Raw genomic sequence first — 62,316 nt, forward strand, 5'->3', positions numbered from 1 at the left:
CTCGTCTCCTCTCGTTTCAGGCCCCTTTGAGATTCTATTCTGCTTTCTCACTAGAGGATTATTACAGAGAGATTAACTCGATATGGTGGGGGCGGTATGAAGCATAAAAGCCGCCGAGCAGAGGGGATTGTTTGATCGTTTCTTTTTATTGCCTCATTTGTAAGGGGTTGGTAAAGGTTTGTAAGGGATCTTCTGGGCAACAGGCAGGTCAAAGCAGCACAATAATGTATAACTATCTAATCTTTAAGGCATGTGTCATGTACACTAGCCTGCATTACATATCCACATTTTGGCCTCATATAGGCGTCTTGTGTGGTCTCACTCTGTTGTGCTAAGTGGCAAAGTGTGATGAATTCTGCGTGACACGTCTAAGCTTTGGCCCATTTGCTTCCAAGAGCCGGTTATTGCTGCGCAACCTGCAGCAGCCCCCGCCGGCATCTTCAATATGTCTGGGGAACAGGACAGAGAAGAGGATGGAGAGAGATAGATAGATAGAGAGAGAGAGCGAGAGAGAGAAAAGGAAAACATAATTGATGTAAGCAGACACAATAAATGGATTGAGGCAGGGTGACGTGACACTAACCATTCTCAAAATGGAGTGGGGAAACAGTGGCAGAGACTAGCCTAGCTGTACGCTAGCCTGCTTCATTCACCAGGTACTGCTGAGTAGGATGGCTCAATGCCCACACACTGGCCAGTGTTGCATTCACAGCACGCACACAGCAGAGGAGAGTAAAACAAGCAATCAATCACCATATGCAAGAGGTGCTGGCCACTTACCTACACATGTGAAAAAATTGAGAGGGAGACAGGGAAGTAAAAGATGTAAGAAAGAAAGAAAGAAAGAAAGAAAGAAAGAAAGAAAGGAAGGAAGGAAGGAAGGAAGGAAGGAAGAATAGCAATAAATAAAATGGTGCAGAAGAGGACAGAATATAGAGAATAACTATGGGAGGCAGAAGTTAAATTCAGAAAGAATAAAATAATCACTCTACAAATGTCATCTTCTCAAAGCACTTTCCCTTGGCAAAGGCCTGCCATTTAAAGAACTAAATAACTAATTCCACAATTCACATAAAAGTGGTGCTCAGTGTTCAAAGTTGGACACATGAAAAGATATGAGTGCAAGACATAAAAGGACAGAAGTCTGGGAGACTGGGGGATATGCATCCTCCAGTCTTATCTGTGCCTCCTTGAAAGCTGTGAGCGAGTAGCCAAAAAAGGAGCATATTAAGGAAAAAACAAAAAACAGGTGTGAAAACCAGTACATCTTCATCTGAAGTACATGAAAACCTATGTTACTATTAGGTACAGAGTGGTAAAAAGGAATAGTTAAGCATGACCAATGTATAGACTAGTCTTAAAAGGTGAAAATATGAATCATACCTGCTTACACAAGTAATGCCTATTTTAATGATGATTGGTAAGAGCTTTTATATTTGATAACTTGGATTGTGTTACTATTGATGGTGGGCAGAAACTAAACTGTTTGTTGAAGCATAAGCAGTGTTGGAATATTTTCATTATCTTCTTCACAATGTTACTTACTTCAAACGTGTAAAAGTGTCAGCCGTTGCGAGCCTTTATCATTCCACATTTAGAGCTTCAGCATACAAATTTAATAAAGGGAGCGTTTAGAGTCCTAACGGGTTCCTGTTCGTCTCTAATATGGACGGTCTGGTTTCAAACTTGATTTCCGAATTTGTCCATTCAAACCACATACAAGAGGCGGCACGCATGATGAGGAGGGTACGGGACGGGGTGCATATCCCACCTCTTGGAGAGAGCGATTGGTTATTTCAATCACTTCAACAGAGCTACAGCTGGCCAATGGATACAACTATAGTCAGTCATACGGCATGTCAATCCCTTTAAGTATGGACGGTTTGTATGACGGCCAAATTAATCTCCGTTTTTGACAGTGAGCGATGAGCAGGGAAGAGTTGCAATGATGGCCCAAACTGTTAGTTACTTGGATGAGTCCCTTTTTTAGTCTGCTCTATTGCAGTCACGCCGTATGTGAGCATTGGTCTAATTTAATGTGCACCTAAATGATAGAGACTTCTATGATCGGCTGTCAATGTAGCCTGTATTAATACCTCGCAGGATGTTAGCATCATAGCAATATCCTCAAGCACAGGCACTATGACACATTTACTGTGCGTTATGTTTCGCCTCATCTTAAAAACATAACGCGTTATAACTCTATAGAAACCTTACTGTTATAGGCCTACGCGTAATAACTCAATAGAAACATAAACCAAACTACTGAAACCACAAACCGTGAAAGAAAGTGGTACTTTTTAATTGAACTCCTCTTGACACACAAGTTTTCGCTGCAAAACCTGTCGATTCCTCATCTGCACAAAGCCAGATGCACCTTACTGTAAGTTACATGTCGAGGCAGAAGTTGTCTTAGCTTTGAGCTGACGCCCCAGCCTACTTCATCGCACTATTGCTTAAAGAGTCCAAGTAAAACTGGCATGCATGACAGTCATTGATGTACCAGTTGATCAAATGTTCTGCAGCGTTGCCGTTGATTGCTGCAAACACCCACCGTAAATACGTTACTCAGAGGCATTTTTTGGATGACATAGCCAGCCCGTGGAGAATTTGTGGTAAACACGCAGCCAGGCATAAGCATCTTACCCATATGTCAGACCACCGGACTACCCTGCGACCCCAAGCGTGCGGATTAGATGAGATAGACTATGCATCCCTACATGTAGACTATCTGCATTGCATAAGGTTTTAAGATAGACTGTAAAAGGAACACAATATTTTACTTTACTTTATCACTTAATTTACCATGCAAGCCTGTAATGTAAGTTCTTATCGTAATTCACTGTGCCACAGAACATAAGCGTTACTCACCCGTATGCCCGGAGCTCGTCGCCCGTCGTCAACCCTACTTCCCCCCGGATCTCGCTCCACAGTTCCAGCTTTCGCGGAGACGAGCGTCTCCATCGGCATCAGTGTCGCGAGAGCGCGCACTATCGTCTCCTACTCTCCCCTCACTCGGTCAGCGGGACGGCCGTGACACAATTAAAGGGACAGTCGGTCCTCCATGCGAGATATCGCGGTAGCCCAACACCATAAAGGCTGTGTAGGCTACCACTAAACCACGTTTTTTTATATTAACAAACCAAGACTGACATCATGAGATCAATATCAAATGCGGTCTGTATTGTAAGTTACAATTTAGGCTACATCTGGCAGTAAGTAAGTAAGTAAGTACCTACCTGTTCAATGATAAACTCCAACCAATATAACTTTTTAATTAATTTGTGAATGGTTAAGGCCCTGTATTTGTTGGATATTGTTGTAATTTGTATTGACTAAATATACATATTACTAAATATACATATTATATATTGTTTTTCTCTCATATCATTGTTATCTTTTAGAAAGCCTAGTTTACCATCAAGGCTGTAGACTTGAATCATGTAAATCATAACAACTGAGACGATGCCTATATGTAATTGGTTTATTATATTATTTTGTTGGAATTAATACATGTTGGTTCTACTACACTAGATGAGAAAAAAAAGATATTTCTGAATTATAGCTCACTTGAATGTTAAGTTAGTCACCTATAAACACTGCATTCGGTTTTAGGCGTTTTGTGAGAAAATATTGTAAAAGACATAACTGGGACCCACATTTAACGGCACATTACAGTCTGGCTTTATGGTTTTGTCCCTGAAGTTGCAATTATGAATGTCACAGTTTGTCACTCACAATAATGCATTTGAGTCAGTACATCAGTCCCAAAGGGGTGCTTAATCATATGTGCATCACAGTGAATTAAAAAATCTAGTACAACTCTAACAGAGCAGCAGACTAGGATGAATGTGAAACCCTGCCGTCACTCCTAGCAACCTGTTTCCAATGACAACCACATTTGCGTCAGACATGGGTTAGGCTCCTTTTTTGGATTTTACACTTTGCTCTCGCTGACAGCACAGGAGGAGCCCCATCACACAGTCTTCATCAGACGGCTGCTAAAATGAGTTCAAGTGCATTATACCGATGGTGTCAAAACTCCCATGATTTCAGCTATAACCTGCTTGTTTCTGAGACCATATGGATGGCAGCATACTTGTATGTAAAATCTAACATGCATGGATGTGTGGCCATTTCAGTAGCAGTTTAACATAAGCTATTGTATGTGTTATAGTTCATTAGAAATACAGCTGAAAATTAAGTAAGAAATCTCTGCAATAACCTTCTGAAAAACAACAGTATATGCCAGCCTGGTTGTACATAACAACCAGACCTACAATCGATCTACACAGAATTGTTGATGCCATCTTTAATAATATATTATAAAACAACATCCCGAATTCAGCTTAAACATCTCAAAATGTCAGTGTTTTCACAGAGCAAGAATATGTAAGACATCAAGTTACCACATACACTCTCTAAAGGGACCAACTGGCCGAACACTTAATCAAGTCCTGTTGTACCAGCCAAGATGTCAATTACATTAATGTAAAACTCAAAGACAAGAAATCGAGATAATGAGAAGGCCTGAGAGTTGCAACGTCAGCAGGACCAATCCGTGTTTCAGTGATCACCTCATTGCAATACATTACAAATCAACCATTCTGCTTGTTGGTGCTTTTCTGAAAGCATTAAGAAAAAGCCAAGTGAATGGAGATAGTTGGCAGAGTGTCTGTGTTCTGTATGTGTGTGTGTCTCTGTGTGTGTGTGTGTGTGTGTGTGTGTGTGTGTGTGTGTGTGTGTGTGTGTGTGTGTGTGTGTGTGTGTGTATGTGTATCTGTGTGTGTGGGTGTGTGTGTATTTGTGTGTATGTGTTTAACTTGCTAAAGCTGATGCACGTATGAGTCCCAGCGATGATGAAGCATTGTGATGGATACAACTTTCACAGTAAGGTGAAACAATAAGCTCTGATTGTTTTTCATGTTCATATCACTCACTCCTCTACATCTTGGCTAAACTGACATGGAACATAATGGCAGCACTTCACCTTTTGTCACAGTATGCAGAAAAACAAAGGCGGATGACTAGAGAAGGAAAGAAAAAGTGTGGGGGTGTGAATGAGTTAAGATACACACACACACACACACACACACACACACACACACACACACACACACACACACACACACACACACACACACACACACACACACACACACACACACACACACACACACACACACACAAACATTAAGCAGTCCAATCATCACTCAATTCAGAACAGACAATGTTTAAACAATACTTAAGCAAGCCAGTCCAGGAACTGAGGGGGAAAAAAGAAATCAGTGAGATGATGTTTCACCATGTCCATGGCCTCAGCTACAGCTGACAGAGGCTAACATGGATAACAACACAATCAGCTGAAATCTGCTTAAAGCAGAGCACAGAGGCATACGATTTGTATGCCTCATATCAAAAGAGTTCTAAGCAGCAGCATGCCTTGTTTGCTACAGTGAATGCCTAGATAACTCCTTAAGGTGATAATCACGCTGGACATTCCAATCCACTGACTTTTTCATAGCTGTTTATGATAAATTACAAAGGATTGTTATTTCTAAATATTATAAATCCCTTCTGTATCGCCATCCATGTTTTTTTGTTTTTGTTTGTTTGTTTAATAGGTTTTCTGATTTGTTTAGTAGCTTTACTTGGTGTAGTAATCTGTTGCACAAAACACAGACTGGGGCACACAGCGCATCAGAGTAACTCTTCAGACAAGGAACATGTCTCTTTGAGGAGAAAGGGAGATTAATGGGAGAGACTGGGAGTTTCTGATTAGGTATAAATAAACCCTCTAATTGCAACTTGACACACAGATACGACAACCTCACTGCTCTGTAAGGATTACTTGCCCAATCACAGGCCATCAGCTCCCAGTCTCTGTCATTAAGACACACACACACACACAGGCCCTGTATTCTCACCCTTCCTGTGACCGTCTTTTGATAGCTGTTACGGTAGCCAGCTGCAAGGTGCCATCTCTCCCAAGTCCCCCCCCCCCCCCCCCCCCACTTCCCATCAAATCCTCACCCTGTCCATCTGCAGCCCCTCTACGACGGGAACAGAACGGAGTCACAGAAGATGCAACTGCATTTCATCATCACATTTTACAGTAAATTATTGTAATGCACACATACACTTACACTTACACTTACACTTACACTTACACATACACATACACATACACATACACATACACATACACATACACATACACATACACATGGAGCCGTGAAGCATGCTTTGGAGTCCGAAGCTGCGTGTTAGCGAGCAAACCACATTTGTGTGTGTGTGTTTGTGTGGGTATGTGTGAATGTTTGTGTGTGTGTTGTTTTGTGCATGATTGCATACGTGAGACACTTCAAGTCCGCCCACCTCGTAGACTACGGACCTTCCCACCACTTCCCGTGGGCATTGTGCTGACATACCACTCCCTGGTGGTACATGCCTGCAACGTCCCTGTCCTCCCTCCAACTCATTCTCCCCCTATCATTTAACCCAGTGTTCTACCATTTTCTCAGTCTCCCACTCGTTTATCTTCTCCTGTCATTTTGCAGGTTTATCTCCCTCCACTCAAGATTTCTTCAGTTGCACAGCTGAAATGCATAGCTTTCAAATAAGGTGGTCTGAGTTTCACAGACAATGATAAATAGCAATACGTTTATTTGTGTATATAAGGATATGCTGCCAGTTAAAAGGTACAAGTGTTACACCAAGGTGTAAGGACATAATATTCTGTAATTTGGATGCCATTGTAAATCATAACGATAGAAAGAGGAATTTGTAATACACCAAATATACCAAAAGAAAGAAGCAATTGATCAAGGGTTAGGTTTTTATCACTGCATTCTTCCTTTTATCAATTTTTGTCACATTTTTATGTATGTACATGTATGTAAAGAAAAATCACTCTAAATATACCATTACTATACCTACTAATAAGATGCAGAAAATAAGATAATAATGTAATACAAAACTCTGAAGAAAAAAATATATATAAAAATCGATGCTCATCTTTTTACAACTTCTCCATTTGTTTTTTCCACCTGTCACCATTAACAGCCTTGTCATATATTTCTCACAAATAGGGATCCCCCTTCTACCTGAACGTAACGTGACATTAATAGTATAATAGTCTGTGCAATGAAATGTACAATATGTTCTGGTGGGGAGCATGTTCTGTTCTTTCTCTCTTTCTGGCACAGTTCTTTACAGGTTTCAAAGAAGCCCAAGAGGAAAGGGAGCTCATCCATTTGACTCATCTTCTTTTCTTGAATTACTAAATATAGTGTATTCAATCCAAGTATGCCAAAACTATTTATCTAATATCTTAGTATCTTGTCTCAGAAACAATCCAATGATTTAGTAAAACAAATATAGGTCATGGTTTTCTCATCATTAGAATATAATCAATCTAAAATATTACCCTAAATATTGTTAAATGTAAAATAATTGTTAAAATCCGGCACGTTTTTAGCCTTAAAATGAGTTTGAAAATAATGATACTGCATGCCCCATACTAGCCTCAGAGAATATCATCAGACAGGAATCTCCCTGTGACATTCTTATCATAATAGCGGACGTTGTCCGATGCGAGGGCAACACGAAGCTGGTTCCAGAACACTGGCTGTGCCAGTGGATTTCTGGGCCAGGAAACAACAGATTTCCTGCACAAGCGCTTCCTTATCTGCAGGTACCTGAACTTGTGGAAAACAAGGTCAAGCAAAACCAGTACTGCCACATCCACTTTCTCATCCAGAAGCCGCTGTTGGACCAAGAGAAAGGTCTGTCGGATAACCCCACTCACTTGGTACCGAGCTCCTGGGTTTGTCAGCACAAATACAGTCTTGCGGCTGTTATGAACAGCATTGTGCAAGTTCTCAATACACGACACACCTGGAACCCAATCCCGCTCCTCTAGGCACAGTTTGAATCTCCATTTGCCTTTGTTTTCAAGGCTGTCCACCAGTTCATTGTAGATCCAGTCTCGGACAGCCAGGTTTCTTGTGTCAAACACCACAAATGCATCATACTCATAGTGCACCGTAGCAGAGCTCCCCCGGAATTGGGAGTACCCCTTGTTGCCGGCCCAGAGTACTTGAAAGCAATACCAAAGGTCCCATCCGTACAATTGTTTCAGAAGTGTAAACACAATCAGTATTATGGTCAATAAAGATGTGCACAGGAAGGCGACACCACCGAAGATCTCCTGACAGGAGCGAGGATCTATGGTCAGGATGTTCACTCCTTGCAAGGACTCAGGGAACCCACAGCGGACCTTTGTGGTCAGATGGGGGATTGTGATGTTTGTTGTTCGTAAGTATTCCACAAACCAGGATGTGGCACAGCTGCAGGTGAAGGGGTTTGCATGCAGTGTGAGTTCTCTTAATACACTACCATTACGTAGTGGTGCAGGTAGACCCGATGCATCTAGGAGTTTCAGCTTGTTGTTGTTAAGCAGAAGTCGGAGCAGGGCTGCCATCTGGCTGAAGAATTTTTTGGGAAGTGCAGTGATCTGGTTGTGACTCAGGTCCAGGCCACTGAAATTAAGCCCAAAACTCACATCTCTGTCTGGCAACTTATTAAGGTAGTTTCCACTGAGGTTCAAATAGCGCAGCTCTGGGAGTGCCGTGATGTTATCCCAGGGGAAAAAGTTTAGCTGGTTGCTATCGAGCCTGAGGACTTGTAGGCTTTGAGGGAGGTTAATAAGTGCCTCTGGCAAAACTGACTTCAACTGATTGCTGGAAATATCCAAGTGTATAAGGTTGGTGAGGCCCTGAAAAAATATGATGTATTGATCACTGGACCCCCACATAATGTCCAGTCTGTTCCCAGCAAAATAGAGGTTCTTCAGGGAAGTACTCGACAGGCTTGAGACACGGTAGCGAATCTGATTATTGTCTAGGCTGAGAGATTCAAGAGAGGTAAGTCCTTGTAGAAAACTGAAATTGTGGCCAATACCCATCATTTGAAAGGAGAAAGCATTACTGCTGAGGTCGAGAGCCCTTAGTGTGCCCTGCAATTCTTGGAAGGCTTCATTAAAGTACAGGTCTATGCGATTGTTTGCCAAGTTAAGGTACACAAGATTTTTCAGACAAGAGAACTGTTGTCCATTTGGTTTTATGCTCATGTAGTTGAAGGACATATCTAAGCAAACTACTTTTTCCATGCCTACAAAAACACTGGAATTTATTTTCAGGATGTTATTGAACGACAGGTCAAAAGAGAGTTGTTTTGAGCATAACATCTTGTAGAAATTATGCATTGTAAAGTTAGGCCACATTCGGTCATAGGGTCCTGGTGCGGTTTTTAAGAGGGGCTCAAATTCTGAATCGTCTTGACACTGGCAGTCTTCTCTACTGACCAAGTTTACCCTATGGACCTGAGGTTCTGACTGCCATTCCTCATGGTTCCGTTTACAGACTGGGATAAAATCTAGTGCGTTTTGTGAGAGCACCACTTTTTTCAGTGCCTTAATATGTTGAAAGGCACTCATGTTGCAGGAACTGATGAAATTAGACCGCAAGTCAAGGTATTTCAGATTTGAGAGGTTGGCAAGGATCTCCATGCTTTTTGGTGAAAGTGAATGAAAAAAATAGCCATTCAAAGACAGTGACTCCAGATGTGACATATTCATGAGGAAAGGTGAGAGAGAAAGGTGTACGAAGGATTTTAGTGGTTCATAGTTATACATCAGATTCAGATTTCTAACACTCTTTAGGTACTGGTAAAAAGTTCCATTACGTATGGTGTAGGCTAGCAGATTGTCAGAGAGATCAAGGTATTTAAGTTGACCTAGAGAGGCAAAGAGTCTAGGTGGAAATGTACGGAGGGAGTTTCCACGCAAGCTGAGATTCCTTAGTGAATGGCTCTGGTTGAGAAAGGTGTGATCATGCAGCATAAGGGGTTTGGTATTGGGACAAGGAAAGCAGGGTTCCACTGCATGATCACACCGCTGGCAATTCCATGCCAGGTTCAGAGTAGATAATTTGGTTAGATTGGCAAACGCCTTAGCAGGAATCTCTTTTATTTTATTCTCTCTCAGGTCAAGATACGTCAAGGATTGGGGTAGGCCTACTGGTATTTTGGATATATTATTGAAACCCAGTAAGAGGACCTCAAGTTTTGGGAGTTCCTTGAGGACCTGTTGATTGATCACAAAAGTCTGGTTACAAGGGTTGGCATAATAGCAGTTCTTCGTGAGCAGGAGTTGCTTCAAGGATGGGGTGCCCAATGGGTCCTTCAGGCTGAACAAGTTGTTCAACTCCAGGTTCAGGATCTGCAGGCGCTCGGGTAGAGGAGGTATGGAGGTGAGACTGTTTCCTGTCAAGATGAGGGTTTGCAGCTTTTTAAGTGCCACAAAGGCACGAGAGTCGATCTTCAAACTACAAAGAGGAATTCCTAGGTTCTTGTACCTGCCAGGGGCACAATTCCACATCATAGTGAGGTTTCTCAGATTTGGGACACCAGAGAAGGCTTCACTCCCAACATGCCAAATTTCGTTGTGATCCAAGTTCAGTGACTGCACCTCTGTAGATCTGATTTTAGGAACGCTGGTCAAGTCTCTTCCCATGCAATCCACAGAGATGAGGTCATCGTCACAAGGGAAAAATCTGGGATATATACCAATCACCACTGGTACCAGAAGCCATACAAGGAGGGATATCAGTATGTGTTCCATCATGATCTAAAAAAAAACATAAATACAACAAGGTCTTCTTCATTATTACATAACTGATTTAGTTAAATGTGGTACTTTATTATTTATCACTCAACTTCTTAAAAATAAATGAATCTTCATAGCCAAATGTAGTTTACTGTGAACAAACATACAACAGCTTCTACTATTAACCTAATGGAGAAGACTGAATGTTGGAATTTTAAATCTTATTTTTATTATTTATTTATTTTTATTATTCTTATTTTGTTCAAAAATGCACTACCTTATAGAACACACAGCAGTGAAATTACATGTATCTTAATTCATTTTAGCCTTCAGGAGAGTTGTTATCAAACAAACAATATTTTAGCTTGAATCTTGAGATACATTATGCTTGAAAGATGGTGGTTCAGGCCATCAATTTGTTTTAGTTTTTTTTTGTTTTGTACTATTGGTTCCTTCACAAAAAATAATGATGTAAATACATTTGTAAAAGTACACTTTCAGAGGAACACAACGTTGAATGCATGCCTGTCATTATTTTCCATAAATAAATGTTCACAAGGGGAGAGAAGATTACTACATTTTTACATGAGCACTTTATACTGAGCGCATATACAGTAATGTAATGTGATGTCTAAGCCAAGTGCGTGTCTGAAAGTTGTGAGATCGGCATGTTTTCTATTTTATACATAAGACTAGTTTTACCATAGATGAACCAACTCTCCACACCTCAACATTATTTTACCTCTCCCATTTTCCCTATCCATTGCAACTGAATTCGCAAATCAGTGAAAGCACACTTGATATACACATATACAAAAGATTTGATTTATAAAAGAATGCATTGTTGCGGACTCACCTTGCGGCATTAAGGTCTCTGAGGCTTCTATGCTCTATGCTCCATCTGTCACGACCCCAAAAGGAAACATAACTGAACCTGACATGAGGTTTTATGGAAAAAAGAAGTGAAACAATGTGGTGAAACAATACAAGCACTGTTTGAACACGCAAACCAATGCACCCTGAACAGATGTTCTGTTATTTAAATCCTCAAAAACTAAGTAATTTAATCATATTTACTAACATACACTGAAAACACAGGAGCAGTTTTACAGCCAAGTAAATAATGTTCATGGTTTACAAGGTAACAAAGTTTCTTAAAAATATGACTGGCACTGACCTCTTGATGGATAGACACACACATTTAGAAACACCAGTTAAAAGAGAATGCCAACTCGAGGATTGATGTATCTCCCACTCCCCATCTTTAGAATGAGTGGAAACAATTGTTGGAGGGGAAGTGAGAGAGAAAAAGAGAGATAGAGAGCAGTGTGTACAAAGAAAATGTCAGCGTGTAGATTTATAGCTGGGCAAACAAACTGGTGCAGTTAACTGCCAAGCACAGCTCCCGTATTAGCTAAAAATACAATGTGTATATCGATAAAGCCTGAGCCTTCAGGAAGTAGTGGAATTGAAAAACAATTCTTTGGCCAGCAACCTGGCAGGGACTGTATTAAAAGGCTTCCTTAATATTCTCCTTATAAACTCTGAACTGAAATATGTTTGGGCACTGAGATTGTGAAGACAAATGGAGAGTGTATTAACCTACAGCTATGAAGTGTGGAAAGAGCAAACACGAGGACTCATAAACAAACATTTTATTGGAAGAATCCAGATAATACGCTACACAGACAGTACCAAAAGCCAGAGCATCTCAGAACCCATTTATAAAACACTCGAGACAACCACACATTTAGCCTTTCTGTCTACATCTATGCAGTGCCAGGGGTGGAAGCAGCTGCTATAAGCAATGGTTAGTTTCACTCTGAACCATGAGATTGCACTGAAATGCATCTTGATAAATTTGACAATTATGCCAGAATTTAGGGAACTTGCAAGGTTTTATTACTGAAGAGATTTAAAAAAATTACGGACTGGCAGTTTAGGTAGACTTACATTGCTGTATGATCCAGTTATTAAGACATTCATTTGGAAGAATGAACACAGAATCCCTACCAAGTTGAGCACGTTACCAAGACCCCTTCATATATTTTGGTTTAAAACGTAGTGTCAGTGCTAATGGGGTTGAATCCTCTGGCATGTGTGAGTGAAGGCGGAGGGAGAAACAGGAAGCATCCACCAGAGACAGTCAGAGATCAGGGTGCCCACTTCTCGCTCACACGCTTCCCCCAGCACGGGGACTGTCAGCAGGAGAACCGTGATTTAGGACGGCTGCTCGCCGAGACCAAATTTATTGGTCAGATTTAAGGCCACAGTGCTGGATGATCCACAAAGCGATATTCATGAACCCGTCTGACTCGGCAGCAATTGTGGACAGTGAATGGTTATTGCCTTGGTACCACAGTAACCTGTTAAATAAAGAGAACAAAAACATACCAGTCAAGTATTCATTCAGTCCGTGTATATAGTGTAGTCACATACTAGCTTCATGATGAATTGGAATTGGTCTATGAAATGTGTGACATGTGAAAAATCATGGTTATTTGTGTCTCATCATACAGCTCAGAAGGGTGACAGTAAAACAAGGCAATGTTTTGCCCCCACAATAATATCATCAGAAATTGGTCAGTGTTAAATATTGTGTAGCCCATTAAATATGGGAATAATCAACATGGTTTGGGAATATTTCGGTTTCATTATGGACGCATTCTTATCTACAAATGACTACAAAGAAGAACTACTTGCCGATTAGAAGACCTATGATTCATAAACAAAGAACCCACGTTTAGAAACCATCCTCTTTATTGTTGCTAAGCTTTTGCTCTCCCTCTCTCTCTCTCCCCACTCCCTCTTTGTCTCTCACTATCAACTAACCTACAAGCAAATAATCAGGCCAGATAACAACCAATAGCCTCAAAGCTGTAATTAAGGGCTGAAAGAATCAAATGTCCACCATCTCTTTGCATCTGTGTACCAGCTCACCCACCTGACTGGGATTTGGCGAGCCTTTAGGCCTCTGTAGTACTCGATGCCTTGCTTTGGAGGGACACGCTTATCGTCCTCCCCCAGGGTGAGCAGAACTGGGGTCTTCACCTGAAGGAAAGTTCCAGAAAGATTCTCAGTGTTCTGTATAGGACACAGCGAGATGAGACAGATCACAGGGAGACTGACACAAGCTACTAAGATGGCCGTCTCACCTGAGAGATGTGTTTAATGGGAGACTTGTCAAACATCTGCCCGTAAGCAGCAGGGTCAAGCTGAGCAGCTGGAGTATAATCCAGCCCTGCTTCTACCATGCACCTGCGAACGAACACACACACACAATCACAAAGAGGCAGAGAGACAGATACTTTTACCTTAAGTACATCTTAAAGCAGACTACACACATTTAAATTGTCAAATGATGGAAGACCTCTCCAATTATTTAACAGATGGTCCCAAATGTCATTCAGTAGAGGCACCATTGTGAAGACAATAGAACATTTCAGATGAGCACCACATGTGGGGTTAATTATGAGACAATTGGCAGGGGTGAGGAGCATAATTGGACATAGCTGTGGGAACTCCATGGAGATGTTAAATAATGCAGAGAGGATGCAGACACCCCACCACAGCCCCAGTTTCTCGCTGGCAGCTTCGTACCAGTCTGGAATGTCAGTGCTGCCAATCATGGTCGTCAGGTTGGTGACAGGATTCCGTGCGATACACGCCTTGTAGAAGTCCGGGAACTGGCCAATCAGGTGGCACGCCAGGAAGCCGCCATGGGAGCCCCCTGATATGGCCACCTTCTGCTCATCGAAGCAGCCCTGCTTTAGCACCGACTCCACTGCAAACTGTTGGGACAAGTAAGATCACCATACATGTTAAGGCCAGACTCTTACCACTAACAATTGTAAGACAGAAAACACTTTAAAAATTATCAAACACAATCGACTGGCCAAAGTCTGGGTATCAGAGGACCTCTCTCAGATCTTCTCACAGTAAAAGAACATGGCCTTAAGACACAGGACAATACCCTTGGATTAGTCAGTCAGGAAATTCATGGAAATTGAGATCATGGAATTTCACATGTTTTGCTCTTATACCTTCACTCTCTTACACTTTTACACTCTTGTTCTTCCTCTTACTTTGTTACTTACTCTCTCTCTCTTCATTTCCCCTTTATGTCTCCCCATCTCATTTCCTTTTTCTTATTCACTCATTCAGGTTGGGTCTAATTTATTTACATCTGATGCATTCATGGTGTATCATGTTCCTTTGGCCATTCATGTGTATTTGTTTTCATTGGCATCTAACCTGTTTATTCAGTTGTTATTATTTACAGTTGTACTAATCCATTTGGTTTATCCATTCTTCTGTTGTAAGTTCAGACCACCTTAAGCCTTCCCAGCCTGGTGTTTTTGTGTTGATTGTGTTGACACTTTTGGCTGGCTTGCACAGGGGATACAAGCACTGCAGTGGTACTTTTCTAGCAAGGGGAGTATTCTAGGTGTACCATTTCATTCATAATTCTCAAATCTAATTTCAAATAATAAGGAGCAGAGGCATGTCATTTCAACTGGCTGCAGACAGCAAAGTTGTAGTACTGGAGGTGATGCAACAATGACAGTACCTGAACATCTAGCACGTCTTGTGTGCCAACCTTCCCTGGTAAAGAGTAGATGCTGTCTTGGCCAAATCCAGTGGAGCCACGGTAATTCACTGTGAAGAGAAAGGCATTGATATTCATGTTACACATGCAACACACATGCAATACATAATCTAATACCAGAAGTGTTTCTAAAAGAGTGTGGGTATCATATCTGCCAGGGTTATTATATTTGCATGGTAAGTCATAGAACGTGTCGCTTTTTTTAAGTACCGGGTCCTCATTTGGTAAGAAGTGAAAGGGGCGTAGCTGAAATATAGTTCAACTGAGTTAGGTTTTCAAGGTCGCAAACTTGTAAAGTTTATTTGGCGCGAGATTGATGAAAACAGATAAAACGTTTTGGTGTGAGTCGAATCTATTTGGATGCTACCCTGAGACGGGACTGAGGTCCATGACTTTGGGTGATGGGAAAAACTACAAATCTCCGTGAGACAGGGATGACACAGATAAGCTTACAGTCTACGTAGCATTCTTTCCTAAAGAACATTCGGCAGGGTTGTTTATGATGAAAAACCAGTGAGTTGACAACTCAGCCAAAGCAAGCGCAACACAAACCATTAGACAGCTTATACATTATTACTGACTAGTCCAACAGGTAGAAGGCCAGCTCGGCATCTGACTTGCATCCTTTGGACTCTTGCTCAGTTACTCTCTCTTTTTCTCTACCTCACTTCCTCTGACAATGTCTTCCTCGGTTTCTTTGTCTCCTCTACCATGATGTCTATACAGAGAATACCACGCTAGCTTATTCCTATAGCCTTCACTGTAGGTGTCCCGCTTGTCCACCAAAGTTTAATAGTGCAATAATACCAGGCATACCTGCCGTGCTGTGGTTCCACATTCGCCATTCTCAGTATTACACTGTACCAATGTGTTATTTTAAGGTAAATTTGTAACATAATGTTGCTTTAAACTAATACTGAATATTATAACCTTCATAAAGCTAAGATTTATTGCAGGACTGGTGTATTATACTGCACTACTTTAGCTCAGTGTTCCTAATACAGTGGCATGTATATTGTGGTTTTCTCTCCACCTTTGGCCTTTTAAAGCTACTTCTCCCATAGGATTCCATTTAAACAGCGTCTGGTTTCCCTTTAAAAGCCCCATGGCCGTTAAGCGTTTTCACCTTATGATTGGAATCTCCCCTTTAAGAACATCTGCTAATACCCAAGTATAATTGCCTTTAAAGTCAGCTGGTGGAAATATCTAGCAGGACTCATATCAAATGGGGGGTGGTACACCTGTAGCCTCGCGCTATCATACCCTCAGCTGTGTTTTAGCTGGGTTATATTTTCCTCAACAGAAAACCTCTTGGTTTACTAGATCCACTTTTAAAACGAATCAGTCATGCATATCCAAACCATAACTTTAAAATCCTGCATGCATCAGTTTTCGCTATGAACCCATCCAAATCACTCCCAACTCTGATGTGACCAATGAAATTTGCGACAACAATCCAACAAGTCTCTGGACCACGGTGAACACAGAGCATATGTGGGACTCAGTGGCACGCATTAGGATGACTGACACCTCATCGTCTTATGGACGTGAAAACAGGAATTCCCCTGATCAGCTATGACAGCACAGACTGGTCCAGTCAATCTCTCGGAGTTGCAATCTCTAAACACACCACAGGAGATGATGAGCCAGGCACATCCAATTAGCTCCAGACACATCCAATCAATGGCTGCCTTACCACCGGCAGATGTAACGAGCTGCAGGGCTTATAACTAGCTCAACATGCACACCAACATAAATCAATTAAGCACTGCTAGCTCACTCAGCCCCACGCAGGGATATCCTGTCAATCCAGGACACAGAGGTCCACAATGCCACATACTTGAGGGTGTGCACAGACTTATAACAAACTTTCTCTCAATTTGATTGAATTTAGGCATGTAGCTCCCACTTTCTTAAACTACCATTCCAACAGGAGTGGCTAAGTGTCCCTTGTCATGCCTGCTACATTCAAGAGCCAGTGTCCTTGCCCTAAAATAGCAGTACATGTTTTATGAGGACATTTTGTTGATGTGACATTTCAGAAGCCGTTCTGGCACAAAGAACATATCTGTTCTAACAATACTCTTAAAGAGTGGTTACTATGTATGGACACTCAACCTCAAATGGATTACTGGAAGTAATACATGTGAGCACAAGCTATTGTCCATTTGCGACCATTTCAATTCTTATTACACAGAATGCATTCTGTTGATTGCTCAAGAGGTCAAGCAATGCCAAATGACCTGCCATTAACTACAAGGCTGTGGTCTGATTCAGTATCTAGGCAAATTTCACTCTTTGGTCCAGACCAAACAATGAATGCTTTATGGATGTGTAAATAGTGATAAAAATGCTTTGCAAGGTTATTGTGGATGGGCTTAAGTGAACCACAGGCTGCTAAATTATTCAGACTTTCCAGATCAGCTCATGCAACAGACAGGTGACAAAAGGCGGAAGCTTTCAGGTGGTTATGTTGTGCTGTTCAGCTCCCTCAGCCTGATTTACAACAGCCCTTCTCAGTAGGGGAGCAACTCACCTAGTAGAAGAGCAAATCCCATCTTACAAAAAACAGCGGTGGACAAGAGCCAGTCGGCAGTTATGACTGAGTGAGGACCACCTGAAGATGAGAGAAATCAAGAGAGAGAGAGAGAAAAGAAAGAAAGAAAGAAAGAAAGAAAGAAAGAAAGAAAGAGAGAGAGAGAGAGAGAGAGAGGGGGAGAGAGACAGGAGTAATTATCAATCGTCCTGACCATATTCATGACAACACACCCTCACGTGTACATAGAGAATAGAGCCCACGTGAAAAGATGTTTTTAAACACACCATGTGGGATGACAATGAGAGGCAATTTCACTCCCTCTTTGGATTCCTTTGGTTTCAGCAGCAGGGCCTCAAAATCCAAACCAGCTGGAGTGAGACAAAAGAGGGAGAAAAAGAAAGAAAGAAAGAAAGAAAGAAAGAAAGAAAGAAAGAAAGAAAGAGGAATAGAGGAGGAAATGAGGGATACGTTGTGAGGTCTAGCTGACGCAGCACATCCTAGAAACATCAGTAAGTAAGTCTCAGCAGTCTCATCTTGTCCTTACGGTATTGGTCGTTGTCCTGCTCTGGAGGGGGATTAAAGGTGAGGACTTTCCAATCTATGTCAGACTGCACCTCAGCCGTTTCCAGGGTGACCCAGCTCACCTGCACCTCAGGGCCTTTCTCAGGCAGGAAGCCCACTCTCTGCAGAGAGGAAGTTATGTCACCAACACATATCAGTTGCAACTCTACTCTGTGCAACACGCCTCCCAGTCACATTTAAGGAATTTTACTCAGTCACTAAAGCTATCCCTAAAAGGGATTAATCCAATTTATTAAAAGTCACCTTTCTTTTGGTATGGACAATGCAATGCGATAGACAGAAAGTGTGATAATAAACATATTCACCAGATCTTTCAATTTAGAAAAAGAATAACACCTAGCCTTAATTCTACTGGGGATCTTTGATTCAGGACATTAACTGGCAAAAAGCTTGGCTGTTACCCCGTCACTACTGTAACACAATATGGGAGCATTAAAAGCTGGTCATTACCAGACTGGGAGGGCAATTTGGGGAGGAGCAGCTGACCACCATCAGGTCCCTGTGAACGGTGAGGAGTGACCAGCTCCCCATGCCCGACTCTGAGGGAGAGCAAAGCGAAAAAGGCATAAGTCTAATAGGCCTTTAAAAAATACCACAACATCTCAGAGCTAAGAAGATGGAGGAGAGCAGAGGAGTGGTTTACTCACTGGAAGTGAGAGATGAGACGCTGCCTGTTGAGACGTCAACCACCATAAGTTCCTATATAGTGAGTTAAACACACAAAACAATACAAACAAACAGCGTTTGGGTCATTTCTTTTCAAGGTCGCAAACTTCCAAAGTTTATTTAGGGCAAGATTGACGAGGACTCTGTGATTTGGTCTCACTGGGTGCTTTCCACCGTGTGGGAGCCTACTGTACCTGATGGCTCCTCTGGGCACAGGAGATGAGGACCCGCTGGCTGTCAGCCGACCAGCACATAGGAGACAGCATGGAGGTGTAGATCCCAGTGAAGCCATCTGCCGACACACAGACAGGACAGGACAGGGGAGAGGGAGAGGGAGAGGGAGAATATGAATACTGGCTGTCTGTTTGTCTAATTAATTCACTCACCTATTAAGATATTTACACAAACTAACACTGAAAAAGACAGAAACTACATATACATAACAGTGAAGTAACCGACCTTCCCCTGGCCTCTTCACCACATCTACAATGACTGAGGTCTTCTTAGTGTACCAGTCATACTGCAAAGGAAAAGATACAGAAATTGAAACAAATTTGATCTCAGTATGTATTCACACATTATCCCATCAACATATACAGGATATGCACACAGGCAAAAACACACACACACACACACACACACAAATCCAATCACCATGCTAAGTCGGCTGCACTGCTGGTGGGGTCCATAGACTCCACACTCCAGGTAGACAATCCTGCAGTGGTCAGGACTGAGGCGAGGGGAGGACACTGCACTGGAGTCTGATAACTGATCTGCTCCAGCAGGTAAAAACAGAGAGAGGACCGAGGAGTCACTTCTACTTCAGAACACTATTGGGATTCTAATCATTAACGTGAAGTAAGTAATGAGCTACCTACCACACTTTCCACTTGTCAGATCCACATGAAACAAGGAGGACCTACGTTTATATAAAAGAGACATATTAGTGGGTAATGAGTGACTTGGAAGAATTATAGTATAGTTATTGCAGTATTAACTTAGAAACATTTCCCTTTCTAGTTTCAGCCAATTAAGGCAGAAAGGGACTTCTGCAGTCCAGTGTAACTGGAATAAAAATGTAATCTTTGAAAGACCGTGAGTGGTGAAGAACATCCCCAAACCATGTTGAAATGCACACCCCTACACAGACACACTCATACCTTCTGTTGGGGCAGTATCTCAGTCCTAGCCGAAAGGGTTCATGCCACCATCCAACAAACACCACCCCTGTGTCATTGGGAGCCCAGAATGCCTGGTAGGCAAAGACACCATTACCCATCATGCATGATGGAGCAACCCAACAACCGATGTGTATTGTGTACATATTGAAATAAAATGAATATGATTATGGGATTACATACCAAAACATTTTGTGAGATTAAACACTAGCATTCTAGGAAATAGATATCAACCTCTTTAATCAATTCATTGTTTTTGAAGAGGAAGAGATACACACCTGTCCAGGAGAAATGCTCTCTGGAATGCCCTCCAGTACAGACACGTTGCTGCCCTCAATGTCCAGCACACAGAGAACAGGAGTGCTCTTGTTCACCAGTGTCTCTCCCCAGTCCTCATAATACACAAACTGGTCCCCCTGAAAGTGTTCACACACACACAAACACAGGCCCAGAGATTCCTTTATGAATACATTCAAATACAGTACAAATACCCTGGCATACAGTTTCCTAATGATAACCCTAAATACAGCATTCACTTCTCTTACCTTCAAGGCCTCTTCCTTCTTGCCCACCTTAATTCGCTCCTCCTCATCTCCTACTGGACTCGACTCAGGAGATTCTGTCTGAAAGTACATATGGAAGAACAATTTCTTTCAAAATGTACTCTTTAGTTCTGTGGTACTTTTGTTATACTATGTACTGTAGATATCTAAGTGTGTGAGGAACCCCCCACACAGTGTGAAGAACCGACCTTGAAGAAGGACTCAGCCTTGGGCCTTTTCTTCTCTGCCACATACAGGAGGTGAGTTTCAGAGTGAGACCAGACTAGGCAGCCAAACTGATCTAGTGGAGGGACACCAGAAACACTCACTGACAATATCACTCACTGAGAGACACAACAACACATTATCAAATCAAAACAACCTGAGAGTATCACAATTCTGCCAATGTCTTTTGTTTAAGAGGAAGGTGCACGAACACACATAACATCCCCTACTGGTAAGCCACCACTTCTCAATTCCTATTTCTAGGTAACTTTGACCTGGGTCCTGAAACCTGCTGCTGGAAAGAACACAGTGATGAGGCAGTCCCGCAGCTCAATTGGTGGAGTATCACTTCCAGTGTCATGTCAGATGTTCAGCCCCTCGGGAGCACACACTTGAATTTCCTAGATAAAATGCCATAAAACGCTGGGCTTCTGTCTGTCTCACTCACTGCCATATTGCAGGGACTATAAGACATGAAATAAAACTGACACAAAGAACTTGCACACAAGGTACTTTACAGTAAAGCTATTTTAAATACAAGCACTTTTGTGAAGAGCAAAAAAACCTAATTCTAACAGTCTAGTAGTATGTTCGTCAGCAATGGGGAGATCTTTCAGTTGTAACGCTTTGAACAGGTCATACTGTCAAAGCATCCTCTAAGAAATAACTTCGGCCTGTTTCTAAAATGTTTTCAGTTCTTTTCTTAAATAAAAAGGTAAAAGCATAATGACTAAGGGTCAAATGCATTTTGTCATCCTGTTACATAGCTCTGTATTTTTAAGAGATAACGCAACAGGGTGAGCCTAGGAACAACATCAGAGCCTAGGAAGCACTTTAAAGCGGTGAAATATTTGTAGTGTCCATTGTGTCAGGCTAAAATACTTCAAACATGAACACTCAGAGCAGACGTGTCTAACATAAGCAGTCTGTGCATACATCTCACTGTCGCTGAACTTTATTTTGGAGCAGTTCTGCCAGAGGCTCACCATCTTCATAGACTTTGCCATGCTTCTTGAGATCTGTGAGATTGAGACTCTTCACCTTGCTGTTCTTGTGCCAAATCTGTTCCAAGGAGAGAATGAAACAGGTCTCAGAACTGATGATAACCTGATAGAAAAACTACAGACAGATTGTAATCAGACAGTGAGAGGCGAGATCAAGAGTTGATAGGTGTGTGTGAGACCTCCAGGAACTGCTTCTCCTCTCCTTTGATAGTGCATTCTCTGACCACAGCTTTCATGTCCCCTGAGGGAGAGTCTTTGCTCAACAGCCTGTGGAAAGAGACAAGGGACACTCAATTTAAACATCACACTTCTGATTCTCTTTGGTGGAAGACTAGTTTCTCTCTCTCTGTCTCTCTCGGTCTGTCTCTCTCTCTGTCTGTGTGTGTGTGTGTGTGTGTGTGTGTGTGTGTGTGTGTGTGTATGTGTGAGTCTAGCCAAGATAATTGTGACACCCACACTCCCTTGATCTCTGTGCAGTTCCCAGATGGTCCGGAGAAGACAACCGACTGATCATCGTGAAACACAATGTATTGGCGGCAAAACTTCACTTGTTCATTCCTCTCCAGGTCCCGCTGACTCCATTCTTTAAGGAAGAGAGGGGAAACGTATCAATGCAGCTGTTTATAAAGGTTATAGATAAAGAACAAGACCAGACCAAAAGTTGGTCTTGCATCTGAATTTCTAGAAAATCTAATGACATATCCCATTCTCAAGTAAAATCAAGACTTGATGCTAAAACTGACAGAAGCATATGCCTACAATATCATTTGTGCAGACTGTGCAACAACACAGTTAGTACCACAAGGACAAATAATATGTATAGTCTAAATTATTATGTATATCCATTGTGTAGGAGCATTGTGATTTCATGGAAGGCATTAGGCATGATGTAATAACCTCCAAACCTGTGTAAATGTTGCTGTACTTCCCGCCGTACTGAGTCGTTATCCCTGGACCAATGTCGGCACGGCTTAGGGATGGGAACTGACTTTGCTCCCGGAAAAGCTTAGCGATCTCGTCCGGGTTGTTCATCACCTTACCATACAAACAAGAAAAACTGGCAAAGTGGCTCACCGACACAAATCGTTTAGCGTGACACAGTGTTATCTTTATCATTCCATCGATCAACATGTTTGCTATAAACCCTGTCCGATTCTTGGAAGTGTACACTTGGAATGCTTTATGCTAATGTAAACAGAGCACCAGTGGGCTACTTTAAGTTAAATTGTAACCCGTAAGATGTCCGCCAGACTGACAAAAATGCAAAGTCTTTGGCGGTGTCAGTCCGATTATAAGAACCAACGTTATTGATTGCATTCCATCATGTTTTATCGGGTCTGTGTCTTGGGCTCCAGAGTTACTGCCGAGAGTACTAACGACAGTTGGCGACATATGTCAAGTTCATGCGAAGTCACGGGGGATGACGGGGCGTGGCATGGATCCTCAAAACAAAGGAAAGCTAGCTACCTACTTACTAACTGACCCACAGCGCAAGAACAAAAACATTCCATCAATCACATCAAACAGAACAATAAGTTACAAGGAAACAACGTCAGTGTTACAAATCCTAAAGTTAATCGTTACACGTCCAGCTGCTTTGGCAAAAGAAACCAGCAACATACTACAACCCTGGTTTGTTTTGTTGAGTTAACACTTGATATCGACTTCTGACATTGGCTATGTAAGTTATATTGCTGTCAAAGTTTACATTCTCGTGCTGTGTGAGAACGTCAAGGAGTCAGCGAAGAGCGTAGCAGTGTAAAGCCCCCACAAAAACTCGACCTGTATACACCGACCTTATTATCTCAAAAGGGAAAATCAAACGTTTAAGTTATTAGTAAGTATAATTTTGGTTTTTATATTTACCTGAGAAGTCATGCTGCTGGAACCTGTGTCGGTATACCAGTGACAAACCTGCTGCACTTCCGCCTCACGTCACACAGCACAATCTGATTGGTTTATGGTGTATTGTTGCCGCGAATTCATTGGTTAAAAATCCTGGCTGCTTCGGAATAAAAGTCCACATGTAAAAGATATGGATAGATATGGTGCTATTTAGATGGTTAATGTGGAAAGTTAAGGTGCTTTTCATTTTGCAGTCTTGTCTTCTCTTTTGCAGATTTGTCACAACAGACTGACGGTTTGTAAAGGTTCTCTGTGAATCTACAATAATTGAATTGAATATGTTCACATAGTTGCTGTGAATAGAACAGCCAACTCATTCTAGCATACAGGTCTCTTATATATAGCATAAACCTCGTCTATTTAGGCCAACTCGTTATCGCAATAACATCTACAAAAATAAACTTTCCTGCTCTAAAATTCAACAAGATATATGAGCCTATTTGACCATTTCTATCACATTGTCATGGGTGGTACTGTATTTTGCAAAATGTAAAACAAAAACAAAAATGGTAGGTACTGAGATTGTTTGAAAAGCACTTTCATCAGCCGCGATACAGTATCTTGAACAAACATGGTGACATAAGGCCTGACAGATGTTAAAAGTCTACAATGCCATTTAATTTATACCCACAAGAGTACCAATTTAACAGTGATTCACCAACATCTAAGGATCTAGTTATGTTGAGTTTACTACATGTGCATGTTTAACAACTTCCTAATTACAGTCCTTGCGTAGGCTACAGCTCCTGTACAGCCTGCCCCATATTACACATATCACTGCAGACATGAGGAGCTGAATGACTATACTGAGTTGTTTTCAGCAAACAATGACACTTGTTTATCAAATATGATATGCTTTATGATCTACATGCTGTATTTTAGGTTGTTCAAAAACTGAGCACATAGGCCAAACATTTTACCGTACAATGACCTCATGTGTCTATAAATTAGAATTACATCCAGCATACAATAAATGGCAAATTGGAGAACAAAAGCTAAGCTAACAAAACAAGATGCAGGCCTAAAGCAGGGCCAGCACGACATGGAGACATCCATATAATAATAACAAAACCATTGGCCTGCCTTAAAACTGCCATTTGCACACAATTTTTGTAATTTTTTTTTTTGCAATTGCACCATTGTAATCCATTTGTCTTTCAGTTCTGACAGTCAGACAGGCCTTCCTGGGGCATTAGTTCTCAATTTTTAAAAAAAATCAATTTCAATGTGCTAAAAGAGCACTCAGCACTTGTGTGACAGGAGATGGAATTGTGTTTGGAAAATCAGTTTTCATGTCTGTCAACTTAGAAGGCTAGGCTTCTTAAAGCGACAAACTGTGCACCCTCTATGCATTTTCTGCCCCCTTTTTTCTTTGTTTGTTTTTCTTTGTTTTCTAGCAACCCGGTTTATTTTTGTACGAGAAACCTAAACAACCAATTACAGGTCACATTTAGTAGGGCAGTGCTCTCACAACATACTAGCCTATAACTAACTTATCTGGTGATGAATTTATAGCCTACTTTGTACTTGTATATGGTCAGGGCATGGACCGCTATAGCCTAATTATTAAAACAGACATTCGCCTAACATGAACATTGTATGGATTGATCACCTAGTGACAAGTTTATTTTGTTTAAATGTGTTAAACAAAAGCTCTGTGTAGTTTAACTGATAAAATATTTAAATTGAACTGATTGATGAAATGAAATGTGAGAATGTTGCAACAATGTTTAAGAAAAGCTATCAACAGCTAATCGGCATCTGTTCTTTTTTCTTTTCTTTGCGCTGTGGTGGTGGTGGGGGTCTGCAATGAAAAGTCTGGGAACCACTGCCCCATGCTGACACTCTCTCTGACCATGGGACTGCCAACCTGTTATGTCCAGTATAGGGAAGGCATTTATTATGACCTGTCCAATGGCAATTAGATATCTTATTGGTTCGACTTATGCTTCTTGTGCCTGCCTGAAAGAACTGGATTCAGACACAACAAAGACAGCTTGCATAAAGTCCATGATTAATGCGATATAATTTTATTTTCTACTTTATTGCCTATATGTTTAACATAGGCAAAATGTTACCTATATTCTGTACTTACAACCTCTCCCATCCCCCACACCTCAACCATATCAAGAGTGAAGAATGAAATTGGACAGTAGCACATACTGCATTTACAATTAGGGTTTTCCAGACTGACCTATCTCAAAGAGAGATGGAGCAGTAACAGCTGTACAGCTGACTTAAAACCAAACGTAACAAGACACAGTACTGTACAGTACAAGTACTGTGAACAAGTACTTTTCATTCATACTTATACAAAAATAATATTGGCTTTTGGACAGAGATGCTTCTTCCCCAGCTGCCAGTTAGAGGAGAAATACATTTCTATATAAATAATACACATATTTGCTTAAAAATAAAACTCACTCAATATTTCTTTTCAGTAGGATGAATAAGTTGAATATTAAATAAATTGCAATCAGTTTTTGTACCGTTCACGAATCTTAAAAGAACCTCAAAAGCGGTAATAATATATGCGGTAATAATCTGCCTTTGAATGCCAAGGGGTGCAACAAATGTTCATGTTCATAATTTCACAAACCATGAAACTCTTCCGAAAGTTCATTCCTTAGTTTTAACTGCATCATAAAGAAGGGAGCGCAGCCAAATTAAATGTACATTTTTACATAAAATCCATAATGACCACAGGCAACAAAGAAAGTTTTCATTGCTGGGCAGGCCCAGAATATGTGAGAAAGATTCTCACTTTGAGGACAAGTCACAGGTGGCGGCACAGACAGGAGAAACTGAAAGAGTGGGAGTGGGAGGGTGACACAGAGAGGACGTGGGTCCCTCTAACCCAGCTGTTTGCGTTGTTTCATGTGTTTAATCAGGTCCATTTGCAGAGCTTCTTGTTTGGACATGTCTGCCAGAGGTTGAACAGTCCTAAAATAAGAAAGAGAGACAGAAATGGTTACAATAACAGAATCCAGGGAATAGTACTCAGGGGAAAGTGTTATCAGGAACTTATGGTTTAAGAGAGTGAACTAGTTGGACTCTCTGGCTGAGGTGCCTCTCAGTATCACACGTTGATTAGCATTGAGGAGTGCATGACACACACCCTTTTCTAACATGACATTAGTAGGCTGCATACTGTGCATACCAACAAAAGGCTACATAGATGCATCGCACTCAAAGCCCAAGTCATGTTTGTATCAAGTCATCGTGTCATGTCACACAACATATATAAGCAGCCGGTAACACTTAAAACAGGTTGTTATTCAGGCCATTAGATACATCAGCAGTGAATTTTCCCTTTTCTTTCGCCCAATAACAAGTTGCCTGCTCCATTTGTACTGAACAGCACAATCATGCATTGTTAGTAGAGGGCAAAAGGCTACACATGACTCAAGTGGTATTATACGCCCCAAAATGGTCAGGGGCAAAAAAAGAAAGCAGTCATGCAGGTCAGGCAAACAATGATTCTCTTTGTCTAAGACTGTCATATCAGGAAGAATAAACTTGATAGTTAAACAGGGGAGAAAGAAGGTAATGTCAGAAAGAAGGTCAATAGAGAGAGAAGGAGGGCCCTTCTCGTTCAGCTGTTTATTTAGAGTTGTTCATTGACTTCTTAAACCCTTTAGGTTTCAAAGAACCCAGCTATGCTCCCTGATGAGGCCACAACCTGACAATCAGCCAAGGCAGAGACACTGCTTTTGGGATTTAACCCTAATTCCAGGCAGTTGTGGCAATTTGGGTACACTCAAATATTCAACCACCACAACCAACCTCTGACGCCCCCGAGTGTCACTTCTGGACCAAACGATCACATCTCCAAACCACATTAGCGACCAGATTGGGCAGGCAGTCAGTATTAGGCATTACACAAAGGAGTATCAGACCATGCCAGAACGCATCACACTGGTGGGAGGAGGCCTTGAGCACAGAATCGTGCTCGCTGGCCAGGCTTTGTACCTACAGCCCTAGTCCTCAGGCTGAATGATCTGGCGCTGAGTGAGGACTTGAGATAGCTCCTTCTGGAGCTGACGGAACTTTTGGTTATCAGGCAAAGACTCAATAGATCTGACAAAGAGAATGAACAAAGAGACCATAAGAAGTGAGAAAGAAAACAGGAGGAAAGGGAAGAGAGTGGAAACCCAGTGATGTAAAAGACTAGCGCTAGACTAGACTAACTTTGGGTGGTGACTTTAGGTAGGAATTAATTTTATACTGAATGAATAACATGATCATTATAAATATTCATACACAGAAGGTTAAATGAAATGTATTTCTGACAAACAGATCATTACCTCCTGAAGTGCAGTTGATCTGCCACCATCCTTTGTCATCAACAAACACTTCAAAATGTGCACACAGTTGTTTACACATAAACATCACACTTCATACACTCAGCAGGTGGACGAACAACTAAGTTGATGAATAACTCACTCCAACATGTAGTCTAAGATTTAAATGCCCTTACCTGAGCCCATGTACAATGTCCCTTGTCTTTCCAAAATAAATCTCATTAAGGGTTGAGCGAATCTTATTTTCCATATCCTAAAAATGCGTTCGAAAAAAGTTTGTGATTCAAAATCAGAAATAGTGGAAAAAATGCAAATAGCACATATATTGCAACAACATTGAGACCACAAATTATCCTCTTACTTCAACTAGGCGTCCGATGTTGGCAACATGAGGGGCAGAATCTCCAACATTTTCATCTTTCTCCATCTTTTTGGAACCAAAAGCATGATGAGAGTTACTATAATAAACTATAAGTCCATCCAGTAAAAATGAACACAGTAGAGAAACACATTTGGCCTGTTCTTGTGCATCAAAATCAAATCATTCCCTTAAATTCTGACATATTTCACATCCCAAGTCCAATTTTTCAGTCCAGGGACTATTTGGGAGTACTTCCTATAATAGCAGATACAATCTTTAATTTAGTCAAAAAGAAAATGTTTAAAGCTTTATGAAAGCTAGATTTAGACCCAGCAGTTTAGCTTGTGATAGTAATAAGCTATGCCTCATTCAAGAATGAGACATGGTTATTTGAGGCAGTATAGCGTCATTGTTGATAAAGGGAACTTTTATCACGAATAACATTACCATGTCTTTGGGCTATTTCCTTTTATGTGTGCTAATAATGCACATCCAGAGGTGTTTACCACAGCCGTCTGTGATTATTGTCCACACATACAATATTACCTGTCTTGTGAGACTTCCCCCGAGGTTCATAGTGCCAGAGCCAGACTTTGTGGTCTGAAGCCACAGCATTACTGTTGAGGTCAGCTTGTAGTGGGCTGAACGGCCGCCAGACTTCTCCTAGCAAAGAGGAAATGGCAAACAGGGTAAATACAGATTGCATAAGACAGTCTTTCCTGCTCACACACTCCTTTAGCAATAGAGAGTAGATTCAAAATCTACCATGGGCCAATCACACCTACCTGCACCTCCACGACATGGATGGAATCCCAGCAACCTTTGATTTTCTTCGATCCATCACCAGCCTTCTTGATGAGGATGACACCGGCAAAACCATGATCCAAATCCCACAGGTAGACAGAAGATACTCCTCCTTCAAAATACCTGAAACATACAAAGAGGTGTCCCTCAGACCTGTACGTAGATCAAACTATAATAGAACTGCAGAGTGGAGAGCCAAAGCTGGTGACTGTCGAAATGCAAACCAAATCCATGACATGAAATACTCACAGATCTCGGTACTGATCAAAGGCATTGTTTGCCTCAACCTCAAGTTTGCGCAAGCGAGAAGATGGCATAGCACCATCTTCAATTGGTGGTTCATATTTATTGCTCCATGGAGACCTGAGAAATGAGAAATGAAGGGTCATTGCACATCATACTGTATCTCACATAACAAAAAATGTTAAACGTTGTGAACAATAAGAATTATGAAAGACGTGTACCAGATGAAGGAAGCTAACCTAAAGTAAAGCCTGGCACTGACCTATAGGAATCTCCATCTCTGTTGTAGTCACAGAGTAGGTAGTCTTTGCCCACGGCTTTGTCTCTGGCAATCTTAAGGGGCTGGTCTACTGAGGAAAGGAGATCCTCGCATAAACTGGGCACCTGAAAATACAAGAGAATTGTATCACAGTTGAACCCTGACAAGATAGATAGATAGATAGATGGATAGATGGATACTTTATTAATCCCGAGGGAAATTTGGGTCATTCAGTAGCTTAAACACTAGTGCAACTCACAACTCACAGACATACATACATAAATCTCAAAAAACTCACAACTCACAGACATACATACATAAATCAAATACACTTAGGGCAAACATGTTCACACGGAGTGGGGTGTTTGCAGACACAGATATGGATCTGACCCTATAGTACAGTGTGCATTGATTGTGACAGTGATACTGTCCATAAGCAGTGTTCTTATGCTGCAAGTGTGTATAGTGCAAAGAGAAAGTGTTCAATTGCTTGTGTGGATAGTGCAAAAAGAGAGATCTTGTGCTTGTGTGTGCGTGGATAGTGCAAAGAGATAAGAGATAGAGAGAGAGAGCGAGAGAGAGAGAGAGAGAGAAAGAGCAAAGTGCATAGTGGATAGACAAGGCCTGACAATAACCATATCATTTATAGTCCAAGCTAATTTAGAGCTATTGTGAGCATTTTTGCTATAAAAAGATGCCTCTCAAACATATACAATGATGACATAAACATTGTTTCACTATATTACTGTGCATTCTAAAAGTTAATATATTTCCATTTTCATCTTTTACATATTCAATTTTCTACAGCAAAAAATTTAAAGCATACCTTCAAATACTACTGGACACAAGGATTGAAAGCATCTCCATACGTGATATCTCCATCACCTGATTAATGGCCTGAAATAACTACCACTGTTTGGCAAAGGTCTGCACGCTATTCTAGGATGGTTTGTTTGCCTCTTTCTTACTGCTCAGTTCTTTAATTTACTCACCAGGTCGATGAGATCGCTGAGGTTCTTCTCAATTTGTTGAGGGGGCAGGCGCCTCATCAAATCCAGGGCACAATCCAGCTGTTGATCATTCTGAGGAAATACAATCAATACTTGATTTCTGATTCTGAAATGGGATGACAGTGAAGTGACAGTAAACACCAAACTATTTCTTTAACATTCCGAAACAAGTTATTGACGATGTAGTTGTACAGCTCTAAACTAAGCCTGTGTCCATCTTGGGGACAAACGTTTATTTTCCTTAAAAACCTAACTTTCAAAAGAAATTGTGCTGTGCTGAGACACTAAGAAAGTACAGAAGAGGAAACAAGTTGAAGTCACCTTCTCGTCTTTAGCCTGTAAACCGATCAATTTGGCTACTAACTTTGGACAGTGGAAAATACATAAACGACTATTTCAGTGCACCAATGCATGTGCCGATTAAACAAACGTTGAATCTGCAATTGAGTACATTTTGACAACATTGCAGACTATTTCACAGAAAGGTAATTTGTGATGAACCCAAGTTTCAAAGACAAAAAAGGATTTCCCTAGCATGTAACGTTAGCTTATTTTACAGTAACTTGTAGCCAAACGAAAGTGCTGCATGCTAAAGTTTATAGATGTGCAATAACGCAAACTGCAGTAATGCGTCTCAAGCACGCAAGTACAGTCAAATTCGGCAGCCAAGTTTGCGCCCACTCCCCTTACAAGTCAGTCTAACCACCGCACTTATATGCCTTACCATCTTTGCGGTTGTTGTTGTGGTATCAAACTTCTGGTCTTGCGATCTTTAACGGCAGATGTCCGCCTGTCAGTGTTTTTTCCGTATATTAAATCCCGTACACAACTTGACAACTCTGCACTTCAGGACCCAACCCAAAAGATTCACTTCCTCAATAGTGAGAACACAGGAGAGGCAAGGGTTAAATCCGGGTAACTAAATACTCAATATTTACTGACCAATCAGAGAGCATTAAATAAAGCATGGCCAAGTATGGAAGTCAGTTTACATTTTTTGAAATAGTTCATATGGGATATAAAATGAAGCCGTGTGGTTAATGCTTTTGCGCTATGTATGGCAAGAAAATAGTAAGTAAATTCAGAGAAGTCGATGAATGGCAGTGTTTGGCTAAATTCGGATTGTGAAATCTAAAAACCTTATATAAACACTTTGCTGTGGAATTTTGAGAATAGCACAGCAGTTTTAATTAATATCCAATTACAACATGTTCTATACAGCAGATAGAAGATTAATGCTGCCTGTCACTGCTGTTACTGGCTTCCCAAACGGTAGGTGGCAGCAATCTATCGGTGTTCTTTTACTATCGTTTCTTCGGAGAATTATAATGATAACCAAAACCTTGGTTGGCTAAACTGGATACTCCCATTTAGAAAGGATTGCAAATATGTCTGAAAAAGAACTTGGACTAAAGTGGGATCGCTGTCTGGCAGACTGTGCTGCTAAGATTGGTAAATGCTGCGTCATTGTTTGACTGCCGTCTAAAGTACCTTAAATACCTGATCACAATACGCGGTAAACCAGATAGCTTGCTTGTCAGGTAACAATTTAGCCTATCTAGCTAGCTAACTTCCACTCTTGATAGTAGACTACGCTCTCCTTGGTTAGCCTGTAAGGACACTCAGGTCATTTGTTCCTTTTACTGTCCATGATTCATACCCAGACGTTACTAAGTATAATTGTTTTACGAGGGGTTGACATGCATGGTGTGACTGAGGCATGCTTCTGAGAATTGAGTGAAACTAAATTAAAGTAATAGTCTGTAGGTAGCTAAGGTTACCTTAAGTTTGAGTATCATTTATAGTTTGTATCGGTTAAGGTATTGATACAGGTGAAAAAGTCATGCGATCTAAAGCCGATATACAACTAATGTTTGCCGTATCGAGTTTATATTATTTTATTATACGGCTCTTCAGAACGTTCCAAAAAGTACCGTTGATTTGAATGGGCCATCCCTACGTCATAGGTCACATTAATTCCTGCTAACAGACCGCTGCGAAAGATAATCACCGCTGTCATTGGCAACGGGTTTTGTACTTCTAATTCACATCTTTCATATCATTCCGCCAGAAGTCCAGTCTTTTTAACGCAACAGTAGACAGTAATTTGAAGTCAGCAAGTAATGGGTTGCTATGCAACACCTGAAACTTCAAAATTCTATTTGCTTGAAGAATTATTTATTTCTAAACGGGACTCATGAAACGGCAACTAAATCATTAAAAAGAGGTATGTTGGAGGAATGTCTTCTATCGTTTTTGGCAAGTAACCCTATAATAAGCGGGATGTGCGTCGTCGGGGTGTTGTTCGCCCCGTCGGGAATTATTTTTGTAGAATGACCTCCGGACAATACATTATCCCTTACATATCTTCTAATCCATATATTAACTGCATATGCTAGTGGTACTTTTGTACATTGTGTCCATACTTTTACTCCTGTTTATCATTACAATTTGCTTTATACCTAATGGAACGACAGAATATTTGGTATGCCACATATTGTGGTGGCCACTTATTGTGTTATAGGTGAAACACATGACATAACTTATCATCCTCAACAACGTGTATGTTATAGGGCCCAAGGGTGTTATCAATGTGCTCCCTATTATGTGCGTATGTCTGTCACTCTTTTAATTATCATGAGGCATTGGCCTATTGTGATGGATTATTATTTCTTTGAATACTCAAAATTGGCAACCAATCATTTGTCATAATAAAACTAATGGCTCTACTTGATCACAGCTATAATTTTACTTCAGAGAACACCTTTTTAATCCCTGTTAAATCTTAAATCATGTTGGTGACGTAGATTGATCGTAGTTTGCTTACAAATGTTCTAAAAATGATTTGTTATTATATCAACAAAATCAGGACCCACAAAGAATTTTAAGGGTAAAAGTACCTTGCCAGTTCAGGAGAAACTCATAAAATGAATGTGAGTGTCAGTCTTAACTTTGGGACTCCTAATCTTTTTGAATACAAAGCCCCTTAGCTGAAAGTAGCATGTAAGTCAAGGAGAACTATGCAGGAGAGAGCAAAACGTGAGGAAGTCTGTTACAATTTCAGGAAATATTCACAACATATCAAGAGCTAAATAAGCAACACCATGGCTCAATATTTCCACTGCAGTGTACCAATGAAAGTGTCAAAAAAATGGAACAAGATAGCCAGGGTTTCATACATCACATATCTAAGGAACCATTCCCATCAACTGTGGGGTGGGAATTTACATATCATTAGCAGAAGGCTACTGTTGAAACCATCAACTCATTTTCAACAATGACTGATTCATGTTTTAATGGCAGTGTGTGTCTTGTCTAACTATGTGTGCCATAATGTCAGTGTGTCATTGGTGTTGGAGGATTGTCGCCCTGCACCTCGTATGGGAGTTAAACCTTTCATTTTTCTGGGTCGAGGTGACTGCATAGGTTATGGTATGCAATGGCCGACTGCTACTGAGGCGCAATCATATTCAAATTTTCTTACATTACAATATTTTGGAATGCAGTAGAATTACTGTCACCATATCAATCACAAGAGAATAATTAGATGGAGCCTAAGGATGCAATAATGTCAACCAACCAAAACAACCATTCAGATGCATTCTGAAAACTGTGCAAAGATACTCAGTCTGTGAGTAGTGTATTGTGTTACTATTTTATGTGTAGACTATGTCAGATATTTTATTTATTGTTCTTTTCGGTAGACTTTGAAGCCTTCTCAATGGCACAGACCTGTCACTCAACCAATCACAAGGTCTTTGAAAGCAGGCGCCTTCATGAGACGTGACATCAGCCATAGTCTCTCTCTTAGCTTAAGGGTTCTTGCTTTTGCTTTTTAAAAGTTGGTCTCAGCAGTTTTGTGAATAAGATTAAGGAGAAATGTTTTAGTTAGAAACCTTTAGTGCATCTTAGTGGGAAGATGCTCTGGGAGATGGAGAATGATTTATGAAGACAGGCCCAGAGGCACTACACTGGAAAGATTTGTTGGAATATGGAATTTTTTAGATCATATGCAACAAACATGTTGGATGAAGGTATCAGTCAAAATGTCAGGCAGACACAAATAAAATATACATTTGCACAACAAAATGGTATTGACGTGCACTTGCCTCCTTTTGTTAATAGCTGTGCTGGGCCCAAGTGAATTAATACTAGGTGAATGTCACAGGTCATGTTAGGTTAGACCAACAAAGGGCTAAAACACGGAAGAGGCACCACTGTTCACTTTTCCGAGTCCTTCCAGCTGCAGATGAGGCGAGACGTATAAATGTAGATTGTCATTGTTGTGATTAGTCCCTATTTCTTCATGATAAGTCTATGATAAGTCAGTACTCTAGGCATGCACAATATTAATAGTCACCTGAAAAGTAGAATTCCAGCAGTGCATGTTTCACACATTGACTGCCAAATTGGTAGTTAACTCTTACATGCTGGTCCAGCAACAGTCAAATTAGTTAACAGAGATTCAGGTCACACATCAGAAAAAAATTAAAGCTTTAGCTAGACTTTACCGCAGACCAACAAAAAGGGATTTCAGCTACCCATTGCTGGATCCACCTCGGCAGGAAATCTAATTGGTAGAGGGTAGGAAGTGTCTCAAGTGCTTGCAACCTATGCAGCTCTAATTAACAAGTGAAAGTTAGTTATAAGCTCACATCACCCAACATAATTCATTATGTAATTTGAAATTAATATGATCTGATCATTCCTGTGGAAATCTGCCACAGAATAAATGGGATAATATGCAGCCAGATGGTCTTTATTGCGAAATATACTAGGCAATATAGAACCACTCCACTTGGTGAATACCCTGCTGGGATTTATTTTTACGATTATAACCAGCTTGTTACATTGTACATCATCACACTTCATGGCGTTGTTGCACCTCATGCGATTATTAGTATTCCGCATGTAGGCTGTAGGCACACCTTTGGTCATTATCTGTCTACAGTCTACATGTTTTGGTCAACCATAACTATTAACAGCTTTCTTTTCATTTTGTAGTCATGCCTTTTTAAAATTGCACTTAAACATTTTCCTTTTTGGTCCTCTTAGGAGCTGGTGTTGGTTTAGGAATTGTCTTTTCAGTGGTTTTCTTCAAACGTAAGTTACACCCTACTGCTTTGCATTTAGGAAATATCTCAAGAGAGATAAGTAATATATCTAAGATGTCATATTTAATCTCTGATATCATGCTGCAAATAACTGCTACAGGTCGCACATGGCCAATAGCATTTGGCACAGGAGCTGGCCTGGGCATGTCCTATTCAAATTGCCAGAATGACTTGAGGTCTCACTATCTCCTTCACAACAGCATTCCCAAGGTCAGTGGTAGAATGGCATTACATTGATAGTGACTCAAATGATTTTCTATGCCATTGAATAATGCTATTTTGTTTGTTTCTGCTCTTGTCTGTCTCTACAGAAGCAGTAGCTGTGGTTCATCAAAGCCGTCTTCTGTGTGATTTGTGTGTTGATCTCAGAGACTAAATATCATGCTGTTTGTCGACCGTCTGCCGTTCAACCCCTCCATGTGCCTGAGCAAGACTGACGCTGTTTATTTAATCAAATGTTTTCTGAAAATCAAAAGACCACAGTACATAGGGGGTCTGAAATGTTACCAAAAACGATTTACATAATGCATTTACATGAAACGACATGTAGAGTATATGAATAGGAAAATTGCCTGCTATGGTTCCTAGTTATTCCTGCCGATTAATAGGATCATGAGAGCTTGACCATCTGTGTATACTATTTTTCTTTTTTGCATTTTATTTTGCTACACTAAGTAACAAAGCACTGCCTGCGATGAAAAAAAACTTTGAAGCTTTGTGTGAGTGTGTTATGGTAAACTCATAGTAGTCATTCCAATCATTCGATGTTGAAGCTCTACACACTCCATTGAATCTGTGGGGAAATAGGGATCTATAATGTTTAATGAATAAAGGCTGTTTTTCTTTCAAACAACATCATCTTTATTTGTTGCCTTAAATGATTGACTACTCAGATGGATTTCACCAATTCATTTCTTTGGTTAGTCGTAGGGTAGGCATGATGTCATAGTTAAAACATGAAGGAGACAAATATATACTCTATATCCTAGTCCAAATGTGTGCAGCATGGCGGTTGTTGGGGAGTGCTGGGCAGCTATCTGGTCATTTTGACATCGATCATTGTAGACCAAACATTACAAGAAACATTTCACTTGGGAAACGAGGGAAAGTTCAATCCAAAGACTATAAAATCCGACTGCATATTTGAGACTGGAATGATAAGAAATGTGAATCTGCTGAAAACATGAATGGTAATTAGAGGGAAGTGTCAGCTAAAGTATTTTGTGCAGAAGCCTCTGTATTATTAGCCTCCTATAATAATTCAGCCATCACAGAGTAATCTGTGCCTCTACTTACCTGGATAAGGCTGTTTCGGCATGATGGCTCTTAGCTTTTGTGTGAATCAGTCTAGTATTATATATGTCAAAGTGGCCATATCCACTAAGTGTGTTGTGCAGTCTGGAGTCTTGAGCCACCACATAGCGTATATATTTCGGTCCCCACATCCCTCTTAAGCCATTTGAATTTGAATTGATGTAATTACAACACAGTATGATTATGCGTTTTTCCACCTCCGTTATCAAGGCCAGATTTATTTGGGCAGAATCGTGCCACATCCTTCCTACACAGCTCCTTATGCTTCAACATGTACTGTCAATTAGAAAAACAGATTACACATTATCCTGAGGCTTTATTTACGAATGTTTACTGATGTATAATATTAATAAAACATGAACTTCACCACCTACTGTCGCTTATTGCTAAATGTTAATATTTTTCGAGGTTATTAGAAATGTTACCATGTAACATGTTAACAAATGCAGATGATTTTGCATAAAAGGCAGTGTTTATCAGTTGACATAAACAACCCATACATTCAAGTATTTTACAATCATATAATGATGATGATCAGATGATTACAGGGGACGTTTGTTGGTTGTTTATGACGATTAATGTGTTAACAAATGTCAACGAAGGGAGGGTTACTGTAAAGAAGTAACTACAAATATTGTCCCCTTTATCTTGACAATTGTGGCTGCTGTGGTATTTTTATTTCCTGGCCTTGCCACAGCCACCTGTGCAGCAAAAGGTAATTATTTGTATGTGTTTCATTCATTTATACAAATATTAGATCTTTTAGGAATGTAACACCATTAAATTACTCTATTTCATATTCACAGGATTACCTCTTCTCCTAATTGAACGTTTACAAAATCTTCCAGTGGGATTATGTTTGACATACTTCTTTGAAATGAACTGCTTATTTTTTTGAGTGATACTTCATAAATGTGAAGCTAACATTCTGAGGATTATTTAAATTTTTCATTTTTACTTTCTAAATATAATGATGTTACATCATTACTACACTAACCAAATGCGTACAATTGCACCTCAGTAAGGCACACCACTGAGACTACATGTAAAAAATGTACGAAAAAGTGGGGATGAAGATAAGAGATTTGCACAACTGTGGTTGCAGTTTAATTTAGAATGACTGTGCACACAGAGGTGAATTACTGTGTTAGTTGTGCAAATTAACAACAGTCGTATGCCACAAAAATCTGCTCTTGTTATAATGAAGCATTTGCATTGTAAGTGAATCCACATAAGTATGCATTAAGCGCTGGATGCTCAGACACGCTCCCAGCCCAAAAGCAGGGATCTGATCTTCCAGGCACCCTGAAGTGGCAGACACAGGGATTAGGGGGCCAGAGCAGCCACCAGGAAAGACACGCAAGCCTCCATACCTGTAGAGCACTTGTGGGTACAGGCACTGCACACAATTAGCAGCATACAATGGCATTTTCTCCCAGCGTCGACTCGGCAGGACATCTCTGCTTCGCAAATTTGCGTACACATTTGAAGTGATAAAAAGGAGAGGAAATTGCTACACCAAACAGCCACCCACGGTATCACACTGCTTAATTAAAATGACTTGATTCTTACCCCCTTGTTTCCATTCAGCCTATTTCTCCCTCCCTTCCTCCTTGTATTTCTCTCTCTTCCCTTTTCACTCTCCCTCTCTCTCTCTCTGTCTCTTTCATTCTCTCTCTCACCCTCACTTACTGTAGCCCACCTCTCTCGGTTGCCCTCCCTCAGAGTGTCATCGCGGCACGTTGCTTTGAAATACACTGACAGACACTGAATTGCTCACACTGGTGCTAAGCCATGATGAAGCCTGACTACTAACAGGGAATCCTGCCACTGAGCTTGGCTTTTCTGATTGGGAGCAGAGTGCTCGGGAGAGAGTGATGCCCTTACAGCTCCAGCCTCGCAGAGGGGGAAAGAGACAGGATTACCAGAGCCGCCGAGCTTCACTGTAGCTTTTTTCACCTCCGGCTTTTCAGTGTATCTTCCAACCTGTACAAGGACCTAACATGATTAATTTTTCCTCAACTCCTTGAAGAAAAACCTGCCAGTTTTCTGGGGACAAAAAAAAGAGGAAAATTTGTTCTTTCTTTGTGAGTATTTTTTGCAGTGTTCTAGGAAAATAAGGATGCAATAAAGGCTTTGTGAGAGGAGACAGGAGAAGAGGCAGGCGTGTGTCTGCTGAGATGAGTACCTCCACAGTGCCTCGAGCCGAGGCAGCCTCAGGTGTAGACGGTAACCCTTACAGCAACTTTAACGGCAACGCTGTGGCCGGCGGCGGGGACTGGAGCATCAGTGGCAGTGGTCCATGGCTACTGGCTATCATGCTGTCACTCATCATCCTGATGACGGCGTGCGGCAACATCCTGCTGATCGCGCTCGTCTTTGCACACCGCTCGCTGCGCTGCACCTCCAACTGCTTCCTGGTGTCCCTGTTCCTGTCCGACCTGATGGTGGCGCTAGTGGTCATGCCGCCGGCCATGTTGAACATGCTGTGCGGGGCCTGGGTGCTGTGGGCGGACTTCTGCCCTGTGTGGCTCTGCTTCGACGTCATGTGCTGCAGCGCATCCATCCTCAACCTGTGCGTCATTAGCCTGGACCGCTACCTGCTCATCATCTCGCCGCTGCGCTACAAGCAGCGCATGACACCGCCCCGCGCCCTCCTGCTGGTGGGCGGCGCCTGGGGGCTGGCAGCCCTCACTTCCTTCCTGCCCATCCGGATGGACTGGCACAGCCTGGGCCGTGGGGAGGGCGACCCAGGAGTGGCGCCCGGATTTGGTATTGTGAACGGCACCTTCCCGGACCCGCGCTACCCGCACTCGTACTTCCAGCTCCTTCCCTCGTCCGGGGGCGTAGCGGTGCAGTGCCGACTGCGGGTGACGCTGCCGTTCGCCCTGGTGGCCTCGTGCCTCACCTTCTTCCTGCCCTCCACGGCCATCTGCTTCACCTACTGCCACATCCTGCTGGCGGCTCGGAGGCAGGCCAGGCGCGTGGCCGCACTCTCACATCCCCCGTACCCCCAGCACTCACCGGGGGAGCCGTCACGACCACCTTCCCCCGGACATGCAGCCCCAGATGGGGATGACTACAGCCAGCCGGACCCCCCTGCCTTGCGCCATGCACAGGTGAGAACTGGAATGGGGAGGTAGGAGGCAGGGACAAAGGGAGGATGGTGAATGGAACAGACAAGAAAGAAAGGTGCAGGTGAATTAATTAAACATTTTAGCCAAATGAATATAATGCTGTGAAAAAAAACTATAGAAATAGCGAGCGGGAAAAAGAGAAAGAGCGAATGAGAGCGCGTGTGTGCCTGCCTTGCACTCAAGTTTGGCCTTGCCTCTCTGCTTTCAACCATCTTCACTAGATCAACTGAAGAATCACAATGATCACCAGAGGAAATATATACAACTGGCCTTCAGTCACTGAATAATATGCAGGAAAGTATACAGGCAGAATTGAAAAGGCTTTTTAAATAAATCGCTCTGAATGAAAACCCATCTCTGAGTTGACATGCAGATAAGAAGGTACAAACGGTCAGGGCTTTTTAATTGAAGGAAAAAAGTTTCTCTGCAGTGGAATACAAATAATTGGCTTTACTTCCACAAATAAGGGAGGGGGATGAGAGGTAAGGGAGATTAAGATCTTTTTAAGGTGGAGTGCAGGGCGCACAATGGAAGTCACTGAGGATAGAAGGGGGACCTTGTAATGTATTGCTCTTTGCCAGGGCCACCGCCTGAGCGCGAGACCGATAAATAATCATGGCCGCCTGTTCTGTGGGGTGGGGCTGGGGTAGGGGGACGCTTGGATATATGGCTCTGGGATGAATACAGCCCCGCCGTGGTACTGAAAATCCTCTCTCCCTCATTTCTCTTTCTCTCTTTTCTCTCATTTCTCTCTCTCTCTCTCTCTCTCTCTCTCTCTCTCTGGGTCCCAGCTGTCGGTGAACAGCGAGCGGAGGCTGGCACATCGGCAAGGCCGGAGGGCATTGAAGGCCAGTCTGACCCTGGGCGTCCTGCTGGGGCTTTACTTTAGCACATTGCTACCTTTCTTCATCACCAACATGGCCCAGGTAAGTTGGTCGCTTTGACATGTATTAACACACAGGTCCCTGTGTCTCAACCTGCTTGATGCTTTGTGATAGTATGTCCTTGCTGATCCATCATCCTTTCTACAAGCCTATTTATTATGTTGTTGTATGCGGGAGAGGGAGAGGGAGAACAACACCATTGGGTGAAAATCCTGTTTTGCTAGGACATCCTTCATCTAGTCTTCGTGTCTGTTTGTTTCTTCATTAGTACGTGCAAAGTGATCCAGACGGGGACGAATAAACATTAGGAATGAATAGGGACCTATTTAATTCTATAATTACACCCACCCCCTCACCCATTTTCAACGATCCAGTCATATTAGCTTCCATCTGCGTCCCTCTCACAACCGCATCTCTCCACCCTTTCTCTCTTTCGCAGTCAATGTGCCGTGTGAATGGCGCGTTAACCCTCCCCCCTTCTTATTCGTTGCATCTCTCCTTCTTTCTATCATCCATCTCCCTCCCTCATCCCTCCTGTGAACACATTATCTTCTAGCCTTGTCCTCATGTTTTACATCTTGCTACCTTGTGTTTGTATGTGCAAGTGTGCCCGTGTGTGTGTTTGTGGAAAATTAATAAGCTCCACACACTCTTGACCTTTACCAACCCTCACCCATTCCCCCCTCCTGCTCTTCATCATCTTCTTCCCTCAGGCCGTGTGCGAGTGCGTCCCGGCCACCCTCTTCGACGCCATCACATGGCTTGGCTACTGCAACAGCACCATAAACCCCATCATCTACCCGCTGTTCATGCGCGACTTCAAGCGCGCCCTAGGCCGCCTGCTGCCCTGTTGCTTGTCGTCGGCTGGCCGCTCGCCCCGCCGGCCCTCGCCCGCCCTGTCGCTCTCGCTGCGCAACTCGGGCGAGCCTACGCTGCCCTCCGATCCAGCCTCTCTCAGTTCCGAACGGCCCCAGCCCGAGCCTCCGGCAACTGCCACTGACGCCGTCAACCTGCTGGACGCCGAGCAGGCCCGCATCGAGCTGCCCCTACTGTTACCCAACCAGGTGGACACGCTGGACTGAGGAGGGAGGGGGGAGGATAGACAGCTGGAGTGGTGAAGTACAGAGAGATAAGAAGTAAAGGGAGGGAGAGAAGCCCCTCGACTCCCTATGATTGACTGGGATAAGCAATGCATGTGGGGAGTGATAACTGGGGGGTGTCTGATGGAGGAGAGAAGCTAGGATGGACAGGGACGTGAGAGGGGGGAGGCTGAGGACACACAGAGGGGTTTTGTTTGTTGAGGGGGTGGTGTGATGAGGCGTTCAGTTGGCATGGCATTCTCACACCAAGACATGATGGGTGGAGGCTAAAGATGGGATTCTTTTAACAGATCTGCTGCCGTACTGTCATTACTATAACAACTGTTACACACAAACATGCGCAACGATACACACGCAAACACAAACGCAAGCACACACCCACACGCACACACACACACGAAAACACACACACATACACCAACACAAACACACACACTCGCACACACACGAAAATACACACACAAACACACACACACACACACACACACACAGGCACACACACGCTCAAGTCAGAAGAGGGAATATAAACAGCCTGGAACCAGGATGACAGCACTTACCAGTGTTCACAAAAGGGCAGCTCAGTTGTGGTCTGACAATCTGTAATTACCACTGGCAACGTGACTCCTGTCTACACTGGTCCTCCTATGGCACACACCAGAACATAATACTGTCTTTAATACTGACTGTCTTTAATAACACTCTTCACATCACATGGCACGGACTTTTAGCTCCACATATAGTTACAGTACTGGTGACAAAGATTTTTACACATAAATAAATACAATTACGACAAAACGCCCTTGGATGTTTCCTTAAATTAATGGATATTGTCATTTAAAGTCTTCGCTGTGTGATCCGTCATTTGGTGATGATTGGAATGGGTGGGCACAGCCAATGAGTTCAGGGCAACAGGCCTGGTAGGTTTTCCATTAAGCATTTTGTCACCTAACATGTGTTGAGTTTGTGATTGGTCTCCCTCATTGGTGTGTGAGTGTTCAGTGGTCCAGTTTGTGGTGTTCCAGTCCCAAGAGTCTTCTGCAGTCTCCCCTTCACTGGGCAAGTTCTCAACTTCACATTGGGTGTCCTGGGTAACGGTGTCCTCTGTTGGACAAAGTAAAGGGTCATGGTCGTCCCCTTCAGGACAGGGCAGGGTCTCGCCGTCCTGGTCATTGAGGGAGTCCAGCAGGTCGGAGATGTCTGGTATGTCCCAGCCGTTCTCCGTCGCCTCACTCAATTCCTCAGTGACTGACGCCGGCGTTGCCATCGCCCTCTGCTCCTGGCATTGGTCGGGGGTGACGGTGCTGCCCAAGCCTTCCTGAGACTCCTTAGGGCCCTCTCCATCCACTGTCTTAGAACAGGTCTCGCTGGCACCAGGAACCCCTGAGGTCATGCCAAAGATCAGCTGCTGCGCCCCCGCCACACTGCCTGCCCCCTCACGCGTGGGCACCCCTACCGCCACCAGGATGGTCTCCATCTGACGCATGTAGTCCAAATGACCATTCACCTAGGAAGGAGAGAAGAACACACAGAGGCAGAAATCAGAGTACAATTTACTCTTCCTTTAATGTTTGTCCTCCGGGTTTTGTCTTTTTCTAATGATGCAATTTAAGCCTGCCACAACTAAATTGAGCTTAAATTACCTTACTTACGGTGTAACACGGGAATGATCTCAGTGCATTTCATAGTGGAAGCGCACTTAGTGAGGACAATTTGTCATCTGGGTGCAGATCAAGGTCCCCTCGCCACATTTTCTGCCAATAAAGCCTAATGGAGTCCTTTGTTTTCTGCTGGGGGAGTCACATGACCCGTCTTTCCATGTGCGAGCCAATGAGCAGGGTGGAGTGGCCAAGCGGGGGGGTGTGAAATGCAGCTGAGAACAGCAGCGCTGTGAACGGCAGATGCCAGGCCCGCCCGCTCTGTGCGTTCTTAATTCTTTGTGGAATTCAGAATAAATTATCTTCCCTGAAAAAGTGTAGCTCTGTTTACTGGTAACTGATTAACTGCCGTTTTTTGGTAATATACAGATAACATTAAACACGTGTGTGTGTGCGTGTGTGTGTGTGTGTGTGTGTGATGTTCACAATCATTTTAAACTGACAAAGTGCCAAGGATCCAGGATGACTGGACAGTGAGGCACAATCAGTTATAGCTGAAATTATATTAGTATGCGGTGCTTATCAGCAGTTGCCAATGCAGAGGCACTTCACTTAGTCAAGCCATTCACAACAGAACACCTGAACTTGCACTCACAGACAAAGAACACTATGAAAATGCGTTGACCTACAGGAAAAAAGCAAGGACATAAAACGGCTATTGGAGTGTACTCTTGCACTGATGTTTGCCTTGAAACGCCAGGCATTGAAAGCCTTTACAAATGTTATGTAAAATAAGGCTGCAGTCGTTTCTGGTAAGCTACAGATAAAATGGTTATTTAGACTTGATTCAATCGTATCAATCATATGACACCAGACCATATCACATGTGCAGGTAGTGAGGCTGATGTGAAGGTGCATCATTACAAATTCTATTTAATTAATTCTGATTAAATAAAAAATTATGGGAATAGCCCTACCAATGAATCACTATTGGGTTAAGGAAATAGTTTTCCAACAAAATCATCAAGACTGATTTTTATATTGGTGCATCACTACATTTCAAAAATGATTATGATTACATGGATCACACAAGGTTTAGCTGTATATACAGAGGGGGAAATAAGTATTTGACCCCCTGCCGATTTCAAAAGTTTGGCCATTTGCAAAGAAAGGCGTAATCTATAATTGTAATGGTAGGTCTATTTTATGATGATCATCGGTAACGCACGAGGGGATATATTGCATGGAGCCCCAGACCGAGAGCGATTGACAGTTGTTTGGTGTTGCTTCCATTTGCGAATAATCGTACCAATAGTTGTCTGTTTCTCACCAAGCTGCTTGCCGATGGTTTTGTAGCCCATTCCAGCCTTGTGCAGGTCTAAAATCTTATCTCTGACGTCCTTGGACAACTATTTAGTCTTGCCCATGGTGGTGAGGTTGAAGGTGTGAAGTATGATTCTTTGGACAGGTTTCTTTTATACACGTCACCAGTTGAGATCAGGTGTACCATGTTAGACCTAATGAGGACTTATCTGTGTGCTTCTCACAACTGGTCTGTGGGAGCCAGAATTCTTGCTGTTTGGCAGGGGTTCAATTACTTATTTTCCGCGATCAAATGCAAATCAATTCATAACTGTAATAAAATGTAGTTTTCTGAACCTTTTTGGTGATATTCTCTCTCTCACTGTTAAAATAGATCTACCATTACAATTATAGATCACGCATTTCTTTGCAAGTGGCCAAACAATCTAAATCGGCAGAAATCGGCAGGGGGTCAAATACCTTTTTTGTATGTGGAATGGAGGGAAAAAAAAAAAAATTACCCCAACTGGACAAACCTAAAATGCAACGCATAATATGGTCAGTCCTTCCCTTCCACACTCTTCCGTGAGAAAACTGACTGCCAGACTAGGCTATTACTACTGAGCCTGAAGCACTTGTTTAAGCCATCATTCTCACATGGTTGATGCTTTGGAGAGCCAGCGTCCCCTCAGAAAATGAAACAATCAAAACAGCAAAACAACACCGGCTCAACCATTTTTTACAAGTCTGTGAGGAATTGAAAGCCCTGTGCCTCACGGCAATGGTGATGACATGCACTCACTCACCACGGAGGACAGATCCACATTGATGATACGCGGATCCCTCAGGCTGATGGGCTGAAGGCCGGCCACTGACAGCTGGACAGACGAGCTCCGGTAGAGGAATCCAAGAAGCCAGTCTCCCCTGCCGGGAAGAAATCAGACAAGGAGATAGACAACCCGAGCTTGCAAACCCAAACACTCCGCCTTTCCCCATTCACACACCCTCCTTTCTCTCTCTCTCTCTCCCTCTCTCTCTCTTACTCTCCCTCTCGTTCTCTCACCTGCTGTATCCGTTCACAATCTTGCCGGCTACAACCCTGGACAGCCGTTCCCACGCCTTGTCCGATCCGTCCACCGGAGCCCCGAGAAGCACCACGTCCTCCACGACACCTTCGCTGCCTGTGAGATTAATAAGAGTTTAATTCCCACTTTCTTCTTTACTTGCGAAAAGGTGAGGGCCTCATTTGCCTGCCTACATACTGCACGCACAGAAAGGCGGGCAGACCGTGAATAAGGGGAAGAGAGGGAGGGAAGGAGGTAGAGAGGGAGAGGTTTGGATGGGGAAAAATAATTTTCTTTTGTACGAATTTGTCTTCAGTTCTTTTACTCTACTTTCTTTTTGTGAGTCCAGACCTACGTACCTTGGTCATTTGCCAGCTCCTGCAAACAAAAGTAGATGACTCTGGCGCCAAGGCTGAATCCAATCAAGCTGACAGGTCGCTTCCCCTTGATGGAGAGAGGGCGAAAGGAATAAAACAGAGATGCCATTTTAAAAGATCTCAGCCATTAACACACATTTGAACGATTATTATCATAATTATTCATTCACAGCAGTGGGAAGATGTGCACGCAGCTCAAACAACTGAACCAATGAATACACAGTAGGAAAAAGAAAAGCATGTGAAGATGTCAGCATTTGAATGGTGACACATTTTTTTTTCTTCTTTGCCATTTTGGCAGATGACCCGCAGTGATAATAACAGTTGCCACTGCATGCAGCTCCCACTGACAGGGCTTTTATTAGGCAAGACTGCACATCAGAAACATGCACCAGTTGGAACAACTTGACTATGGGAATGAATTCAAACAAACAGTCAGGAAGCCCAAATCCACAATGTTAAATTTGCTGCTTGTGAGTAACTGCAGGCTGAGCTACCCTCTGAACTTCAGTGGAGTTTGCCAGCAGCAGCCACAGCTAAGCTTGTGGGCGGAGGGTGCCGTTGCAAGTTTGGTGAAAGTGTGATGTTACAAATGGGAATTTGTGCAGCACAGCAGGGGTAGTGGGTAGGCTGGCATCAAGCCTGTGTCTAGTCTGTGTCTAAGACTGGGCATTTGTGGGGTGCGCTGTGGGCTGTATTGAATCAGGGGAGGGAGAGTCTGGGCATCTGTCGGCCCTTCACCGTGCTCCCCAAACACCACCCCACCTTATCACTGGCGAGCCCTTGTCCTTCGTGGCTGCTCCGTAAAGTCCTGAGAGGAATCAGAATAGATTGTGTGACCTCCTACGTGCTATGCTCCCATGACAACCATCAAAAAAATAGGAAGGCCAGAGTCCGAACAGACGTGAGCTCGTCCACACCAGTCTTATTTGGCGTGAGAACCGTGGTGTAGAGGCAAGGCAGATTGTTAAGGGTGGGGGGACAGACAGCTGTAGCTAAACTGAAAAAATACAAAACATAAAGTTGGTAATCATGAGTGTGTTATTGAAGCACAGCGGTTTACCTGGTGCCTGCTCCTGAGCACCTGAGCCAGGTGTTTCCCCACTTCGGCAGAGCGACTCAAGCACACGCTCCACGGGTTGTCAATCACACTCGCCACAGCCAGCAGCGATGCCGGCCAGCACAGCGCAGTCACTATTCCTACACCGATGCCACACAACACACACACACACACACACACACACACACACAGACACACACACAGACACACAGACAAGAGAAAAAAACTACAGGATATCACTCAGTGCACTCCTAACAAGGTATGGAGACAAAAGAAGCATAAGACGCCGAGATGAGATGTTCCACCGCATTATGAGATGGGTAAAATCAAGGTGACGCCTCAAGTGCTAGCAACCAAAGTGCTTGCCTGCTGGCATTACATAATTGTTATTCTTTAACCACACTCGCTTAGCCTCGCTTCCATGACAACCCATGAGGCACCATGTCGGCAGCTGAACCTACCTGAGAGCACCGTGTATTTGAGAGCCTCCTGCGCCACCATGCTGACCAGGCCATCCACGATGGTGCTCAGGGCCGAGCCCAGGTCTCGCAAGAAGCGAGACTCCCAATTCAGGCAGTACTGCTCCCCACACGCCCCCAGACTACACCAGGGGGCCTGGAACGAGCCTGGTGTACACAGAGACATTAATCAGCTATCGCAATTTAGGATGCAGAGGCTGGGTTTAGGTTGATCTACCATTGTTAAATATGATCCACTTACATACATACACACATACATTATATATAATAAAAAGCCCAGCCCTTCTGTTTACTTTTTGAAATGACTAACATGGTATAAGGTATGGTTCTTTATATATGGAATACACCATAAAGTCCACCTATAATGGAGATGTCTCACTGGACATAAATCTTAAATTACAGTTTTATGAATATAAAACATCTGCATAGCATGAACAAAACAATACAAAATATATTTCAAGAACTAGCAAAGGTGCCAGCTCCATGGTGGCTGTGGAGCTAAAGCACGGGTGAAACAAAGAAACTCAAAGACAGCGTATGCTTACTGGACTAAAATCCTCTACTAAAATGAGTGTGAATACTCCTAATGCACCAATAAAGACTGTACGACTGCTGTTGCCACCTCACAGGCATCTGCTGTTGTTTAGAGTAACCTTCAAAATAAGGTTTCCGCACTTGAAGCAATTTATGCGTCTGGGTGTCCTTTCCCAGATGGGGATGCGCGAGCGCCTCTGCCCCTCATGAATACTCTATGCTAATTAACGGCCATGTAAACATCTGCTCATCCTTGCTCCTGGAGTTCGTCAAATGGCCACTGACTGTATTTTCCACTGCAAAGCCATCCGGTCACAGCCACAGTCAGGTGGAGGTGCTTCCCAGAGCTCAGCGGCAGGAACTCAAACTCCTCGATGGCGCCGACGCGCTTATTCATTTTGTAGCCTGAAAACCACAACAAATAACATCAACAATATAGACACATAAACATGGCCATATGACTGAGCATGTGCTGATGCTGTGGAGAGTGATAGACAGAGGCTGAGAAGTGGCTCTGGGTTGGGGGGGAGGGGGGGTTTTAAGATGATAGGGGACTAAAGAGAGAGGAGGAACCAATCTCAGGTGAGCTTACCAGTTAGTCCTGCGCCTGCTGCGCCAAACAGGGACGCCATGATGGCGATGCCCGTGGCTGAGCCCAGCACAGCCGCCCCGCCGGCACCCAGCACGGCCCCGGCTCCTGCTGCCACTAGGGGCGCCGCCAGCCCACCCGTCACACCTCAAGGACACACACACACAGACGGCAATTTAATTTCATCCAGTAAATGCTTTTATCCAAACAGAAATAATACTGCAAGGGAGGTACACATGTTATCAGTACACAAGCTCCCTGGTAACAGCTAAACATCCTTGAACAGTCACACGTATACACAGAAGCATGTGGACAAGATCTGACGTATGCACCACATACACAAGCTGTGACGCAACAATGAAACCAAGTATACAAAATATGAGCTTTTAGCTGAGCAGTTTTTACAGTATAAAAGGCCAATAAGGCTGTTATGAATCCTTTAATCTTAAGTGTGCAATGGAAACAGTAGTGATAAAGGCGTGTGTGAAACTAAGGCTCACCAATCACAGTGCCTCCTCCAACCGTAGCTAGACCAATCAGCAAGTACCGACGCAATTTACGCCCTCTCTCTTTCTTCTGTCGCCTTGAAGATTCTTCCCTGTCAAAAAAATAAACAAGAGACGGGGGAGGAGAACAGGAGCTGATGAAATGGCTGCAGACACTAGAGAAAGGCTTTCATTAAAGAATAACACAAGCACTCAATTAGGTTTCTTGAAACACGCAAAGAGGCACATAACAGCCCTAGACCACTGATACTTACAGCTGTGGCAAATCCTCGTGGAAAGCAACAAAATCACAAACAACCAGAATTGAATGAATATGAAACACCCGCAACTGAAACACAGCTACAAACGGAGATAAACATATACTGTGTGAATTAAGTCAAATCGAACAGTTATCACAAAAAACCTACTCTATCGAAATTCTAACAAACCATCACCATTCATGCAAGCACACTGAAAATACTAGTAGTTTCATGTTGTTAGATGTATGGAATGGGCTGGCTCCACACTGGGGTAGCTCTGAGGCACTACAGCAGACACACATGAAACGAACACCAGTGCTGTTTGAGGAGATTACATGTTCTGTCTGAAGATTTCATAGTGAGTGAAAACAATAAACATCATAAAACACACATATATTGAACCTGAATCCCCTCTCCTCGCCCTGTCTTTGCCCTCACTCACTCGCTTTCTTCTCCACTCTCCCTCAGTCGTTCTCCTAAGGTCTCCTCAAAGTCCTCCAGCTGCTGAGGGGAGACGCGGAGCAGGCAGCTTACGTGGCGGATCAGAACCCGAGACCTGGCATCATACTGACCTGAATGTGGAAAAAATACAAGCACTTATTGCATCAGGTAAAAACACTTACATACCCCCTTTCAAAACAATCACAAATTATTGAAGGCCTTAAAATAAGTTAATAAAAGGTATAAAATAGGTACTATTTTCACATTGACTTTGCATTTCGCTTACCATCTTTAACAGAAAACAACACCAGGTCCTGTGGATGATTGAAGAAGTTGATATGCAATTGATGAAAAACACATGATCAAACAACTGATTATTGGCTTTTTATTTAAATGCACTTATTTAGCTTTCATTCAAAGCCACTAACTACAGTATATACATACATAAATACATATATAAATACACATCATTCTAATAACAGTACTAAAGATGTGAGATCTTCCACTTGTCTGTGCTTTGGGGTCTGGGTAACCTGAGTGATGGGTGCAGCTCCAGCGCTCAGCAGCGGCTCTGCCTGCAGAATGGAGAGGAAGGTGTCAACCCCCTCAAATCCCAGGCCAGCCAGAAAGGCCCCCATGACCGGCATGACGGACTCGTCAAGGCCCAGCCAGCCCACCAAGCTTTCCAGAAACTTCTCCCGGAAGCTCCTGAGGACGCAAAACGCCACAAGCCACAACCTCACTGATCACACCCTCAAACATGACCCGGTAACCCCAAAGCCTAGGCAGGCCTGTTTAACAAGTCTAACATGACCATGCAATGCAGGTGTCTCTGGTGAAAAGGGCTTGAACCGTGTTTAGTGTGTAGCAGCAAGCAAAACTATTTACCTCTGATGGGGTCCAGAAAACAAATGGCCGAGGGACACTCCGCAGAGGCCAGCATACGCAAATCGCCCTGGTTCACTAAGCTGCCTGCCAATCACCCCATCTGATCCTGAGATCCCAGGATCTGTCAGAAGAGAGTGACAGCTGGTTGTGACTCATATTGACACAACTTGTGAGATATTGATATAGCTACTGTTCTGGTTGTAAGAGCTGGAAATGTTAGGAACTGCATTTTCAAATGTCAACAACTGAAGATGACATTTTGAACAGTTGAAGTAATGAACTACTTAATGACAGCGCGTCGATTTAAAAGACAAGAAGGGGTTGCAAATACCTCCTACAACTATTTAAAAAGGTCCATGTAGGACTGCATATTGACAAGAACGCATTGGTGAGGTAGCTTATCGCTCTTAGTCTGGTTACTCATTAGCTTGCTATAGCAGGTTACATAAAAGGACACACACTCCATGGCAAACAAGTAACACAATCATCTCGTTCACCGTTGATCTAATGTAGTCCGCTGTAGGGCCCGCGGCCACTGGGAGAGTGACAGCTGGTTTGACTGTTTCTCCAGCTACCGAGCCAAGCAGGTCACAAGTATTACACGACACAATCTATTCCATTTTTAATAATGTCCCAGACCTTCCGGGTTGGAGATATTATTGTGAATAATTACGCTCAGTCATGAATGAAGTCATACACCAACGCATGAAATTTGCAAGGAGCTTCACTGAAGAAAAATCAACTTTCAAGCTTCAACATGCGCATCAACAAGGCCTACCTTGTAAATGCGTAACAAACTATACCTGGTGTTAATTCTTGACCAGTATCTGTCGTCTTGGGTGAATTCATTTTAAGAGAAATGGGCTCGTTGGCTACATCCAGAATTGTTGATGTGTCGCAGCATTGCAATAAGTTAGCCCCTTTGCTAACCGAACTGTAGCGTCAGAGGGGGGAAGTTCAGCAAAAAACTTCGCAACACAGCTTCCTTCCCTCAGCAGCGTTCTGTGAGCAACTATAGTCAAATGAGCTTGAGCAACTTCCGGTTACGATTTTTCAAAATAAAAGCGCCTTATTTACCCCCTGTTTCTTTAACTGTCAGAAATATTAATTTCATAGGAACATCAAAATTGGTTAAAAACGATTCACTGATGTTAAAAAATTATGATTTTCTTCTTTAAATATAAGGAACACTGACTAAACAGGACATTTTGCAATTATTATAGTAAGAAACAGTAAAACACACCACAATCTGCTGATAAAAGGATTATACCTCCATTAAAGTTGGTTGAACATGTTCAGTACACTGTAAAGAAAGGGTAAAATATGTTTAACAGTAATTATTCTGGTCATTCACTGTGAAAGAACACTTGACACACAGATCACAAAGGTGAAAAAGGAGTATCTCCAATGCCAGGGTATTGCCATGTGACACATGTCACACTATGCTGAAGAAACTAAAGATTGTGTCTCAATGAAAGGGGGGTGGAATATGTTCAGGACACTCCAAACATTAAATAAAATGTGTGATGAAGATGTGAATTGCGTCATTGAATGCTCCAGAATACTTTAAACATAGGCGATCACACAGGCGAAAATGCAGTATTTTCGATTGCAGGACCATATGACACATATCACACTATGCTGATGAAACTAAAGATTGTGTCTCAATGAAAGGGGGGTGGAATATGTTCAGGACACTCCAAACATTAAATAAAATGTGCGATGAAGATGTGAATTGCGTCATTGAATGCTCCAGAATACTTTAAACATAGGCCTACACACAGGCGAAAATGCAGTATTTTCAATTGCAGAACCATACGACACATATCACACTATGCTGATGAAACTAGAGATTGTGTCTCAATGAAAGTGGGGTAGAATATGTTCAGGACACACCAAACATTAAATAAAATGTGCGATGAAGATGTGAATTGCGTCATTGAATGCTTCAGAATACTTTAAACATAGGCATACACACAGGCGAAAATGCAGTATTTTCGATTGCAGGACCATATGACACATATCACACTATGCTGATGAAACTAAAGATTGTGTCTCAATGAAAGGGGGTTGGAATATGTTCAGGACACTCCAATCATTAAATAAAATGTGTGATGAAGATGTGAATTGCGTCATTGAATGCTCCAGAATACTTTAAACATAGGCATACACACAGGCGAAAATGCAGTATTTTTAATTACAGGACCATATGACACATATCACACTATGCTGATGAAACTAAAGATTGTGTCTCAATGAAAGGGGGGTGGAATATGTTCAGGACACTCCAAACATTAAATAAAATGTGTGATGAAGATGTGAATTGCGTCATTGAATGCTCCAGAATACTTTAAACATAGGCCTATACACAGGCGAAAATGCAGTATTTTCGATTGCAGGACCATATGACACATATCACACTATGCTGATGAAACTAGAGATTGTGTCTCAATGAAAGTGGGGTGGAATATGTTCAGGACACACCAAACATTAAATAAAATGTGCGATGAAGATGTGAATTGCGTCATTGAATGCTCCAGAATACTTTAAACATATGCATACACACAGGCGAAAATGCAGTATTTTCGATTGCAGGACCATATGACACATATCACACTATGCTGATGAAACTAAAGATTGTGTCTCAATGAAAGGGGGTTGGAATATGTTCAGGACACTCCAAACATTAAATAAAATGTGTGATGAAGATGTGAATTGCGTCATTGAATGCTTCAGAATACTTTAAACATAGGCATACACACAGGCGAAAATGCAGTATTTTCGATTGCAGGACCATATGACACATATCACACTATGCTGATGAAACTAAAGATTGTGTCTCAATGAAAGGGGGGTGGAATATGTTCAGGACACTCCAAACATTAAATAAAATGTGTGATGAAGATGTGAATTGCGTCATTGAATGCTCCAGAATACTTTAAACATAGGCCTATACACAGGCGAAAATGCAGTATTTTCGATTGCAGGACCATATGACACATATCACACTATGCTGATGAAACTAGAGATTGTGTCTCAATGAAAGTGGGGTGGAATATGTTCAGGACACACCAAACATTAAATAAAATGTGCGATGAAGATGTGAATTGCGTCATTGAATGCTCCAGAATACTTTAAACATAGGCATACACACAGGCGAAAATGCAGTATTTTCGATTGCAGGACCATATGACACATATCACACTATGCTGATGAAACTAAAGATTGTGTCTCAATGAAAGGGGGTTGGAATATGTTCAGGACACTCCAAACATTAAATAAAATGTGTGATGAAGATGTGAATTGCGTCATTGAATGCTTCAGAATACTTTAAACATAGGCATACACACAGGCGAAAATGCAGTATTTTCGATTGCAGGACCATATGACACATATCACACTATGCTGATGAAACTAAAGATTGTGTCTCAATGAAAGGGGGGTGGAATATGTTCAGGACACTCCAAACATTAAATAAAATGTGTGATGAAGATGTGAATTGCGTCATTGAATGCTCCAGAATACTTTAAACATAGGCCTACACACAGGCGAAAATGCAGTATTTTTAATTACAGGACCATATGACACATATCACACTATGCTGATGAAACTAAAGATTGTGTCTCAATGAAAGGGGGTTGGAATATGTTCAGGACACTCCAAACATTAAATAAAATGTGTGATGAAGATGTGAATTGCGTCATTGAATGCTCCAGAATACTTTAAACATAGGCCTACACACAGGCGAAAATGCAGTATTTTTAATTACAGGACCATATGACACATATCACACTATGCTGATGAAACTAAAGATTGTGTCTCAATGAAAGGGGGGTGGAATATGTTCAGGACACTCCAAACATTAAATAAAATGTGTGATGAAGATGTGAATTGCGTCATTGAATGCTCCAGAATACTTTAAACATAGGCCTATACACAGGCGAAAATGCAGTATTTTCGATTGCAGGACCATATGACACATATCACACTATGCTGATGAAACTAGAGATTGTGTCTCAATGAAAGGGGGGTGGAATATGTTCAGGACACTCCAAACATTAAATAAAATGTGTGATGAAGATGTGAATTGCGTCATTGAATGCTCCAGAATACTTTAAACATAGGCCTACACACAGGCGAAAATGCAGTATTTTTAATTGCAGGACCATATGACACATATCACACTATGCTGATGAAACTAGAGATTGTGTCTCAATGAAAGGGGGGTGGAATATGTTCAGGATACTCCAAACATTAAATAAAATGTGCGATGAAGATGTGAATTGCGTCATTGAATGCTCCAGAATACTTTAAACATAGGCCTACACACAGGCGAAAATGCAGTATTTTCGATTGCAGGACCATATGACACATATCACACTATGCTGATGAAACTAGAGATTGTGTCTCAATGAAAGTGGGGTGGAATATGTTCAGGATACTCCAAACATTAAATAAAATGTGTGATGAAGATGTGAATTGCGTCATTGAATGCTCCAGAATACTTTAAACATAGGCCTACAAACAGGCGAAAATGCATTACTTTCAATTGCAGGACCATATGACACATTTCACACTATGCTGATGAAACTAGAGATTGTGTCTCAATGAAAGTGGGGTGGAATATGTTCAGGACACTCCAAACATTAAATAAAATGTGTGATGAAGATGTGAATTGCGTCCCTGAATGCTCCAGAATACTTTAAACATAGGCGATCAGACAGGCGAAAATGCACTATCTTTAATGGCAGGGCCATATGACACATATCACACTTTGCTGAAGAAACTAAAGATTGTGTCTCAATAAAAGTGGGGTGGAATATGTTTAGGACACTCCAAACATTAAATAAAATGTGTGAAGTAGTTGAGATTTACATCTCTGAATGCTCCACAAAACTTTAACATAGGCCTACACACAGGCGAAAATGCATTATTTTCAATGGTAGGGCCATACGACACGTTTCATACTTTGCTGATGAAACTAAAGATTGTGTCTCAATAAAAGTGGGGTGGAATATGTTCAGGATACTCCAAACATTAAATAAAATGTGTGATGAAGATGTGAATTGCGTCATTGAATGCTCCAGAATACTTTAAACATAGGCCTACAAACAGGCGAAAATGCATTACTTTCAATTGCAGGACCATATGACACATTTCACACTATGCTGATGAAACTAGAGATTGTGTCTCAATGAAAGTGGGGTGGAATATGTTCAGGACACTCCAAACATTAAATAAAATGTGTGATGAAGATGTGAATTGCGTCCCTGAATGCTCCAGAATACTTTAAACATAGGCGATCAGACAGGCGAAAATGCACTATCTTTAATGGCAGGGCCATATGACACATATCACACTTTGCTGAAGAAACTAAAGATTGTGTCTCAATAAAAGTGGGGTGGAATATGTTTAGGACACTCCAAACATTAAATAAAATGTGTGAAGTAGTTGAGATTTACATCTCTGAATGCTCCACAAAACTTTAACATAGGCCTACACACAGGCGAAAATGCATTATTTTCAATGGTAGGGCCATACGACACGTTTCATACTTTGCTGATGAAACTAAAGATTGTGTCTCAATAAAAGGGGGGTGGAATATGTTCAGGACATTCCAAACATTAAATAAAATGTGTGAAGTAGTTGAGATTTACGTCCCTGAATGCTCCACAATAATTTGCTGATGAAACTAAAGATTGTGAGGAAAGAGGTGTGTAAAGATGTGGACAAGGGGAAAGGTGCTGTGAGAATCATGTTCTTTGATATATCCAGTGCCTTTAACACCATCCAGCCCCTCCGACTGAGAGTGACAAGCTGGTGCAGACTGGTGTGAACTACCACCTGGTATCCTGGATCACTGACTACCTGACGGAGAGGCCACAGTTTATGAGACTGTGCTGTGCAGCACCGGCGCTCCGCAGGGGACTGTGCTCTCACCGCTCCTGTTCACCCTGTACACATCGGACTTCACCTACAACACAGTCATGCCACATCCAGAAGTTCTCTGATGACTATGCTGTTGTGGGATGTATCAGGGATGGACAGGAGGGTGAGTACAGGAGCCTGGTGGACAACTTTATGCAGTGGTGCAGGCACTAAACACCACTAAGACCAAGGAGATGGTGGTGGACTGTAGGAGGTCTCAGCCTCCTCTGCTACCAGTCTCCATCGAGGGGGTCAGTGTGGAGGTGGCTAACACCTACAAATACTTAGGAGTGTATCTGGACAATAAACTGGACTGGTCAGCCAACGCTGATGCAATCTACAAGAAGGGTCAGAGTCGGCTCTGCTTCCTGTGGAGGTTGAGGTCCTTCAATGTCTGCAACAAACTCCTGCGCATGTTTTACCAGCCTGTTGTTGCCAGCGTCCTTTTTTATGCTGTGGTGTGCTAGGGTGGCAGCATAAAGAAGAGGGATGCAGGGCGACTGAACAGGCTGGTGAGGAAGGCGGTAGCTGTTGTTGGCACTGAACTGGACTGCCTCACAACAGTGTCGGAGAGAAGGACCCTGAGTAGGTTGCTGACCATCTTGGACAATGTCCACCAACCACTACACAGTACTCTCAACAGACAGAGGAGCATATTCAGTGGCAGACTCCTGTCAATGTCATTCTCATCGGACAGGCTGAGGAAGTCCTTTGTCATCAGGGCCATTCAGCTTTATAACGCCACGCATAAGGGGAGGAGGAGGGAATTTGTGTATAAGCTACTGGATGACCTAAATTTCCCTCGGGATTAATAAAGTATCCATCTATCTAAACTGTATGGCAGAGGGGAGCGTAATATACTTAATGTTACACCTTTCAAGAACACTGAACATAAAAAGTTTAGAGGGAAAAAAACAGTTCCTCACTTGCAATAGGATAGCACTGCAATGTATTCTCTCTAGTAAAAGAAAGTGTTACATCCAATTTTCCCAGCTATTTATTGGCCCTATGAAAGACCGAAAGGTCAAAGACGTAGTGTGAAGCTACTTAGAACAATTTGGAGATGTAATAGGGGTGATATACAACAGTTAGTGAAGAGTATACATATACTCAAAAAGAAAATAACACTAAGATTGATTTAACCACCACACATCAGGTATATAATCTGAGGCTGGTCAAAAGAAGACATGGAACCACTATTAATCCATAATTTCCTCTTGAATTTCAACAGAGACTTCATAATAGGTATAATTAGGCATAATTTGACTACATTGGACCTATACTGAATCCAAAATAGGAGAATATAAAAAATATAAGCCTACACTGTTAATACAAATAGCACCAATACAAATATAGACAGTTTGAGAGGGTGCATGTCTGCAGAAGATATGATTTAAAGTGAAGTAAAACCTGTGCTTTCATGATGTAGTCCTGGTTATTAAAGGTTAGTTTTTTTTTTCAATCTTAGGCCTGCCTAGTCAATGGTATCTTATAACCATTTTAAAGTAACTTCTAAACAGCACCAAATATGTATACTATATGCATTGTAATCCTGTTTTGCTCTTATAATGCAAGTGCACTGATCAAATACATTATTTTTAATATAGTTTTCAGCTACAAGTATCCTGTACGTTTAAAAGTAATTTAATATATCTCACCTTGATTTAAAACAAGTTAATATAATGCACAGATAACACAATACTATTATAAACAATGATCTAGCAAGTAGTCAGACTCAGACTTTATACTGACAATTAGTCTACAATAGCTTTCAAACACGCTTTCAACTATTTTTCCGATAATTACGACAAATGCAACAAAAACTCGTTCCATAAAAAAGGTTTTTATATAACCCAGTCGATTTACAGGGCTGTTTGTTGTAAAAACCTTTCATTTGATACAAAAAACGTATTTTACTTCCTCGTTTCCTTTTACTTCCTGGGGTTATTGTGGGTTATCGTTGCTGAAAGAACGGAACTCCTTCCCTCCCTCGAACTTCAAGTCCCACCCCTTCTTTGTTGATATTTGGCCGCTATTTGGCGGCAGGCATATAGTTGCAAATACTTAACAAATAAAACTTCATATTTTTCAGTTTTTAAGAAGTTCCAGCATTACCGTCCTCACATTATCGTCGTTTTTTTTTTCTTATTAGAACAGAAATACCTTTTATTTAATATAAGCATGTACCAATAACGGCCACTAGGTGTTAGTACAATTCTTTCTATGAAAAGGCACGATGTGCTCGTGACCTCTTGCTTATTTATATCTGGAGACTTCAAAAGCACTTTGACTGTACATAGCCTTTGTGCAATGTAGGCTACGTTTCCCCACAGAAACAATTACGACAGGCACAAATGTAGCATAAACGAATTGTTATTTATTTGGATAAAATGTCAACTAACTAGTATTAGCAACTCATCTCAAACAAACATTAGTTGACTAATAGCTTTAGGAATAATGTTAGTTGACATTAAAAGATTTTACGCGAATTTAAAATGTTTCCTGTCAGGATTTCTTCTTCCAATGGTCAAAATGCGCATTAAAGATTTGGATGGAAACCCAGTTTATAAGAGCCTACATTTTTATAATCATTTCGATAATATAATTTAAGGCCTTTTTGCCACCATTGGAAACTAATACGTCTTTTTGACATGTTTTACCATTTCTTAAAGGATTATCCTGCCAACATCTAATTCCTCTCTTTGTGGACTCTCATAGCCCTTTTCACCACCCTCTTCTTCCACTCAGTAGCATATTTGGCACCAAGCACAAGTATGGGTTCTTAAGTTTTAGGATAAGCATCCATGTTTGATTAGGCCTTCACCTCATATTTGGGCCCACATTGCCTCCCCAGAGCAATCATAACAGCAATCTTACAGTGGAGCTATGTGTTTATGGGTGTTTTGACATGAAATCCCGATATGATTAAGCAGTCGGACACAGAAGTGCCTGCTCCCTTGGTAGTGTGCTTTTGTCTGAATAAGGAGATGCACATCTGAAGGGTGCTGATGACTCATCCCACTGCAGTGAGATCCCCCCCCCCTGTCTGGATGACGACCTGCCCATGTTATGTATTCATGGAACTGCGAGTGGGAGGACATACTGTATATCTCTTTTGAAATGTACATTTCAAGAAAGGGGAAAAGAAAGAGAGAGAGAAAGACGGAGTGAGAGAAGGAAAAAACACAGAAATCTATGGAAAGAAGGAAAAGACTTTGGAAAGAAAGAAAGACAACCAAAAACAAAGAATGAGGGTAGACATAAAGGGGACAACGGACAGAGACAGACAGTCCCCAGTCATCTAAAAATTATTTCCTCTCGTTTACCTCTGCCCTTTCCCTTTGGCTCTATGTCACTGTAACACCAGTTCCTGCCTGGCACTATCTCCACTCTCACAATACATCTACACCCTGACAGGAGTATGGGAGGCACAGAGGGCGCCTGGAGGGGGATTACATGGGAGACACAGCATACGTTCCTACCGTTAGTACAGTCTGAGCACTTTGTCAAAATAATTTCCCGCATTGTCAACGCAGGAATCCAAGCCTACGCAGTGTTTATTTAACTTTTAACTATACATCCTGCTTGAGTAGGTACAGCTCATACTATCCCTTCCTGACAATTACCCCCATTGTATCTAGATTTAGAAACACTTTTGATGTATCATCCTATGCACATTAGCTTACAATGAAATAATATAAATATTACATTGACTCTTGGCTGAGAAAGCAGGATATCTCAAGGGCTTCTGCATTCCTGTTGAACTGCTAAGCTGCACACCAGGTTGTTTAAACATTACCTACATATCATTGTTCTAGTCTAGAATTCAAAACAATTGCTGTTTATGAAGACTGGCCAATTTATTCACATTTGAATACAGAAATAGAGGTTGTAATTTTGCTCTGCTGGTCTCATGCTGTTTAAATGCCATTGAAGTGAGGCAGAGTCACCCCAATCGTAACTGTACCCAGTTGATTCACAAAATAGAAATAACAAAAATGCCGACGCTGCCATTTTCAGTATATTCTTATGCCATCCCTGTGTATTTCACAGGCTGACCTAAAAGATAGAAAACATCTTCGCCAAAAGTAGCCGTCCATGCGCTCCCAGTGTATTAATTATTGCTAAATAAATTAGCCGTATCCAGATGGAATTCATCATTCTTCCATATGGGAATGTCAGGCAGGCTTATACAGTAGTGGTGAAGAGACCCAGCAGTCATGTGTACTCTGTGGCTGACACAAGAGGTCATGGCCGAAATATCAATGTCACAGATCTGGCTCGCGTCAGGTCTCATCTTTATCTGCCTCCGCCTACAGTCCTCTCTCTTGTTTATTTGCCACAGTAAACATGGAATTTCAAGTGCCCCACGGGCAGGAAGCTCCCCCATCTACTCATCTCACCCTCCTCTGGAGAATTATACTGCCATTTCCCAGCATGTTTGTGCTGAGCCGTGTTGAGTTACTGGGTGTTTTCGTGAGAGGAGAGCTACTCGCTGACTTCAGACATGTTGTAGACAGAGATACTAATACGGGACAGGCCTGAGCGTGACCCCTGGGGTGGGGGTGGGGGTCTGAAATCACTATCAGACACAGTCCCTCACCTCCTCTCCTCTCTTTTCTCCACTCCACTCTCCACTTCTCACTTTGCATCTCTGTCAGTGGAGCTGGATGAGTCAGGCAGCAGTACTAACCTGGGGGCCTAGAGAAGGATGTGTAGCTGAGAGATAGGGGGAGGAATCTGTGTGAAAGAGGAACTGATAATAAGGGACGTTTGTAAACACCCAGGGTGCAAAGAGTACAATATCATCAGCCTGTCATCAACACCACACCTACACACATGGGGCGATAGAGGTGAAAAGGTAT

At 42.2% G+C, this 62,316-nt stretch overlaps 5 protein-coding genes and 1 long non-coding RNA gene across 11 annotated transcripts; 2 read left to right on the plus strand and 4 right to left on the minus strand.

The window, feature by feature from the left end:
- Positions 1 to 7,528: 7,528 nt before the first annotated feature.
- Positions 7,529 to 10,687, minus strand: tlr9 (toll-like receptor 9; the record flags this gene model as incomplete). The annotated part of the gene is made up of 1 exon (XM_080853490.1): positions 7,529 to 10,687. The coding sequence occupies one exon, from the start codon at positions 10,685 to 10,687 to the stop codon at positions 7,529 to 7,531; it is 3,159 nt and encodes a 1,052-aa protein (XP_080709616.1).
- A 1,619-nt stretch (positions 10,688 to 12,306) lies between these two features.
- On the minus strand, positions 12,307 to 23,943 carry LOC308376889 (acylamino-acid-releasing enzyme). The gene is made up of 23 exons (XM_080853381.1): positions 23,881 to 23,943; positions 22,920 to 23,049; positions 22,471 to 22,597; positions 22,194 to 22,281; positions 21,997 to 22,072; positions 20,995 to 21,086; positions 20,789 to 20,866; positions 20,522 to 20,659; positions 20,226 to 20,317; positions 19,944 to 19,984; positions 19,720 to 19,838; positions 19,525 to 19,585; positions 19,260 to 19,357; positions 19,047 to 19,098; positions 18,850 to 18,938; positions 18,362 to 18,500; positions 18,102 to 18,185; positions 17,815 to 17,895; positions 15,240 to 15,328; positions 14,270 to 14,460; positions 13,825 to 13,927; positions 13,614 to 13,720; positions 12,307 to 13,035 (listed from the first exon to the last, which is right to left on the minus strand). The coding sequence occupies exons 1-23, from the start codon at positions 23,890 to 23,892 to the stop codon at positions 12,918 to 12,920; spliced, it is 2,205 nt and encodes a 734-aa protein (XP_080709507.1). The 5' UTR covers positions 23,893 to 23,943; the 3' UTR covers positions 12,307 to 12,917.
- A 1,985-nt stretch (positions 23,944 to 25,928) lies between these two features.
- On the minus strand, positions 25,929 to 31,787 carry LOC308377850 (F-actin-capping protein subunit beta isoforms 1 and 2-like). Of its 2 annotated transcripts, none has more exons than XM_080854610.1 (10): positions 31,625 to 31,787; positions 30,883 to 30,972; positions 29,894 to 30,015; positions 29,638 to 29,751; positions 29,370 to 29,511; positions 29,131 to 29,247; positions 28,585 to 28,650; positions 28,400 to 28,476; positions 27,896 to 27,999; positions 25,929 to 26,862 (listed from the first exon to the last, which is right to left on the minus strand). In XM_080854610.1, the coding sequence occupies exons 1-9, from the start codon at positions 31,625 to 31,627 to the stop codon at positions 27,900 to 27,902; spliced, it is 831 nt and encodes a 276-aa protein (XP_080710736.1). In that variant the 5' UTR covers positions 31,628 to 31,787; the 3' UTR covers positions 25,929 to 26,862; positions 27,896 to 27,899. The 2 variants fall into 2 exon arrangements, with proteins under 2 accessions (XP_080710736.1, XP_080710737.1); XM_080854611.1 differs by having other exon boundaries at positions 27,892 to 27,999.
- Positions 31,788 to 31,931: 144 nt separating this feature from the next.
- On the plus strand, positions 31,932 to 36,177 carry LOC308377851. Of its 3 annotated transcripts, XR_013968955.1 has the most exons (4): positions 31,932 to 31,971; positions 32,122 to 32,172; positions 35,956 to 36,003; positions 36,115 to 36,177. It is a non-coding gene; the product is annotated as an uncharacterized lncRNA (long non-coding RNA). The 3 variants fall into 3 exon arrangements; XR_013968956.1 differs by lacking the exon at positions 31,932 to 31,971 and having other exon boundaries at positions 31,983 to 32,172; XR_013968957.1 differs by lacking the exons at positions 31,932 to 31,971; positions 36,115 to 36,177 and adding an exon at positions 32,275 to 32,352 and having other exon boundaries at positions 31,983 to 32,172; positions 35,956 to 36,005.
- A 3,331-nt stretch (positions 36,178 to 39,508) lies between these two features.
- On the plus strand, positions 39,509 to 42,431 carry htr6 (5-hydroxytryptamine (serotonin) receptor 6; the record flags this gene model as incomplete). The annotated part of the gene is made up of 3 exons (XM_080853819.1): positions 39,509 to 40,447; positions 41,257 to 41,391; positions 42,063 to 42,431. The coding sequence occupies 3 exons, from the start codon at positions 39,509 to 39,511 to the stop codon at positions 42,429 to 42,431; spliced, it is 1,443 nt and encodes a 480-aa protein (XP_080709945.1).
- tmco4 (transmembrane and coiled-coil domains 4) lies at positions 40,316 to 52,459 on the minus strand. Of its 3 annotated transcripts, XM_080853441.1 has the most exons (16): positions 52,327 to 52,459; positions 51,524 to 51,644; positions 51,169 to 51,343; positions 50,922 to 50,949; positions 50,637 to 50,766; positions 49,950 to 50,047; positions 49,453 to 49,596; positions 49,146 to 49,265; positions 48,309 to 48,473; positions 47,851 to 47,987; positions 46,770 to 46,854; positions 46,410 to 46,527; positions 46,153 to 46,270; positions 43,395 to 43,953; positions 43,007 to 43,091; positions 40,316 to 40,454 (listed from the first exon to the last, which is right to left on the minus strand). In XM_080853441.1, exons 1-15 carry the CDS (start codon positions 52,370 to 52,372, stop codon positions 43,078 to 43,080), a joined length of 2,058 nt encoding a protein of 685 aa, XP_080709567.1. In that variant the 5' UTR covers positions 52,373 to 52,459; the 3' UTR covers positions 40,316 to 40,454; positions 43,007 to 43,077. The 3 variants fall into 3 exon arrangements, with proteins under 3 accessions (XP_080709567.1, XP_080709566.1, XP_080709565.1); XM_080853440.1 differs by lacking the exons at positions 40,316 to 40,454; positions 43,007 to 43,091 and having other exon boundaries at positions 43,128 to 43,953; positions 47,851 to 47,981; XM_080853439.1 differs by lacking the exons at positions 40,316 to 40,454; positions 43,007 to 43,091 and having other exon boundaries at positions 43,128 to 43,953.
- Positions 52,460 to 62,316: the final 9,857 nt, after the last annotated feature.

The sequence above is a fragment of the Sprattus sprattus genome (genome assembly GCF_963457725.1).
Source record: "Sprattus sprattus genome assembly, chromosome: 16".
NCBI classification, from domain to species: domain Eukaryota; kingdom Metazoa; phylum Chordata; class Actinopteri; order Clupeiformes; family Clupeidae; genus Sprattus; species Sprattus sprattus.

What these genes read in the sequence shown, in the direction of transcription:
- LOC308377850 (XM_080854610.1), bottom strand. An exon ending in TTTGATCAGTACCGAGATCT is followed by an intron (nt 29,512 to 29,637) that starts GTGAGTATTTCA and finishes TGTATGTTTCAG; the next exon opens with GTATTTTGAAGGAGGAGTAT. An exon ending in TCCATGTCGTGGAGGTGCAG is followed by an intron (nt 29,248 to 29,369) that starts GTAGGTGTGATT and finishes CCTCTTTGCTAG; the next exon opens with GAGAAGTCTGGCGGCCGTTC.
- tmco4 (XM_080853439.1), bottom strand. Translation starts at nt 52,372, where the DNA reads ATGAATTCACCCAAGACGACAGATACTGGTCAAGAATTAACACCAG. An exon ending in AGCAGGCGCAGGACTAACTG is followed by an intron (nt 49,266 to 49,452) that starts GTAAGCTCACCT and finishes TGTGGTTTTCAG; the next exon opens with GCTACAAAATGAATAAGCGC. An exon ending in GCTTTGCAGTGGAAAATACA is followed by an intron (nt 48,474 to 49,145) that starts GTCAGTGGCCAT and finishes TGTGTACACCAG; the next exon opens with GCTCGTTCCAGGCCCCCTGG.
- LOC308376889 (XM_080853381.1), bottom strand. An exon ending in TGCACAGAGATCAAGGGAGT is followed by an intron (nt 22,282 to 22,470) that starts GTGGGTGTCACA and finishes CTCTTTCCACAG; the next exon opens with GCTGTTGAGCAAAGACTCTC. An exon ending in GCAGGACAACGACCAATACC is followed by an intron (nt 18,186 to 18,361) that starts GTAAGGACAAGA and finishes GTCTCACTCCAG; the next exon opens with CTGGTTTGGATTTTGAGGCC.